We start from the raw sequence: 60,948 nt of genomic DNA, 5'->3' as shown, positions 1-60,948 counted from the left end.
GACGAGACACCGCTCGGCGCGGGGCAGCTCCCGCAGCGACCACGGCGCCGCTCTGCACCGGGCCCTGCGCACCCGCGCGCCGCAGCGGCCGCCTGCAGCCGTGGCCCTGCCGCCTGCCCCACGCAAGGAGCGGCGAGGGGAGGCCACAGACAACCGCACCACAGATCATGAGCAGGAAAAAGGAAGGACAAAAGATGGATGAGACGGGCACACTGCTACTGCACAGAGTGGATTTGAACTTCAAGTGAACCTGAGCCGAATGACCAGGCTGCCATGGTGTGTTCATTTGTCGGTGTCGGCATCATCAATCTAGCCTTTGTGAGGCTTGGCAGTGAGGTCTGGCTTTGCTTTCCTGCAGGATAAATAAAAACTAAAAATGGTGCTGCAACCTTCAAGTAAACGAGCACTTGCAGGGGGTCACCCCAACCTCCAGAGCTGACTCAAACAATTCTTTTGCCCAAATACGACACACTTGCAACCAAATCTGCCAACGCTTGCAAATCACGTGGCCTTGCTTTAGGGAGGCAGTTTTAGAGAACGGTTACCTGGCTGGGAGAAGATGGAGCAGACAACTGCAATCAGTGTATCCTGAATACTACAGTGTTTTGTTTTTGTTGTCCCAGCAATATGGTGCCTTAAAACTAGAAATGAATCTTTGGACAAGAAATACTTTACATATGTACAAATAAAAAATACAAGCTGACAGTACAAAATCTACTGTTAGTCACCATTCCGTCCTACTAGAAAACGCAAGATCAATCAGAAGCAGTGCAAAGCAGGTCAGGGCACAGATACAACCCAGACTGAGAGCTGCAATACTGTTATTTGTTACTATGGCAATTGCATTTCAATAGGGTTAGGTAATCAGTACTTTACAATATAAAAAGTTGCACATTTTAACACTTAACTTAAAAACTGCCGTTTTGCTGCCATGATGTGTCTTTGTTCTACAGCAGCGGCTTGAGAAAGAGCATGGAAATCAGATGGACATTTCTAAATAACTTATTACAGCAACAGACTTCACCAAGACATGCATTTGGCTGAGGAGCGAGCGGAGGTCACCAGTCGTAAGGAGGCTGAGGTCAGGGTTTAATGCATCACACTCCTGACCGGCGGAAATAAACCTCTCCCGTCCTGCAGCACGTCGGAGCCCAGCGCTCCCCTCCCGGGGCAAAGGGGACGGGGCGGCTCCTCCGTCCCAGCAGCGGCAGGGCAGGCAGCAGGGAAGCGGTGCCCCGGCTGCGCGCGCAGGGCGGCCGGTCCGCGCCGCGGGGAGACGCGCAGCACCCGGCTCTGCTCCCAGCCAGAGGCACCGACACCTTGTGCAGGACAGAGCCGCTTCTCCCCGGGGCCAGGGCACAGCCGCGATCCCTGTGCTCTCCTGCACCTTGCTGGAGAGGGCTCGGAGCAGATCCCGGAGGAGGTCCAGGCTCCGCAGGAAAATGCAGCCTCTGGTTCCTCCTGGCCGCTGGGGAGCTGCCGCGTGCCCAGGGCTGGGCAGGGTGGACGCAGGCTCTGCACGGCTCCGCACTCGCTCTGCAAATGGATGAGGCGCAGAGTCCGCCGTGCTCCCCGTCTGGGTGTGCAGGAGGAGCCGCAGTGCGGTGCTGCAGTGCGGTGCTGCAGTGAGGTGCTGCAGCGCGGTGCTGCAGCGAGGTGCTGCAGTGTGGTTCTGCAGCGCGGTGCTGCAGCGTGGTGCTGCAGTGCGGTGCTGCAGCGAGGTGCTGCAGCGCGGTGCTGCAGCGCGGCGCCGGCGCGGACGGGATGCCCGGAATCCGCTCCCGGGCTCCGCAGCAGGACAGTCCTCGGTGGGGCCATGCTCGCCGCTCGTGTCCGCAGCGCTGCGCTCCAGCTCCGCGTTGGCGGCTCTCCGGCAGCAGGGTTACAGGAAAGGGAGCAGGGAAGAGGCTGCCGCTGATGGACGTACTCACGTGCAGAGAGGCGCCAGCAGCGGGGCGGAGGGGCAGCCCCACGGGGTCCGGCGGGGTGAACGGCGGCCGGCGCGGCGCAGTGCGGTGCGGGGCGCTCGCGGGGCGCTCGCCGGCGCTCACGACGGCGGCAGCTGCTGGCACCTGGTGGGGCTGGGCGGCAGGCGGGCCGCGGCGCTCTGCTCCGTGCGGAAGCTGTAGTCGTACTGCGGGGCAGGACAGAGACGCGTGACGCGCGCGGGCCGGCCTGCCCGCGGAGCCCCGTCCCGCGCGGGCGCGCGCCCTCCCGCCGGCCTTGGCTGCGGGGTGCCCCTCGCGGGACACCCTGAGAAACGAGGCCAAAGTAGGGCCCAAAACACAAGCACAACCGCACTCATCCTCCGCGCGGACTGGCCCGTGCAGGTCTGTCGTACACAGGCCTGCACCATTTTAGCTAAACTGCCTTGGCAAAGTGGACACGGAGCCCTACGCTCACGTCTTTGGGCCCAAACACGGCTTAGCTGGGGTTAGTTCAGGCCTGCTCTTGACACATTGAAGCTGACCCAGGTGAGGCCTGGTTCAAGGAGCAGCCACGCGCGGTGCCCGGCGCTGCGGAGGAGCGCGTGGGCGGCCGAGCCCGCGGCTGCCCGGTGCCCGGCGGGGCCGCGCGGCGCCGCTGCCATCTCGCGGCCGCCGCTGCCCCGTCCCCACGGACACCCGCGCGGGGCCCGGAGCAGCACTCGTGTCCCCTGCTCCGCTCCTGGGGACGGCGGCGTGAGCCGCCTCCTGCCCACGGCCGCACAACCATGCGCTCCTGGTGAGCGCTCCGTGTCCAGCTGCGGCAGGGGCTGCGTCTGGACAACCAGGACACACAGGGGAAAGGTGGCCTGGACAGGGAGCGGGAGCAGGGAGAGCGAGCAGGGAGAGGGAGCAGGAGCGGGAGTGGGAGCAGGAGTGGGAGCAGGGTGCAGGAGTGGAAACGGATGCAGGGAGTGGGTGCAGGGGGTTGGAGCGGGAGCTGGGAGCAGGATCAGGAGTGGAGGCGGGAGTGGGATCAGGAGTGGAAGCGGGTGCAGGGAGTGGGTGCAGGATCAGGAGCAGAAGCGGGAGCAGGGGCGGATGCAGGAGCGGTGGCAGGTGCAGGGAGTGGGTGCAGGGGGTGGGAGCAGGATCAGGATTGGAAGCGGGGGCAGGAGCGGGCGCAGGTGCCCATCCCAGCGCGGGCTCCGCGCGCTGCAGTAAGGGGCTGCGGCACTAGAGGGTGCTCGGTGACCGCAGGTTGCCGCATCTCTAAAGTCAGTGTCTACGTTTCTGCGCTCCCTGCTCTCTGCAGAATACGTGGAACGCCAGCACAGGAATTTCCTGCTGCCTAGCTAGCTGAGGACAGGGCGCCGCGAGCGCCCTGCGCAACTGCTGCTCGGTCACCTCTGCTAAAGACGTGCGGTGCAAACCCTGCAAAGAGACAGTGTCAAGAAGTCATCTCTTTCAAGACTGCCTTTTAATTGGCAAACATGTCTTCATTAATTCTACCTCAATGTCATGATGTCACAGCTAGCAGTACCAGCCCCAAGCTAAATAAGCAATAAGCCTCATTTTTCAACACACAAACACATAAAGATGTCAGCTCAAACTGTTTACTAATTAACACTTAAAAAGACACAAATTAGATATGCGTGGCTAAGAGCAATTATAATCAAGACGAATTTCTCTAGTCATTTGGGAACTGAAAAAAATGCCTAATTGCTGGAACCAATGTTTTAAAAACTGAAATCATGCCAGTTAGCAAATATGTTCATTTAAAGAACATTTCATGTGACTACACTCTGGAGAATTGACTACAAACATGAGAACAAGGAAAAATATTTCTGTATAAAATTAAAATTTTAAGCTCTTTTAGATTTACAACTTCTTCATTAAATATATTTGCAGAGAGCAGCATACAAAAACTCGTAGCAATCAAGTAGTTAAACAAACTTCCTTCCTTGTCCATCTAAAAAGAACGATTAGCATCAGATTCCCCCTTTCCTAGTGAGAATCTCCGCAGACTTGGAGGCAAACGCCCAGCGCAGGGGAGGGTTGGGTGCGGATGGGGATGGCACCGTGGAGCCCGGCGGGCGCCGCCGCGGAAAGCACCAGGGCTGGCGGCAGAGCCGCCGCGGCCGAGGCCGCAGCCTGGGGACACCGCGGCCCTGGGGACACCGCGGCCCTGGGGACATTGTGGCCCTGGGGACACCGCGGCCCTGGGGACACCGCGGCCCTGGGGACACTGTGGCCCTGGGGACACCGCGGCCCTGGGGACACCGCAGCCTGGGGACACTGTGGCCCTGGGGACACCGCGGCCTTGGGGACACTGCGGCTCTGGGGACACTGCGGCCCTGGGGACACTGTGATGACTATGGGACCTGCATCTGTTTTTACTGTTTTTATGGGTGGGTATAACCCCTTAATTTGGCTCACTTCTCAGCTTGGAGGATGGGAACATACATCTGCAAACGTGGTGACAGAGAATAATAACTCTTGGAATTCTTTGGGATTATTTTTTGCAAGGCATCTAGCTCCAGGGAAAATGTTCTTGCTGCTCTGGAAATCCAGAAGATTTGCTGTAATGGTGCTATTGCTTGCAAGGGAAATAAAGCCATACAGAAATTCACCATATTTATATGCATAGCTATCTATGTGCAGACAAGATGCTTCATCAAGGAATATGGGCTGCATAATTATACTTTTCATTACCCTGAAACACACAGAGGCTGTGATGGAAGCGGAGGGTGTGGGGAGAACTGGCAGGTATCAAGAGCTCCCTCCTCGGCCACGTAAACCCAGCGGGTGCCGCGAGGGCGCAGACAAGGGCCACGCGCCACCGCGGCGCCCGGCGGACACCGCGGACACCAGGGTCCGTCCTGCCTGGTCACGCACCTCCTGCGAGGAGGAGTGCGGAGCTGAGGAAGGCAGGGGTGCATCCAGCACGCACCCTGGGGCTAAGCTCTCCCTGAAGGCTTCCCAGCTTACAAATAAAGTCCTTTTCATCGTGGAAATAAACAGAGGAATTCCAAAGTTCCCATGAAACAAGTGTTGCTTTTAAAGCCAGCCGTGATGTGCATCTAACATTTGTCTCCCATTTGGTGACCCGCAGCAACTGCACCCCACAAGTGCAGAGGACACTTCACTCGCATGACAGGCTGGGAGTCTCACTTACCCTTTGCCTTTAATACAGCTGTCTTCATAACGGGTGTTTGTAACCAAAGATGCCCAAGGAAACACACACCGCTAAGAAAAGGCTGATTCTCATCACGACCGTGTGGCCGCGCACCTCAAAGGAGGCTGGTCCTGAGCAAGGGGCTACTTGGTGTCTAGCGCGCGAGTCCTGCACGTGCCAGAACGTTCCCAGGGAACGCAGGGGCTCCCGGTGTGGCCGACCGAGCTCAGCCGGGCTCTGCTCTCCTGCCTCTTCCCTACAGGACTCCTCCTTATTAAAAACTGCTTTTCCTGGCACCACGTCACACCAGCACCAAACCAACAGGTCATGATGTAGTTTACCCTGCACTCCTCACTCCAGTTCAACTGCTTCCCAAAATATGAAGCAACCTAACACACCTTGTGCTCCGCTGGTAGCCATCATATTTTGTTAATAAACCGGAAAAATAGTTCAAATAAAAGAGACATTTGGAAGTAAATGGAGAACAGACAACTTCATCATCAGATTCTATGTTCAATGCTTCTTTATGTGGCACGAATCACAGGGGACACCTATAATTCCATGTTTTCCCTTGACATTGACTTTGTCCATCGTCAGTGACTAGGGAAAGACAAGTGAGACCTTTCCACATGGGAGGGACTCCTGCAACCACACGAACACGAATCCAGTGATGATTTTGCTTAGAGCATTGCCCGGTACTTACCTCCTTTTCAATTTCTGCTAGGGTTTTGATCGTGATGCCCAAGAGATCAACTGGCTGCATCTGATGTAAAAAAAGAAACAGAGAAAAATCTTTTTTGTTGTTGTTTTGCTTGAGTCAGCAAATACTCCCCCACCAGAGACCTAGAGGCACCATCTGCAAACACACACGTAATCCTGTTTCCCCATCCGCCCCGGAGCGCGAGGCGCAGGAGGTGGTCCGGGGGTAAGAGCCCTAACGCAGCCTCCTGTCGGGGTAGCTGACCCGCACCACCGGACGCGGGTGACGTGACCCCCACGGGACGGCTGTTCCGCACTCCCTCGCAGCACCCCCGGCCTCCCACGGCCACAGCGAGCGGCGCGCGGGGCCCGGGCGAGCCGACCGTGCGGGGGCAACGGTGGCTAAGGAAGGATCAGCGTGCCCTGATCTCCCTGCGCTTGTCCTGGCAGCAGGGGACTTCAGCTTCCCGGGAATGCGGGGCTGCCTGCAAGCAGCCCTTTGCAGGAAGCAACGGTTGTGAAAAACTGCACCCGCTGCACATGCAGGATCTGCCGGGGAAAAGAAAGGTGCAAAGCAGGGGCAGGATGTGAACAATCAGATCCCTTTGATAGATCTGTGCTTGCTGTAATGGCCTCTTGCAAACTGATTTTTAAAGAGGTTTTAGGGATTGGATGGATTAGGGGCTGGTAGGGGGATGCTGAGCCTTTGAGCTCTGGATCAGCACCTTAAATTAGCGCTGCGCCGGATGCCCAGGACCGCGCTGCGCAGGGAGGGGAGAGCCGGTCCTGCTGCTGCCTGGGCCGCTCTGCTCGCGCGGCCTCCGGAGCCAGAGGGCAATGGCAACGCTACAACCATTTTTCTGCCCGTGTTTGCGCTCCACGGCGCCCAGCAGCGGTCCAGCTGTTGCATCATTAGGACTGCGCGACCTCCCGAAACTTCCAAGCCCAGAATGGGGAAGTTGGATGGCAGAGCCGGATCCCCGCCAGCGTCACCATGGCAACCCGCTGCCGTGGGTCAGCCCAAGTTCCTTGCGCTCCACGTGCAAAAAAGCCAGCATTTTTCAGGATTAAGCAGCTCCCTGCAAGACTGGGGCGATGCCAGCTGCCCTCGGCAGGCGCGGGGACAAACGCAGCCCTGGGCACGGTCCTGCTCGGCATGCGGAGCACCGCCCGCCCCGGTACCCGGTAACCGCGGAGGTGACTCACCCCTTCGGGAGCGCAGGCGAACTTCTCCGAGATCATGAAGGGCACCCCGTCCATCGCTGCAAGGGACAAACCAGCACATGTCACATTGTCAGCTGCCCCGCGGAGCCCCGAGAGCTGCCCCAGCCCCTCCTGCCTCTGCCCGTCCCGGCCGCGCGGATCGCTGCCGTCCCCGTTTGGAGGATGGCTTCTCAGCTCGGTCCAGCCCCCGTGAGGACACAGTTTGGAGCAGAAAGAAGCGCAGCCTGCGGGTGCGGGTTTGCCCTGCTGCGCAGGGCCACGCGGGCCAGCGGCCGCCCCCACGGCACGCGGGGAGCGCGGGGCTCGGCTGCCTCTCACCACCGCACGCGAGGCGGTAGGTGCTACCACCTGGCACACCGCAGAGCGGGGCAGCCCCGGGGACGGCTCTGGGGCAAGGCTGGGCCCGGCCGGCACCGGTGTGAGCTGAGCAGCAAGTACAGAGAACATGGAGCGCGTGGAGCGCACAGAGTGCATGGAGAGTGTGCAGCATGTGGAGCACGCAGAGCACACGGAGCATGTGGAGCGCACGGAGCATGCGGAGCGCACGGAGCATGTGGAGGGCGCACACGAAACGCTAACTGCTGCTGGGGCTGCAGAGCAATGGAGTATGAAGCAGACACAAGGACACCCTTGTGTACGCGGCACAGCCCTGCGTCACCGCGCCAGGCTGTTTGCAACACAACCCGAACGACACGGAGGGGTGTTTGCATTTGCATCGCCTCGCGCACTCGCGCAGCTCAGCAGCGCCTGCTGCTCTTTGTCTGCTCCCACCATCCAGGAGACGTCACCTCCCGCAGACACGTAAACCTGGCGCGAGCCTCGTTGTGCCCAACGGCTGCACCCCGGCGCCGCAGGGCCCACGGCCGGGAGCGCCGCGCGCCTCGGCTGCGCCTTTAGCACGGCAACTCTGGCAACTCTGTCAACTCTGTCAACTCTGTCACTTTCAGCTCTGGACAAAATAAAAGCTTCTGACTAGAGCAGGTTTCACCTCTGAAATGCCCTCATGTAATCCCCAAACAGGCTTTTCTTTCACAACCATCTGTCCCCATCCTGCATTTTGTTACCTGTTGTTTTGCAACTTCCGTTAGAACCAGCAAGTTACAGTGTTAGCGATTTAATAAGGGTTATTTAAGAATAAATTTTACATTAGCTTTGTATGGTTTTGACTTAAAAAAAAACTGCCCTGTGTTATTTAATTATCAAAGGTGCTATGTGGCAGCCACAAAGTTCCATGAAACAAAAGGAAACAGATGAAAAGCAGCATCACAAAATCCAGGAAGTTTTGAACCTGAAAGACCATCTGCATTTGTTATCCCGACAGGAACCTGCTTTGATCACTCCCACGCTGGCTTTGGTAAAGCAATTTAAGGAGAAAGCCCGAGGAGCTGGGGTCGCTCCCAGCCCTGTGCGCGGCGGGATGCGCGATGCACCGCTGGGATGCGACGTGCATGGGGATGCGCGATGCACCGCTGGGATGCGACGTGCATCGGGATGCGCGATGCACCGCTGGGATGCGACGTGCATCGGGATGTGATGCACCGGGGGACGCGGTGCGGCGCAGGGCCCCGGTCCCGCGGCACTTCAGCCCTCCCGGAGCACAAAAGTGCAGAGCGAAGCAGCAGATGAAGGCAGGGTGTGCCAAAGGCTCAGCAGCGCAATTAGCACTCTCCTAAACAAACGAGCTTCCACAGAGCTGTAATTAAGCAGGCCTGTAATTAAGTATATGCCCTTTATCATAACGATCACGCTTAAAAATGGCATGATGCATGGAAGTGTGTTATTAATGCTGCAATCCCAAAGCGAGGGGAGCGCACATAGGAACTGGTGTGTCAGGCCCGCCACTGGGCTGCTTGTAAAGTGCAGCAAGGGGAAAATCGGGAACAAGGAGCTCATTCAACAGCTCCTTCCGCAGCCAGGAACGGGGGTCACACGGATCCAAACACCCGGCCGGGGCGCAGGGCTGCCGGGGCCGGCTCCGCGTCGCTCCCGGCGCGGTCCCGCACGCGGTGCTGCGGGAACGGGAACGGGGCCGCGCTCCTGCCTCCCGCGCCGGCCCGCGCGGCCCCGCTTCGCCGCCCTGCCCTGCGGAGCGCCGCGTCACGTCCAGTTAGCTCACTCGCTGCGACTGGATGAAAGAGTGAAAAGGACCCCAAAGCCAAACCTCACCCCCCTGGAACGCAAGCGCAAACGGGCAGCTGAGCGGAGACCACAGCAACACTCTCCAGCTGATGCACCAGGTTGCCACTTCATCATAAACCGCTAGAATTTACTACCAACCTCTAAAGGGCACGCCACAAAGCCATGCTCTATGAATACAACCTGTTAGCTCACTTAGAAATTCTCTCTTTAATATGAAGAAAGTACTGTCGTCCTCCTCCAGGCACACGGTAGATGCAACCTTCTGTGCTGTAGACTCCAACTGAATCTCGGTTGTCAAATTAGTAATTCATCCTTCTAGAATAACTGTATTTTTAGCAGAGCTACCAGATTTAAATAATCAGGCCTGCCAATGCTACCCTAATTTAAACATGCTGACGAACTTTCATAGGCAGCATCAGCTAACATAATGAGTTTCTGGATGACAAAGAACTTAAGACTATAGTTCTCTACACTACCCAGTATAATAAGCACTTGTTCTTTTCTACAATGTGCACATAAAAGAGGAATCTAAATAATAATTGCTGTAATTATCTTGAAAAATATGTGGTGATTAATGGTGATTATGAAAATCTGTATAATTGTTCATTGAAATCTCCAATGATCAGATGCTTTCTTGAAAAAGCCATTAATGAAGAACTTAAGAACACAAAAAGCATCAAAACTGAAGCCAAGCTCATGACCGTTTGGAGCGTGGTGAGGACACGGTTTCAAACGCCGAGGTTCAGTTTTAACCCCTCCTACGAACCCCCTGCAAGAGGTTTTACCACGTCCGTGATGCGACGCATGTGTCATTGTGGTTCAAAGCACGAAGTTCAACCTGTTATTTATGCAAATAATTAATTACTCTTGTACCCAACTAGCAGTTTGTCATGACACATTAATGACTTGATAGACTTCTGTGAACTAGTGAACACAGGACAGCAGAGCGCTTTTATCGTCATTTAATTTAAAAACGATCCTGTGTGAAATTATCTAGTCGTGAGTGATGGAAGCATAAAGAACAGACTCAGCAAAGCTTCTTTTGGATCATTGCTTTATTAATGGTAATGTCAGGGAAATGAAAAATGCTAACATTGTCATATTTAGCTCCTGGGTATAGATGAATAGCTGCCTCAGTGCTTGGCGGGTTCGGTTTGCACACTGCAGCGAGCGCTAATTCTTCACACCACTATTGTGGGGATACACAGCCATGCAAGGGCTTATACACCTCAACTCCCAAGGAAATAACAGCTGTTTCTGCATTTAAATTCTCACCATAAGCTTTTATAGCTTCAAATTTCTTTATTGCTATTTTTGCATGGCTTTTTACACTTCCATTTTGAATTGCCGATATTAAAAATATTTAAATAAATAAGTGCCTTGCAAAACATTCCTCTGGAATACTTTGAAAATTAAGCCTTGCTAATCCAAAAGATGAAAAAAAGATATGCTATTGCCACCTTTAAAATTTAAATGACCTTAGATTTTAGAAAGAGCTTTCTGTGGTATTGGGAGAGCCCTCAGGTTCTCCCCAGACCTGAAATGCTGGACAGGTGCTTATGTTGCACCAAGAGCATCTCGTGAAGGGCCTAAAACACCATGAGCAAAGCAGCACGGCTCGCCCGCTCGGGGGAAACCCGGCGACGCCGGGAAGCACCGCGTCCTCCGCGTGCCCGGGCGCGGGAGCAGCGGGGCCGGGCTGCGCGCAGGCCGAGCGGAGGCTGCCCGGGCACAGGCAGCCCCTCGCGCGGATCCAGCCGCACCGGGGGACGCGGCTGCCCCGGGGAGCTGGCGGGACGGGACTCGCGCCACCCCGCTCCGCGGGCGCTGCGGGCGCATCGGGGCTGCGCGTTGCGCGGGAGGAGCCCTCGGGCCAGGCCGGGACGCAGAGCCGGCGCAGCCCGCCTGCGTCCCGCCCGGCCCCGCTGCAGCCGCTGGCCCCGCTGCAGCCGCTCACCCCGGGACGCAGAGCCAGCCCAGCCCGCCCGCGTCCCGCCCGGCCCCGCTGCAGCCGCTCACCCCGGGACGCAGAGCCGGCCCAATCCGCCCGCGTCCCGCCCGGCCCCGCTGCAGCCGCTCACCCCAGGACGCAGAGCCAGCCCAATCCGCCCGCGTCCCGCCCGGCCCCGCTGCAGCCGCTCACCCCTTGCCGCGGGTGCCGCGCGCGCTCCGTCCCCGACAAGGGGGAGCTTCGGTTCCCATTGGCGCTCCCGGCTCCGCGCAGAGCCGGCTCAGCGCACCCCGCCGTGCACCCGTGCGCTGAGGACTCCATGGAACACCCGTGTGAACACTGGAAGGAATGTTCTGTGATCTCAGAAGAGAGGAAACTATTCGGAAATACGGAAAAAGCGTTTTACAACGGTCTGCAATGCATCAGGAGGAAGACACAAGCTTTCCAAAGTCAACCACTCTCTTCATAATGTACAGCTAAGCCTCCTATTTCTGTACTCCTGTACGCAGCAATTTAAACAGCAGCCCGAATAGTAAACACGTGTGTGCTCATCCCGTGCTACCGTGCGCCGCGGCCCAGATGGGCCCCACTGCGCTGTGCTCCCAAACCACTCACGACGGCGAAGCCTCGGGGGGACCCCAGCAAACGTCCCCCGCGGGCCATGCGCTCCCGTCCTTGCCCGGGGGAACGACCCGAGCGCCAGGAGAACGGCCGCTCCTGGCTCTGGTCCAGCCGCTTCGGAACCCTCCAGCCCCGGCCTGACCACAGATGATTCCTCAGGGCCGGCGCGGGGGAAGCGGCGGCTCCTCCCGCCCTGCTCACCCGTCGCGATGTGACAAATCAGCAGCAGCCCGACAGCGTCTCCGAGACGTATTGGAGTTTACTCTGTGGCTCGGGCTGGCCATCCGCACCGGTCCGGAGCTGTCCCCACGCTGCCCCACTGAGGGCACCTCCTGCTGCCGGGGCAGCCCGCGCGCATGGGGCTGAAGAGAGAGGATCGGCGCACCGCGGGGGCCAGCGACACCGCGAACTGCAGGGGCCAGCGCGGTGACACCGGGCACCGCAGGGCCCGGCCCAGCGTCCAGGGCTGGTGCCACCTGCCTGCTGAGCTCCCACCTCCAAGGCCAAGAACCGGCCGTGGCAAAAGCGGGCGTTTCGGTGGAGCGCGCGATGCTCCCACCAGCGAGCAGGAGGAGAGGCTGCGGTGGCTTCAGGGAGAGACCCCGGGAGTTTGCAGCTTCTCTGTTTATTGTAAAATGAGATTTGATTAAAAAAACAAGGATTAAATTTTCCTTTTTGCTACTTTGATTGCCAGCCTTGATTTTCCCTATTTCCTGCACAGCTCATGACACAACGCAATTAATTCTTTACTGCTAGATCAAGCCATGCAAAGACTTGAGAAAATCCTCCTGGTTTTGATTATTTTCTTTTTTAAATAAAGTTAAGGTTAAGTACTGTGTGGTAACAACTAAGTAGTACCTCGGCGCTGCGGCTGCACCGGCATCAGAGAGCATGGAGAGACTTCAAACAGGCTCTTCAAATTGCAAGTGTTTAGGAGCTCTTGATTTTATTATTTTTTAATAAAATGGCTCCTTTGAAGTCTCCGCACTCCACTAAACTTCAAAGATCACACCTAAGCATGTGCTACTTCCAAGCAACAACCCCTAATTAATTAGCCCCGACCAGACACCGAGCAGGGCCCGGCGCAGCCTGTTGGGGAGCTTGAGCAGGGCTGCAGGCCGGGGAGCCCGCGCGGCGCTGCCGCTTCCGCCGCGACCCGCCGGCCCCGCGCGGGAGAAACGCGGCCGGTGCTCAACCGCTCCGAGCGCGGGGACAGACGGGGACATGGGGCTCCGTGCGCCGAGAGGAGCCCCGCGGGCGCCGCGCTGGGTCGGGGACACGGGGCTCCATGTGCCGAGGGGAGCCCCGCGGGCGCCGCGCCGGGTCGGGGACACGGGGCTCCGTGCGCCCAGGGGAGCCCCGCGGGCGCCGCGCCGGGTTGGGGACACGGGGCTCCTTGTGCTGAGGGGAGCCCCGCGGGCGCCGCGCCGGGTTGGGTACACGGGGCTCCGTGCGCCGAGAGGAGCCCCGCGGGCGCCGCGCTGGGTCGGGGACACGGGGCTCCGTGCGCCCAGGGCAGCCCCGCGGGCGCCGCGCCGGGACGGGGACACGGGGCTCCGTGCGCCGAGGGGAGCCCCGCGGGCGCCGCGCCGGGTTGGGGACACGGGGCTCCGTGTGCCGAGGGGAGCCCCGCGGGCGCCGCGCCGGGTCGGGGACACGGGGCTCCGTGCGCCCAGGGGAGCTCCGCGGGCGCCGCGCCGGGCTGCACCGCTGCCTCGATGTCCAAAGCGCCGCGCGCGCCGGCACCTCGCACGGGGCACCCGAGGGCCACCAAAGAGCAACTCAGGACTGGAATTTTCCTAACGCACTTTAATTTTTAAGTGCTCGCAGTCATTAGCGGAGCCACATATTTCTATTAGGTAAATTTCATTTGCATATGCAAATTATATCTAAATACACCACACCATTAATATGATCACTAATTACATAATAATAGTCACCAATCTCCACACAGATCAAACTTACAGTTTTGTAGCTATTAAGGAAATTGTGCTTTGTAATTAAGATAATCCTCATTTCCAGATGCTAATTAACTATATAATAATTAGCTTCTTTTGCTAATGCAAATTAAGTATTTCCATCCTTATTGGTAAAGGAGTTGCTTATCACTTAAAAAAAGAGACAACCTAGAAATAATCCCTCCTCCTCTCTAAAGGTGAAAAGGTAACCCCATTTTTATCAGTCTCATTTGCGAATGCAAATTAGCCTTGATTAATCAAGTCACAGGCAAATGCACCCATCTCATAGCATGGATGGCCGCCTGTAGCTGCTCGGCTACCCTCGGAGGAAAGGGAACCGGCCGCAAGGCCGCGGCACCGAGCACGCGGCCAAGCGCGCAGCCAAGGGCGCAGCCCCGCTGCGGCAGCTCCAAGTGCGCGGGGCAGCGGCACGGCTGCGCTCCGGCCCCGGGCAGCCCCGCCGGGCCCCGCAGGACGCGTGGAGCAGTGACACCGCACGGCGCGCTCCGGTCCCGGGCAGCCCCGTCGGGTGCCGCAGGACACGTGGAGCAGTGACACCGCAGGACACGCTCCGGCCCCGGGCAGCCCCGTGGCCGCTGCAGGACGCATGGAGCAGTGACACCGCATGGCGCGCTCCGGTCCCGGGCAGCCCCGTGGCCGCCGCAGGACACGTGGAGCAGTGACACCGCACGGCGCGCTCCGGTCCTGGAGGCCGCAGGACGCGCGGTGCTGCAGCGGTGCCGCAGCGGTGCCGCACGGCGCGCGGCGCGGCCCGGCGCGGTGCCTAACGAGCGCTACCTGCGCGCGAGCAGACGGTTGACACCAGCGAGGCCGCCTGGCAGCGCCCGGCCGGGCTGCGCGCATCCATCATCCGCTAAACCAATCCACCAGCTCCACACCACCATTTGTCATTAATTATGCTAATCAGCAAACCATTACTCTCTGATGACACCACAGCACTTATTAGCTAGTTATGGCTTTTCAAAAGCGCAGCTTATTGTGTATGCGAGTGCTGCACATACATTAGCCTACAGGGAAGAAATGTCCAATTATGAAAAGAAGAAATTTGCTATTATCTCCTTCTAACAAACCAATTTAGTAATTATAAAAGTCTCTGAACTCAGAAGGATTTTTTAAGAAGAGCTGAGTGATGAAACCAGAGAATTTTGTTTGCAATAAGTTTCTGAGTTGGAAATAAAGTGACAATAAGGGAACGAACAGCGTTTATGATATATCATTATAATCCTTGCATCTCAAATGATCAAAAACCACGATTGGTTTGGCTCTTCCCCTAAAACATTTATTTTAGTGAAGGTGCAGTCCGATGCGTGTAACGCGTCAGGGTGCTCGGCGGCAGGCCCGGCCCGCGCGCGCGGCTCCCTGCGGCGCACGGCCCCGCGGGGCGACGCCGGCACCCACGGCCCGCGCGGGCCCCGGGAGCGCAGAGCGGGCGCAGCGCGGCGCTCGCGCGGCAACACGCAGTGCGGCAACACGCAGCGCGGCGCTCGCACGGCTCCGCACGTCAGGGCGCTCGCGCGGCAACACACATCGGGGGCATTTGAAGACTCAACGGAGAGGCAGCCTTGCCGGCGCATCCAATTCATTTACAATTGCTAAGTTGTTTTGCTCACTGTGAGAGTAATACCACTAGTTTTAGAAGCTTAATATGTGTTAAGAGCTCATTAATATCATCAGAGTAAATGGGCCTATTAAAACATCTTTAAGCAATATCTGAACATAAATCTCCCTAAACTATATTTAATGACTGTACTTAAGATACATTATATGCGAGTCTTAATGAGACATTAGATAGCATTTTGAAGATTAAAATTAGAGAATCCATATAAAGTCTGTCCACTTAATGTAGCCTTAAGCTACACTGATGAAAAGCATTACTACCAAATTATTACTTCATTAGAACAAATATTTTTTAATCATTTCTGATTTATGCTATTAGATCTCTCCATATATATTATATATACATTTGTAAGAGTATACACAAAACAATTTTCTACTTCCACAGGAGAGAAGAGAAATTTTGAGCTTTCTAATGGCTACGTAAATTACTTGTCTTTCTTCTATTGAGTTAAAAATAAGCACTCTTTATAAAAGTCCATTTACTGTATCCCCCCTTTTCTAATTTAATCGGAGATTTTAATTCCATTAACCACAAGGTCATTTTTTAAACGTTTGCTGTTTGGCTGCTCAGAGATGTATCAGCCTCAGCCCGGACTGCACCCCCGGCCTCTGCACGAGCGTCTGAACCGCGGCCGTGCGGCTGGTTGGGGCAAGGACGCGTGTCACCCCGCACTGCAAGGACGCGTGTCACCCTGCATCGTGCTGCAAGGACGCGTGTCACCCCGCACTGCAAGGACACATGTCACCCTGCATCGCACTGCAGGGCCGTGTGTCACCCCGCACTGCAAGGACACGTGTCACCCCGCACTGCAGGGCCGCGTGTCACCCTGCATCGTGCTGCAAGGACACGTGTCACCCTGCACTGCAAGGACACGTGTCACCTTGCATCGTGCTGCAAGGACATGTGTCACCCTGCACTGCAGGGCCGCGTGTCACCCTGCATCGCACTGCAGGGACACATATCACCCCGCACTGCAAGGATGCGTGTCACCCTGCATCACGCTGCAGGGCCGCGTGTCACCGCGCACGGCACTGCAAGGACACACATCACCCCGCACTGCAGGGCCACGTGTCACCCTGCATCGCACTGCAGGGCCACGTGTCACCACACACCGCGCTGCAAGGACACGTGTCACCGCGCACGGCACTGCAAGGACGCGTGTCACCCTGCATCGCGCTGCAAGGACGCGTGTCACCGCACACCGTACTGCAAGGACACGCGTCACCCCGCACTGCAAGGACACGTGTCACCACGCACGGCACTGCAGGGACACGTGTCACCCCACACCGTGCCGCAGGGCCGCGTGTCCCCCCGCGCCGCAGGGCTGCAGGGCTGCTTGCTGCGCTGCACGCGGGGCCGCGGGGCGCAGGAGCGCGGCGGGCGCAGGACCCGGTGCCCGCGGGAGGACAAGGCGGCCCCCGCGGCACGTGGGCACGTTCCAATGCACCCCAGCAGCCTCATTAGCACGCGGGTCTTCCGTGGGCTTATTTGGTATAAACAGCTTTTCATTAGATAAATGAAGCCCAACAACCTTTACAAATATTTTTCAATTATGAAATTATGGCATTGAGATATCCGGATTACGATGATCAGGGGAAACACCAGTGACACCTCTCGACAGGAGCCGAGCGCGCGCGGCCTGCCGGGCTGCTCCTCCCAGCAAGGCAGGCTCCACCGCAGCAGTCACTCAAAACACCCTCTTCATTAGACGAGATCTGCAGCAACAAGACGACTTTCATTTATTCTGCCCGAGCCCTCTATCCAAAAGAGAGAACATCTCATTGTAACAATTTTGCATTTTTAACTGTGCAAATTAAGCATTCTTCATAAATAACAGCCTGGTTTTCTGCACTAGAACTCCTTTTTATTAGCAGCACAGTAACGAACAATGAGCAATGTGTTCTATTATTCTTTGTCAAATCACAAAATGCTACATTAGAATAACTCTGCTGGTCAATGTAATATAGTAGATTAAATTCAACTTCTGTGCAAAAACCACTGTAAAACAGCATGATAAGAAGGCTATAAAAAATTTAATTTTACTCCAAACTCCATCAGAAAAAAAAAATGGTGTGAAAAGTAATTTTGCATAATCAGTACACGCCATCTGGAACAATTAACCGATTTCTATAGAACTATGAGGATCAGTCATATCTGCTTATTAAAGATCAGAAATTATACAAGTAATAAATCCTTGAAAAAACTAAGCGTACTCCCGCCTGTCAACGCTATTTTAACTTCAAATACTGAAGAACGCCTGATAAGGCTGAAAAGAAGAGATTAATATATGCAAATTACATCCAGCATTTAAAATCCCCAACAACTGTCTCCGGTTTTCTGTCCCTTATTGCTGCCTTTATGTTTTATTCATACACCAACTCACCTGTCACTTCATAAGCTATAATATTATGGGGGTATTATTAAACAGCATAAAGCCGTGCTTTAATTGGAAAGCCTCATTGCATTTTCCAATTATTTGGAGTAAATTAAAAGCAGATGCACATAGTTTAATAAGGAGTCTAATATCAGTTCCGGGAAATCAAAATTCATTGTCATTACTATGCTGTGATAGTTTTGCAAACTGTACTCCATTTCAGAGGTTTTGAAAAGAAAATCTGTCTATGCAATCTGTTAATTGTCATTCGGTTAATAACTGTTTAAATATCCAAACTATACAGCCGCTTCCTATTTAAAAAAAACACAAAAATCAAAAAAATAAGCTATGGCACCGGGAAGCACAGCAAGGCAGCGGGTCGCGCTGCTCCGCGGCCGGCGCCGGCGGGATGCCGGGCGCTCCGGCGGCTCCTTCCCAGCCAAGGCCCCGGCCCCGCGGGGCCTCCCAAGGCTCCTGCTTCCCGGCTCCCCAGGGAGCTGGGGCACCTCGGCACGGAGAGACAAGCACCTTCCTTGGGGTGTGCTGCACAGCCGGGAAAGGGGGACGGAGCCTGGAAGCCTGGGAAGCTGCAGCAGAGAGGAGGAAAGTTCTTGGACCAGCCGCAGCTTCACGACATTGCTCGGGCCACCCAAGAGCCAAGAGCAGCACCACAGCCAAACCCTTCACACGTCCTACAGCCGAGCACGGAGCAGCCCATTCCCGAGAACTCCTGTCCGGACCCCACGAGCGAGACGGAGTCGGAGCCAACACGGCTGGAGAAGCGGCAGCGCCCGGGCCAGGCCCCTCGATCGCGGGACGCCGCAGCCGCCCGCCCGGCGAGCTGAGCACGGAGCAGGCGCAGCTTGCGACCCGCGCCGGACACGGTGTTCACTAACACACACTGCGCTCCGAGCCGCGCGGCCTGCTCAGCAACGGGGCCTTTTGTGTCCCGAACACCACCCAGCTCTCTGCACCCAAACACTGGGAATTGCAATAGGGCAAAAGAACAGGATGACTCTGAAACATCTTTACTGGGCTAGGGTTCATGCAGAATAAAGCTAACGTCACAAATGCCTGTTTTTTTTTTTCCTTTTTTTTTTGGATTTCCTGATTAAAATTCTGTGCCACAAAAATAAATTTGGTTCTGCTTCTATTCTTAAGAAGTGAAGTGAATGTAAGTGTAGGAATCTGGATCGACAGACGCAGCACAGGGCCTCCCCCTTCAGAGGGTGGAGTGTATTAAAATACTTGAAGATAGGAGGGTATTGCAAAACCACCAGAAACTATGCTGAAAGATGAAGATAAAAGCAATTCTTGTGCAGTGATCCAAAAAATAGCATCTTTCTTTTTTTCAAAATTACCTGTTTTAATAAAGCAAGCACACTGTGCCAAGTGAACCATTTAATTATCTGCAAAAATGATGAAGCAAAACAATAGTTTGCAAAAATAAATGACTAACCTCTGATTAAAACGTCTGTCCTCATTACATACAGATAAAAGATACAGTATCTTTTAAAAGAGAATGTACATTGAAGGGAAGTAAGTGGCAGTTGTGGTATAGATAACCTGACATTTTGCAACAAGGAGGAAGCCGACATATGGGCACTGAAATGTAATGAAATCTTTAGTTTTTTCTCCATTTGGTAATCTAGAAAGATCACTGGAAGAGATTACTTCTTTTTTTCTTTCTTTTTTTCAATGCTGCACACACAACAAGGTATTGAGTCAGCAGCAGCAGTGAAACACGGAGCTGCCAGAGCGCGGCGGGGTCGGGGCGGCTCGTTGGCCGCGCACGGGGCTCGCGGCCGCGCGGCTACGCCGGGCTCCGCGCTCCGCGCTGGCGAATCCCTACGGCACGCGCTGCAGCAAGGGAACGCCAAGCGCAAAGAGGCGCTGAGGAGATCGGCTGACGCTCCAGAAAGGAGGAACGCGGAGGCAAACTGCTACCGTGGGAGCGATGTGCAAAATAAATGCTCCAAAAATAAAGCCATGCAGACAAATTACGATTTCCCCTTGCCAAAAACTCTATTGCCCAATATGGGAAAGCAACTTGGTTTCTTTTTTGGGAATCCACTGGCTTTGATGTTTTTCCAGATCATTAGCATCGCTTCCCATTCTCTGTGCTGCCTCCAGAACTCTGGACCTCACCCCAGTGTCGAATGAGCTCCGTTTCCCCAGGCTGGCTCCTCTCCCTGCACCACAGGCCAGGCCATGGGACCCGCTCCCTCCGTGTAGCTGCGGGTCCCCCTGCCCAGGGGACACTCGGTGGCGGCTCCCGCAGAGATCCCTGCGCAGGACACGGCTGCCCTGAACCCGCACAGACCCTGGCACAGACCCCCCTGTACAAACCCCCTCGGCACAGAGCCCCCCGGCACAGAGCCGCGCCGGCCGCGTGCCCGGGGTCCCTGCTCTGCAAGAGCCTCTGCACAGGGAAACTGCGGGTGCCCCGAGCCAGGCGCCCAGAACCGCTTTCGAGATACGGGATGTGCCCACGGGCCCCGCTGGCCAAGCAAGCACCCCAAACGTGCCGCTCCGGAGGCAGAGCCGGCCGCGCTGCCCTGCTTCTCTGAAACGGCTTCTCTGGGGGCTGTGACACCCGAGCGCCACCCCGAGCACGCGGCTGTTTCCTCTGAAGCCGTACGAGCATCGGGCTCCCGCGGCACAGCCGGATCCGCAGACACCACGAGGGAAGGCAGCTGAGACGGGAACGCTGCAGATCCCATGGGAGCTCCGAGACGCTCCCGGTGACCTTGCACGGAGCTCCCGCCTCACTGCTGCGGATCAACACCACCGGAGGTACCCGACATATGGGTGACGTATCAATATGCCAAGCTAACATCAACTTGATTCCTTTTAAAAGTACTCACACAACTGTTTTAGTTGTTCTGGGCTGACAGCTGGCAAGTACCGTCTGAAAATCCTGTAAACAGCCATATATCAAATGGTACGCTCCGCTTTTCTCTGTTGCTTTTTCCACACAGTTTTCATACTTAACTGCTCTAGAAAATGAAAACTCGGTTGTACCTGAGGGTAACTGCAATGCTCTAGTCACGGCCAGGCTCCCGGCAAGAGGAAAGTCCTCGGAGAGGGGATGGCAGCGCTCGACCCGGACCGGGGCGGCAGAGGGGCGGGCGCGCGGGGGCCCCGGGCTGCGCACGGGTACCCGGCGCTGCGCGGGGCGGCGCTCGGGGCTGCGGCCCCTGCGAGGCAGCGCACCGACCGCTCTGCACTCACGGACACGCTGTCCGCACTGCGAGCCACGCTGCCACGGCGAGGCCGCACGGCACGCGCCAACCCCAGCGGGGCTCTGCCGCGCGCGGGAGCGGGCAGCGCACGGCCTGGACCGCTGCCACCGCCCGGCATCACCGGCGACACGGGGACACGGGGCTCTGCCGCGCAGGGGAGCGGGCAGCGCACGGCCTGGACCGCTGCCACCTCCCGGCATCACCGGTGACACGGGGACATGGGGCTCTGCCGCGCGTGGGAGCGGGCAGCGCACGGCCTGGACCGCTGCCACCGCCCGGCATCACCGGGGACATGGGGACACAGGGCTCTGCCGCGCGCGGGAGCGGGCAGCGCACAGCCTGGACCCTGGACCGCTGCCACCTCCCGGCATCACCGGCGACACGGGGACACGTGCTCCAGCAAAGCCGGCAGCAGCTTCCCACGAACAGCCTGCCCTGCGCTCCGACCGCTTCCCACCACGTCCTGCTCCCGGGACCGCAGGGCGCTGCAGCCAGTCTCCAAGGGGATAAGACGATTCTGGAAGCGAAACAGGGCGTCAGGGCGGCGCGGGGAGGCTTGGCGGGAGGCTCCGGTGACTCCAAGGGTTCACGTTCCGACCGCACTGGCACAGCAGAAAGCTTCCTGCAGGCAGGATCCTTGAGGAGCACCAACACGCTGCTCTGAAACACACTGTTTATTAACTTCACGGAGAGCTACCGTGGCATTAAAGCACATCCAATTAGTAAAGCCTGCAGGAATATTTGCACTCCTAAATCTCTTGGTTCCTGAAAGGGTTAAAGCTTATTATTAGCATATAATTTACAGGTCCTTTCTCCCAGGAAAGAAATAATGCACAGTAAATGCCACATTCATTTTAATAATACATGTTACAGTCTGTGCCCAACATCTGCACAAAGGTAAAGCAGACAGATTTTTTTGACATGTCCCACTCTGCCATCCAAACACAGGCTTTTTGTTTCTTAAGTGACGGAAGGTTTAATCAAGAAAGCAGGCAATTCATCAATCGAAACAAGGCTGCTCACACTGCCCTGACAGCACACACATGGTTTTATACAGAAGAAACCTGGCCACCTGTCAGCAGCACCTTTTACATCAGGATATACAAATATTCCGAGTGATCAATCCTCCAGCTCTTCCCATTCATTTCCTCATTCTCTTATTATATTTTTCTTTATGCTAGATGTTGCCCTCATTCTCTGCAGGGATAGATGGGAGACAAGGCAAGCCATGGCTGTTTATACACTATCATAAAAATTTATATACCCTTAAAGTGACTTATTTCCCTTCTATTTGAGTACCATTATTATAAATAATTTTTCACTTCATTCAGGAATTTTCCCTCTATGTGATTATCTGCGGCTGCCTGCGAGGGCTCCCTCTCCCTCGCTGTCCTTGCAGCTCTGATAAGCCGCAGCCCTAGGCGGGCGCGAGACGCTGCAGCCTGCGGCGCCGGCGCAGCGCAGGCACCGAAACGTCTCAATTAGGCTGCGGAGCCGCCTGCCCAGGGCTGTGCCGCGGCCGGGCGCTCCCGAGCGCGCACCGAGCCGGTGCCGGCAGCGCCCGCGCGCCCAGGTCCGCGCGGCGCCGTGGGGCAGCGACGGGGCAACGCGGCTGCAAGCTCGGGGCCGTATGCGCTCATGTGCGGTCTGACACGGGCTCATTAGTTAACTTCTTGAGCAATCAGGAGTTTCCTGAATTTTCTGATCACCCAACACGTAATTGCTAAGACTAGAAATGACAAAATGACTGTTAAAAACTGTAATGACTATTTTCAGGACCATTTTCTCCTCGACTCCAGCTCTGCAATAGTAATTACACTGCATGCAAAAAAAGAGTACAAGAGATCCATCGAGGACACAGCAATTTCCTGCAAAATACCTGCTCAGATACAGCATAGGCTCCACAGCCAGAATTTCACCTACCACAAACAGCTGAACGGCAGCTGAAAGCTCCCTTCTCACCTCGGGCGCCTACAGAGAGATGTTGAGAACCTGGACATGCTGCTCTCTCCATGTAGCCTCCTCCACAACCCTCCCTTCCTCGGTGTCCCATCCTGTTCTCACCACCAAGATGCAGATATGGAGGATAGTGGAATTAATTGCAAAGTCCAAGGCTGCTGGTAATTGCTTTTGTTTCCCTCCAACAGGAGGGGGAAACCTCCCGTGTTGCTGAGAGCCAAGAGAGGGAGCCAGCAGCCTTGTCCAGAGCCGGCCCCGGCGCCCGCACGGGGTGAAGGAGCCGGGGACGCCCCGCGCCGGCCGCTTGCAGCACTCCGCCGAGCTGCGACTACCTGGGCCGACCTGCACGACGCGCTCGCTGCCCGCCCCGGCCTCCACGACGCATTCAGCACCCAGCCTGGCCTCCGCGACGCGCTGAGCGCCCGGCCGCAGCGTTTTGGTGACCCACAGTGCCCGGTCACTGTGTTTTGGTGACCCAGGGCGCCCGGCCGCAGCGTTTTGGTGACCCACAGTGCCTGGTCACTGTGTTTTGGTGACCCACAGCGCCCGGTCGCAGCGTTTTGGTGACCCACAGTGCCTGGTCACTGTGTTTTGGTGACCCACAGCGCCCGGCCGCAGCGTTTTGGTGACCCACAGTGCCTGGTCACCGTGTTTTGGTGACCCACAGCGCCCGGCCACAGCGTTCCGGCGACCCAGAGCACCAGTTGCAGCCGCAGCCCTGTGCGCACCGGGGAAGCGTGGCCGGCCGCGCTGCTGCCCCGCTCGGCAGTTTCCCATCGTGGATGCTGCTCCGGCCTCCCTGCTCCTTGGCAGGGGAGGCTCCCGCGGGGCCGGGCTCCCTGTCCACAGCGCCGTCCCCGCGGGACGGGGCCGCTGTCGCTCCAGCAGAGCCGGCCCCGCAGAGCGGCAGCGCGTGCCCTGCTCCGGGGCTGCAGGACACCGGTGTCGCAGCGCGGATCGAGCGCCAACGACATCGACGGAGCGGGAAACTTTGAGGGGGTTTCCCCGGCGGGGCTCGGGGTCAGCCTGGCCCTGCGACGCCAACGTGTGCGAGAAGAATTGTGGCAGCACCTCGTCACAGCTCTGCAAAGGAGCCGTGGGCAGAGCGGCGCGCGAGCACCGCTGCCAACGCACAGGACGTTTCATATGACAGGATCCTTTCTTCAGAAAGGCTTCGCAGCTGCAATAGCCATTACAGCCCATGTATGCACAACAACTCGTATAACAAAGTGTCTGGAGGAGGATTTGCAGTGGGGGAAAAAAAAGTTATAGACTGACTGGAATGTGCTCATGCAAATGTGGAAGATGAATGCTGTGCCAGTTTTACAGGTCTGGTTTGTGCTTGCCTATGATCACCTGGTTAAATATTCAAACCTTCACAAAATAGGTCACCCCCGGCACGCTGCGCTGCAGGCGGGCGGGAATTCCTGGAGCAGGGCCCAGGAGCAGGGCTGCTCTCCCCGGCGCTCCCCGAGCTGCTGCCTCTCTGCTCGGGCACGTTTGATGTTTCAGCAGGAGCGAAGCTGCAGCTCTCCCATCCGCCGTGCAGGACTGTCTCCTGTGAACAGGCTTCCCCTTACATTTCTAAATCTATTAGGGCAGCAGAGTAACAAGAAAAACGAGCACTGACAAGAATTATGCCATTGTTATATTCCATCTATTTAGGAACCTGAAGCTGCAGTTTCAGTCAGAGATTACCTTTTAAATAACCCTTTGATTATGGTACATGAATTAGTGCCATGTTCCCATGTTAGAAGTGTCACTCACTATTAATAGAAAGAACCTGTGAATGGCACATTTTTGCCACCTTCTCCTCCCTGATTATGCACAAGCAGCACTACCTCCTGTAAAGCTGCTGAACCCGCCGCTGCTTCCTGAGGGGTTCCAAACTGTCCTGAAAACCCACTTCAGTCCCAGGAAGCAACCGCACTTTTGTGAGATTTTGACACAGTCAGTTTAAAGCCAACATTTTTCTTTTCTTGCAAAAATGGCATAATAAAGAGAAAGCTGTAGCTAAATGTGTTTCTAGTAGGCTATCAGTATTTGTTCAGGAGTGACACTAGTCAAAAATAAAATCTAAGGGAGACTAAGTTGAACGTCAGCACCACTTTGAGCCATGGCTGGGTTTTGGGAACATGAGATTCACCGAGGAGAAGGGGCAGGCGCAGGGCACGGTGCGGGGCGTTATCCTTCCCTTCACAGATCCCTTTGCTGCGCTTTGGAAGCAGCTTCCAGGCTTGCGGCTCCGGGCAGCGGCAGGAGCGCGGGCTCTGCCCCGGCCCCGCTCCCAGGCACCAGCCCAGAGCCAGGCTGCGCTCCTCCCGCTCATCCCTCCTTCCTGGAGCAGGAAGAGCCAAAGGAAACCTCCCCCCAGCAGAGCAGAGCTGCCGGGGCAGCCCGGCAGGGCCCCGGCACCAGGACGGGCTCCAGCACGCGGCCCTGGAGCGCACACATCTGCATCGGTTAACGATCCCGACCGCTCTGCTAGACACACCACTGCACTGCACACCAGAACTGGTTAAAAGCAGAAAACACAAAAACACATCGGCAGGTTTTTTCCACCTTGACATCTGGAAACGATAACTAGCTCTAGCGCTGTGTACTAGCCTGGAATGGCAAGCAGAGAAAGCAAGTCACGGCCAGCGAGGAAGCGAGCACAAGGGTGTGTGCCTTGAAAATAAAGCGGACCCCCCCTCCGCCTCAAACTTGCCTTAAGATTGGGGAAATAGACCTAAACACTGCCAGTGTTCAGAACACGGAAAGGGAAAAGAGTAAAGACATCATCCATTTTTAACATGTACATTGCGTGCAGCAGCGGAGAGAGCGATGTGCATGAAACGCACCCTCGATCAGCAGGCCAAAACTGAGCGAGATGTGCAGAAATGAGGCGTCCGACTTACTTGTGAGGATCACGAAAAGATAAAGAGCAAAATTTGTGTGTTACTTTTCATGAGATCTCTGAGCTAGCAGGGCGCGGGCGGCAGCAGCGCCAGGTGAGGGCTGCGCTCACCCCAGCGATCGCTCATGTTCCCCGCCATGAGCGCGAGCTGCATCCGCGTCCGCGTGCTCCCGATGCTCCCACGGCACCGACGGGGAGCGGCACCGTGGCCCACGGCACCGCAGCCCATGGGCACTGATGGAGAGCGGCGCCACGGCCCACAGGCACTGATGGAGAGCGGCACCGCAGCCCACGGCACCGCGGCCCACAGGCACTGATGGAGAGCGGCACCGTGGCCCACGGCACCGCGGCCCACGGGCACTGATGGAGAGCGGCGCCGCGGCCCACGGGCACCACGGCCCACGGGCACCGCACATGGGGCTTCTCACGCCGCCTGGGCCGCTTTACCCGGTCACGTGGAGCGGCCACGGCGCGAGCGCGCGGCAGCTTACCCGATATGGCGTACAAATTGGAGTGCTGGTGCTCCAGGTCCAGGCGGGTGCTGTGGCTCTTCCCTCGGAAGCTGGCGGGAAGCGTTAGAGAGATGTGCCTGAAGAAGAGAGATGGGGAGAGGGAGATGACATTACCACAGAGCAGGCGGCGCCGCTGCTATCAACGTGTTCCCACCTGACAGCTCCAGTCAGGTCAAGCAGCAAACATCAATTATAACATTGCCGGTGAAAGCCAGCGGGCCTCCGACAACGGGGAGGAGACAGACGGGGTGATTCTGTCACTAGAGCCGCACGCGGCTCCGTCACAGGGCTGCGTTAGCCCAACGCGGCCTGGCCTGGGCCCTGCGCCCGCCGCTGCCCACGCGGCCGGGCACGAGACAGCGGGACGGCCCGAGGGCCGGAACAGCCGCGGGGCGGCCCCGAGCAGGACGCTCCCCGCAGCGGCGCCAGGCCCGGCACGAGGCGCTGGGAGGGCGTCCGTGAGGCACCGGGCGGGCGTCCGCGAGGCACCGGGCGGGCGTCCGCGAGGCACCGGGAGGGCGTCCGCGAGGCACCGGGAGGGCGTCCAGCGCCGCGGGGCCCCGCGCGCCCTCCCGGCGGGAAGCGCTCGGCGCGGCCGGGCACCGATGGCTTCCAAGCACGTCCTAAAGGCTTTGAAGCCCTCTGGGCGACCAGCAAGCACCCCGACAAAACGCCTCTTGTTAGGAGCTCTTATTGATAGACACAGATTTTTATGCTTTGATGAGAAATTTGGGTTTTGCCCTTTTAATTCGTATGTACGTTTTTCTAATGCCGATCCCGGATCTGTGAGAATTTTTATAAAACGTTATCATTAATCTTCTGGATCCCGCGGCCATATGGAATGAAGATGCTCCCTCTTCGCAGCAAAGGCTCAGCCTAGCATGAACACAGAGGCAGCAGGGGTGAAAGCTGCCTGAACACGGGCAGACACTTTGTGCTGCCCTTTTGCTGGGAAAACAAGGCCGGCTGCTTCCCGTCACAAATGCCACGGTCGCAGCAAAGCCCTGTTACTCTCCAGGAGAGAATCAGCTGCAATTTCCTAGCTAGCAGATTGTATTTATCAAGCAAATCGGCTAGAAATTATCTGCCTTTAAGAACCAGAGACACATTTTGTAAAGACCTATACATTTTTAGGCCTTTTTGCAATTGATGGTGATGAGCAAGAGTAGCATAGCAAGAAAACATCAATTTGAATTTGTGCTTCTCAGGGCTATTCTAACAACAAGAAAAAAAAAAGACGGTGTCAAAATATTTTCAAATTTGGCTAAGAGTCTTCTGTTTAAAACACAATCCATATGAGCCTCCCTGTGCCAGCACAGGCAGATTTGTCTTGAACACGCTTTAAAACTGAAGAGCAATGCCTGTAGGCATTACACACTTTTCATTTGTTTTTTAATAAAAGTATCCAAAAATACTTTCTGAGGCATCAAAACAGCTAACAGTGAACAGAGAAAGACTTGAATTTCTGCTGCTTGTACTGCGGGCTGGTTTTTCATCCCTACACAAAGCAGCAGGAGATGTGTTGGAAGTAAACAAAGCAGATCTCTTTAAAAGGCCCATTTCTGAGCAGAATATTTTAAAAGGTTATACCAGCTTCTCCTATAAGAGAGGCTGAATCTCTTCCATATGGACTGTTCTTTTCAGCCAGCACCACCAAACACAGACCACCTTGCGCTGCCGAAGCGGGTCACGCACTTCTCATCAACAGCGGGACGGGGACAGACAGTTCCACAAGTTGTTCCTAACACGCTTTGTGTGGGCAAAATTACGGAGCTGTCATTCCTGCAGACACACACAATAGCCTCCAAATAAAACTCTGCATTCCTAGTTTGCAAAAGACTTTCTGAGCTAAGTCCCCAGTCCCTACCAAGCACGCCTGGCAGTTCACATAAGCACCAGGTTTCCCGAGCGCCATATGCTAAAGTGGTGTATACATTCCATGCGTGTAATTAAAATGAATTGCTCACAGTCTAATGGGCTCTGACCATATACACATAAATATGGCAGCAGAAGATCACATATCCAGACCCTGCTTGCTAACTCACACAATAGCCTGCTTGCTCTCTGTTTCAAATGCATCAATATTAAAATACATACCTAAATACCCCCTTAAAGCTAGGAAGACTGAGAAACACTAGAGATGGGGGTTCTTTCAAATCTGCTCTTAGGGCACGGTCAGCCCTGCATTGCTCTTTTGGGTTCGGTGCCAAAGCTGCCAATTTAACTGCTGCTCAAACGCGACTCCAACGGCAGGAGTCTCCAGCACCGTCTACCTGCAGGGTGCTGGTTAAGCAGAATCCGTCTCCCTTCCTGTGCCTCCTCCCGCATTGTCACTTCCCATTCTCTGCGGCAGGACAAATAGGTGTTTTATCACTCCCACCAAGCCCCAGGACGCAGAGCGAGCTCTCTCCAAGGACAGCGTTCAGCTGCACGACCACAAGACAATGATTGCTAGAACGAGATCAGCTCCCTCCCAAGCCCTTTTTTAAGCATGACATCGTAGGGAAAAACGGGAAGCAGTAATTTATTTTAAATTAATGCAAACTTTGGCCAGGATCAATATAACTTATACCTACTAAGTTGATTGCATAATGCATTTTCCTTATGGGTTGTGAAAGCCAAATCATTTTGCATCACAGAAGAGAGGCAAAAAAAAAAAAGAAGAAAAAAAAAGAGAGAGAGAGGCTGCCACTGAAAGGCAAGAAAATCCCAATTACAAAATCCCCAAGTTCCTAAACACATATCGTGAAAGTATGTGCAGCTCTGCGGCATATGGCAAATCAATTACTAGTTTAAATTTTAAAACAAAAACATGGGAAATGTGTTGCAGAAATAATCAAGAACAACGGTTTGGTTTAGATTACAGCGGCCACTAGAGTTTTGAATACAATTAATCATCATTCCAGGCAATGGGAAGCCATATTGACACTTATTCCTAATTTGAATATTTAATTAGGGTGAAGTTCTTCATCAAATTATCACAGAACTGGGAGGAAAGCCTGAAAGATTTGAGCAATTACCACTTTAACCCTTGGTCAACTGCTCACCTGCGAGCCCAGGAGCCTCTCCCCGTTCTGCGGAGCAAGAACAGGCCCAGGAACACAGGCAATTGGGCAGACGGATTCCCGGCCTTGGGAAGCGCCTTGGGACGCGCCCTGGACGCGCGCGGCCACGCGGGGCCGTCCCGCCCGACACCTCCGCCCCGCACGCGCCCGGGCAGGGCTGCCCGCCAGGCCTCTGTCCGAGCGCCAAACGCGTGCGTTTTGCTGCCGTTTGGGGTGTTCTGAGCAGAAGAGCCCGTTCCGGACGCGGCGCGGGGCCCGTCCCCACGTCCCCGGCGCTGCGAGGGCCGCGCGTCCCCCGCGGCTCTGCCGCTTTGACACCCCCCTCACACGCAGCACTAATCCATATAAGAAATTCTCCTTTAATGAGGAGTGATACAGTTATGAACTCTCTAGAGCCATAATTAGAGCAAACTAATTGAAGTTGTGTTTTGACACACTTTCCAAATTCACGGGTGCTGCATGACATATTCACAACACTGCTGCTGCACAGCCATGGCGACAGCAAAATCATTAGGCTAATAACACTGATTTGCATTCTTATCATGCCAGCAGCACGCCGTTAAACACGGCCTCAACCGGCACCCGCTCACTATCAAAGTTTCCACTGAAAGATATTAACAGTAATTATTAGTACTTTAGTGGAATCTCTAATGTTAAGGAATGGCAACTCACATTAACTAGCCCAATGCCAATTATTTTCCTTTTGAATTGCCACAAAAAGCACTTTTTTCTCCCCCGTTGGATTAAAGTGACAAGGTGGGTTTGGTGCTTTGCACGGGCAGGGCCGGTCTCCCTACGCCGAAACACGGGGGTTCCACACAGCGCTGCCGACACGGAGCATCCCGAAAAACGCTCTTCCCTGGCACACTACCGTTTCCAGGCAATTTAGGATAAAACAACCACAGCAGCACAATCCAGGACAGGCTAGATTTAATTACTCTCTTATTTTTAGTTAATCATTTATTCATTAAATTTATAAATCAGGCCTACATATGACAGCAGCAGAAGTAGCAGATGATGAGAGATCCTTCACAGTCTAGTAAAGGAGGTTTGAGGTCTGCATACAGCATGGCCACTTTCTGAATGCCTGTTTGAGGAAAAACTCTCATAAAGCAGGTCCAGGAATGCCCGACAGTTCCAAATAAGTTATTAATAAAGCGTCTGCATGAAGGTGATGGACCGCTTTTGAAGTCAGGGAGCAAGTACTTATAAAAAGTAACAACGGATCACAAGGGGGAAACCACAAAGGGAGATATCAAAGGTACTTCATAATTCACATAAAATATCAACGATGCAAATCAAAAGGACAATGGTAAGTTTTTGGTTTCCAACTGGATTAAGAAAACCAGAAAAATCAGTCCAAATATAAAAAATCTGCCCCACTTATCAAATTACTAGAAACCATCCTGCATATTGCAGAACTGGAATTTAACTCTATTTGATGTACTACAGTCACGATTGCAATTTATTTAAATTAACTTAAGAACATTGTTACAAAAGCTGTGTAGTCCCATAGGAATAAAATAAGAATCATCATCTCGCATAATCAGTGGATTCTGAAAAGATCATGGCTCATGGAAAACTGCGGGGAGCAATTAAATAAATACCAAGTTGTAGAAAGCTAAAAACACACGTAGAGAGGTAAATGTCTGGCTGCAGCTTTCAAAAAATGCAGTCCAATGTGAAAGCTTTGCCTATGGACAGAGAAAAAACACATTTCTAAGAAACGAGCTGCCAGGACTTCCCTGACAGAAATCAGAGGACCTTTCAACAATTGCTCATTTTTCCAGAATATATTTTCCAAACTGCAGTTTACAGAAAATGCCATAGCAGATACCTACAGCTTTAGCAGTGTCCAAAATCACATCTACAGTATTTATTCACAGTCCTTAACTTTTACTGTGCTCAGGCATTGCAATGCCAGAACACCTACCTCATACCCCAAAGAACTGCAGTGAAAAACAAAACTGCTAGGCAGGAATTACCTCGGGTAACGGACTTCATTCCAGACAATCTATTCTAATCGTGTAAACCAAATATTTAAATACTTTCTAAAACCTTACTGACCCTTTCCCTAAAACAAGCAACATATGGGCTTTGCAAGCATTTCATCTCATTCCAAACTACTAAAATATCCAGTTTCCCAAGAATCAATGAGAGCCGGCGGTGCCAGATTCAGATGTTGTAAAAGCCCAAATGCGTGAGAGAATGAAGGAGGGAGCGAGCGGTTCTTTCCACGTTTGGATTTAGCCGAGTTGTCCCGGCCGCCGCTCCGCTGCCCGCGCCCCGGGGCGCAGCGGGGGCAGCACCGGCCGCAGCAGGACGGCACCCGCTGCAACAGGACGGCACCCGCTGCAGCGCCGCAGCAGGACGGCACCCGCTGCAGCAGGACGGCACCTTCTGCAGCGCCGCAGCAGGATGGCACCTCCTGCAGCAGGATGGCACCTCCTGCAGCAGGACGGCACCCGCTGCAGCAGGACGGCACCCGCTGCGGTGCCGCAGCAGGATGGCACCTCCTGCAGCAGGATGGCACCTCCTGCAGCAGGACGGCACCCGCTGCGGCACCGCAGCCTCCGTGCAGGGTGAAGCCCCTGCAGCTTCCCCTGCACGAGGATTAATTTACATCAGAGCGTGCAAGTAACTGGACAGAACAGCTGCCAAATGGTGGAAAAACCCCAGCAGTTTAACGGACACTGCTTGGAAGCCCGAGCTGCAGCCTGTTAAACTGTTACAGGCCGAGGACGGCATCAAAGCGCCCGGCCGCCGTCCCGCGAGCACGGGCCATTACGGAGGGGCTGCCGGTGGACAAGGAATCCGCCAAGGACACGGAAGCAGCGGGAAGAGCTGCCGGGCAGCACGAAGGCTCCACAAACACAAACCACCCGCAGCGCAAGGGTCCCTGCTGGGATTCCAGACTGTGCCAGGACAACCGGAGCATCGAGGGCCGGGCCCGCGGCGCTGCCGGCCGCGCGGCTCCGAAGGGGCGGCCGCGGCGCCCCGCCAACCTGGCAGCAAGGATTCCACATAAAGACTCATTTGGGAAGAGCGCGTTGTCAGCACTCTGCCGGTAATAAATAATGACAGTCCAAACACTTTACTAAAAGCAATAAACTCGGGAAGTGTTTTGGAAAATGGTGAAAGTGATTGATTTAAAGAAGGAAATATCTGAACACAACCACATGCACTTCAGGGTGAAAGCACAGATTACAAATCAACAGTGGCAGAGATCATATTAAATAGCAGACAACACAGAAGTTTTAGGGAAAAAATGCTCAGTTCCCCCACAGGGCTTATTTAACAACTGAGCATACAGCTTCCTTGAACGAGTACCTGCAGTTTATATTTAATGACCCTATGCAACGCCCTAAAGCAAACATGCCTCCAGGAATATTGCTATACCAGGAGCAGGGCTCTATGAAGAAAAACGATCCCTGGGATATTGAAGCCTCTTCCCTCTGAGCACTTCCCAAAATTTTCAGTGCCTCCACAAAATCAGCTAAATCAATCAAACTTCTAACTACATTCAATGTCTTTCCTTCCCAGCTGCTGCAAGGGATGCTTGTGCCTGGAAACCACTCCTATTGTTTAAACATTTTTTCCTAATCATCATTTTTTACCACTAAAACATACTGGACTGTGACCAATTTTTGCACGTCTTCATCCAGCTGAGCTGGATGCAAGCCATACGATCACTGCAGTTTCCTAACAAATTCCTTATGGGAAACAGACCTGGGATAAATGCATGCCAGGCCCCTTACCCACCCAGGCAAGCCATCATGTCAGGCACACACGTTACCCGCATTTCATCCCCAAACTGTGCTGTGACTGCACACGCTGGAACAGGCCCATGGAAAACACTTCAGCCAAGCTCCAATTTATGGCTTCAATCTCGGTGGTTTTTTTTACATCCACAGCTCCTGTGACATGAACCCAGCCAGCGTGCCATCCTTGACCTCTTTTAGAGTAAATCACTGAAAAACAAGGGATACTTTGCTCTATTTCATGGTTAGAGTGATATGAGCATTCTAGTCAAAGAACGTATTTTATTAGGTGTGAATCAGAAAGTAATTACACATTGGAGCTTTTGTTGGCGAAACACATTAGAAAACGCAGCTTCCTCAGGAAGGCAGCTCTGTGTGCGGAGGCAGCGGTCAGGGCCGGCCGGCACGCGCGTCGCTCCGCTCGCCGCGGTGCCCGGCCGAGGCCCCGACCGGGACCATTGGCCGAGCTCTTGGCTTTGCTCCTCCCCAGGAACAAGAACAGCCAAAATCTTGGCACCTTTTGCTCTGCAAACTTCAGCTCGACCAACTCCATTTTAAATGTCATAAAGAAGAATTTAAGATGTTGTTACTTCTAAATAATATTGCTACTACTTAAAAAAAAAAAAAAAAAAAAAGAGAGAGAGAAAGAAAGGAAGAAAAAGCCCACCCAAGGGAGGTGGAAGGCTTCTCCAACACAGACCCGGGGGATGTGGGAGGCTCCTCCAGCGCGGGCGGTGCGCGGCGCCCGGCTCCGGCGCTGCTCCTGCTGCTTTATTAGCTGCCGCCTCTTGCACATCATCAGCGCGAGGCCCCGCCGCCCACGAGCGCCCGCGCGGGCCCAGGCCTGCGCGGCACCGCTCAGACACCCTGATGAAAGGAACCAGTTCAAATTCAGACTTCTGTGCCCAGAAAGGAAATCCTCACATTCTTCAACATTAAACTCCATCAGGAGCACAGGAACAGGAGCAAATCACTTCCCTTTCCTAGGAGGAGTGACTTAACTACTTAAGCGGTAATTGGGAGCATGGGAGGAAAATTTACACATCCTGCTCTCACTTCAGGGGTTTAAGGCAGACAAGTGCTCCCTCCTTATGCAAACCAGAACGGCCGTTGCGGCACGGCTGCTGCCGGGCGCTTCCAGAGGGCCGCGGGCCGGCTCGGCACGTGGAGCTGCGCCGGACGGGCCCGCGGCCCCGGCTCCACCGTGCTGCACGTGGGCCCGCCAGGATTCGAGAGGGAGCGCAGTGCGGCACGCGCGCCGCAGGGAGCGCGCCGAGGGTGCTGCAGCGAGCACGCTGCAACAAGCGCGCCGCAGCGAGGTGAGCACGGCGAGCGCGCCCCGCTCCCCAGCGAGCGCCGACCTTTCGGATGACGGCCCTGCACGCGGCTCCAGGGTCAGCGCGGATCTGCGCGTTCAAAACCTGACATCAACGAGTAAAAGTTGTGACTGAATCCTGGTCTCCCCGAGAGGGAGATTAACCGCTGGTGACACATCCCCTGCAATGAGCGCGCTCCGCTTCCCAAAGTATCTGTCACAGATTGATAACATCCACGTGAAAAGTTAAGTGCAATTATGTCTGTCAGTGTAAAACCCTTCGGCAGCGCTGACTGACACCCCGCGTGCGGCTCACCGGCTGCGGGGGCTGCCGAGCGCGGCGGCAGGATCGGCGCCGCGGCCGCCCGCGCTCAGCAGGGCTCTCCAGGCCCAAGCCGGCCGCAGCCCCGGCCAGAGCGGGCGCTGCACGGGTGCTCCCAAGGCTGCCAAACCGCCTGTTTGCAGCACTGCTCCCGCGGGCCCACGCGCTACCTGCTCCCTGCGCGAGGCTCCGCACGCAGCGCGAGGGGGACGCGCTCTGCCGCGCGCGGGGCCGGAGCACGGGGCGCAGGCAGCCAGGAGAGCGCCGGGCAGCCTCGGCAGCGCCCCGAGCTAGCACGGCCCTTCTGCGGCCGCAGCCTCAAGGGCGTTTCTCCAGGCTGCCACTAGCGCCACGGAGCTGTCGCGGGATTTGGCGAGAAAAGGCACCAGAGCAGCGCCCGGCCGCGCTCCCCGCGCAGCAGGACCCGCGCGCTGGCGCACGGGGCTGCACCGGGGACCACAGCACCAGGTGCCTGCGGCAGAAGCACCCACGAGAAGGAGCACCTAGAAGCCAACAAGCGCGGCGAGCGCAGCAGGGCTGCCTGGCGCAGCAAACCGCGCAGCAAACCTCTGCAACACGGCGCTGGGACGTGCTGCTGCCTACGGCAGCCGGCACCACGGACCACAGGAGCGAGCGTCTGCTGCAAAAATAAACACCTCCCGCAACAAGGGGGGTTCTTTAGAAAGGTTTGGCCGCGCAGCAGCTCACCAGCATGTTTTACCGGTTTGGTTCATACCCAGCGTTACCAATCGCTCTGAAGCGCCCGAGCAGCCCGTGCTGGTTCACATCTAGTTTGCAGCACCAGCCCACACCTGCAGAGCAGCCTGCGCAGCCGGGCGCCCCGCAGCGCGCTGCGCCGCGCTCCGCTCCTGCATCCCGGCCACGCAGCGCTCCTGCGCACAGCAAACATCCGCGCGGGATGCAACGGCACGACGGCTGCTGCTGCAACCTCACACCTCTGCAGAGACGCGAAAATAAGAGGTTACTTGTGACTGCAATCTTCTACCAGCATTAAGCTTGAATAACTTACCACACTGCTGATAAAGTATTAAAAAAAGGCTTTCCAAGTAGCATGTGTTTCCCGTAATAATGAAATATTTGCAGGATGTGTTTTTATATACATTTCTATTTCTTAAAGAATATATTGGATAATAAATAATCAGAGTAAAAAACAGACATGAAAGATGTTTTGAATGATCAGGCTGGTGGTGTAAAAGTTACCTGTAAATCATGCACAGGGCATGAGAGTGGAGCTGGCTACAGACAGGTGGTTTTTACTAGGAGGCATTAATGTAACATTCAATTATTCCACTGCATACTGGCTGTTTTAACTCAGCCAAATTAGAATACATTTTATATTGACTATTTTGACATTTGCTTTATTTGGCAAGTAAAACAAAACTGATCCAATTTCCTTGCAGCCATTGTAAACCATAAACTGTACAACAAGAGGTTATAAAATATATAAGCCTTGTAAACACTTCTTTTCAGACTGTCGCTGATGCTCTGAGCTCTAATTTTGGCCCCGTTCCCAACAGCTCTGAAGCTGTTCTGCAGCCTTCCCTGTTCTGCCATAAAGTGACCCTTCCACACTTAGTGATTAAGGACTGCCACCGACATTCTCCTGCCATGATAATTTTTCTCTTTAGTGTGGAAATTTGCCCAGGCAGGAACTTCCTGCAGACAAAAAGTGAAGATCCGTGCTGTAAAAATCAAGACATTTCTTTCCGGGACCCTGCACGGCCGCTGCCGGCGGCGCTTTATGTGCAGTGAATTCCAGAGCGCGGTGCCGCGGGAGCCTGCAGAGCCCGTGGCACCGCAGCACAGCGGGTTCCGAGCGCCGTGCGGGAAGGCTCCAAGGGATGCGCCTGCCCCTGACACGGATAACAGCACGGAAACAGTGGAGACGACACCAGGGTCTGCACAAAGGCCGTGCCGCTGCGTTCCCTGCACAACGGGCAACCCGCTCGGTTGGTCACTTCCGACTGCAAGGCTGCAGCTTGGGAGAAAGGTCCAAGCAAAGCAAAAGCAGGGCCAGTACTTCAAACCAAGAGGGGTTTAATTTTGCGGAATAAGAAAAAAAATGCTCTCCCCATTGGGAATTATTTGGAAATAATTGGAAAACTTACCTAGGCAAGTTGGGAGCTGGTGTTGAAGATGGTACTTGGGAAGAAGGAGTCGTGGCTTGTGAAGATTCATGGTTTCGTGGGACTCTGCCCATCCGGTACCAAATGCCCATGTTGTTCAGCTCCCTTTGCAATCAACACAAAAGGCATTAAAGCTGCAAGCAAGTGTTGCATGTGTGTGCAAATATCAAGCACAGACATGTTTCCCAAACACCTTGATTAGTAAGAACCAGTCTTACTGAAAAGATGTTTACTCACTTCCTAGATCAAATTTAATAAAACTTACACAGACCTTTTAAATTCTCCTACAAATTCCTGCTTAGTAATGAGAGGAAGACGGGGCGTTTAGCCTTGGTGTGCAGCAGTTAACAGAAAACACAAGAGCAGCTTGTGGAGTGAGGGGCACTTACCCTATGAAGGTGTACTGAGGAGGGGCTTGTTTCGATCTGCCCAGAATTCGAATATCACAGATTGCTGCCTCGGTGGAATCTCGAGGGATGAATTTAATGCACAGCCTCTTCTTCCTGAAAGCTACCTCTTCTGCAAAAGACAACCCAGGGCAGAGGTTGGTTTTTATGCAAGAGCAGGGTGGAAATGTTATTTATTGTCTCTCCAAATATTAGTCCAATAATTATGGCAGGAACTGGAGCCAAAGGACAGATATATGTCAACAAACCAGACCATGTAGTGGATTCAGTGACTGAAGAAATTCTCTATTGGGAGCTTCTGCATTCAGCGTGTGAGATTGTCACTCGGCAGTGAGATAAGGCAGCAGCCCATGTGCAGAGCAGATAAGACACCAGGCAGCCCCAGCCCACACACCGGGGACACCAACAGCAACGCTGCTCCTCGTGCACCCGCAGGCTCCTCGGGCCTTCTCTCTCCAAGGCAACGCTCGCCTGGCCTGGCTGGCCTGGAGAGCAGTATCTAAATATTTCTGCTGCAAAGGTTTCCTCTAGGCACACACGTGGAAGCTGCTGCCACAGCTGGCCAGTTTGTCGTGCCAAGTGCTTCCAAGCAGGCAGCCAAACCCCGGGGAAGGGCAGGGAAACAGACTGTGGAGGGCGGCTAGTAACAAGAGCCGTGACACATGCCAGGAGCGGATGGCAACTCCTGACCCGCACACACCGCGGCTGTTCGCTCACACGATCCGTCTGGGTGCCTTAGGAGGGTTAAACCCAGGTTAACCAAGGGGTAACTGCAGGATGCCCCACGGGGCACCCGAGCAAACGTGATCGGGGTGCTCAGGGTGGACGCGCCGCCCGCACAGCTCCTTCCTGCTGCGCAGAGCAGAGCGGTTCCTCTTGCTTCCGTGCTATCCATCATGGACCACGAGGGCCCATCAGAGCCCGGGCCCATCTCCACGCGGGATTCGGGTGCGCAGGCCGCCTGTCTGCACAGGCACAGCCCTCACCGGGCCGCGGGGCGGCCGCGCGGGCACACGGACACGCGGGACGGGCACCGGCCTCGCTTCATCCCGCCCCGAGCAACCCGCGAGCACGAGCAGCCTTCTGCTGGCAAACACGGGCAGCGAAGGAAGCTTACTGATAAACTGAACGAGAGAACTACAGACACCGAGCGAAACCCGAAAGCCACCAACAAGTACCAAAGCGCACCTGGAAAACAAAAACCCTTCAGTTTAATATGAATAAGTATCCTTCAGTTCAAAAATATTCCCTCCCTTCGACAGATGGCACGCAGCCCTTTCTCCGTGGGCTCCTCCTGTCTGGTAATCTGTATCTCCGCAATAGCGATCCATCTTGGCCACGGAACATGCTGTCGGAGCAGCACCAACAAGCGCCCCGGCGGTGCGAGGCGCGGCGCGGCGCGGCCCTGCGCGCGGCTCCGCATGCACAGCGCTGCTGAGCACTGCGGCCCTCAGCTCCAACCTCCTCCTGCTTGGGAAAGGGAGCGCTTGCACAGAAGATGCCCGAAACAGATCTTAGAACCCCAGGTTTTAGATTTTTGTATCTGAAATTTTTTTCATAATCTGCTAAGTACTGCTATATTTAATGTATTTATTACAAGCCAAATGTCACTTAAGAGAGGAAGAGCATAATGTAAACATGTGTAACCACAGACTTAACCGAACAAAATTACTGCCTCTTATTATTTGACTTCCACAATAGCACAGAGCTGACTATTTGCTTTTGTCTTCTCTCTTTCACACTTGGCTAGAGCCTGTGGTCTGCAGCAAACTTGGTTTAGGAGTTAGATCCATTAATTACACATGCTTAACCAGGGCTAATTTTAAATAAACATATTATGAACAGTCAATCGAAATGTGTTTAGTCATGCTAACGGAGGCAGGGAAAAGCACCACTTCATTAATACAGGCAGTGCCTCTGCTTTAGAGACCGCAGAGGTTGCCATCCCATGCATTTTCAACCAGCGACAGAGCGCCCTCCCCACCACAGAGCAGCAAGTCGCGATCACGGTCCCAAGGGGCGAGGAGGAGCGCGGGAGGCCGAGGGCTCCCTCCGGCCCCACGTGCGGTGCGGGTCCCCCAGCAAGGGGGGTGCCACGGGGAGGCCAGGAATGGCTTGCAGAGCCTTTCACTGCTGGGTCACAGGTTCAAACCTGCGCCAGGCTGCTATAGTGAGGGAAAAAATCCTTGTCTGCTGCAGACCTGTGTGAATTATTCCCTGCAAAGAAGCTCACTTAACTCCTTTCTATTCCCAAGCAGTCTGGCTTTCATTACGGACAAGCGCTGGCACCAGCCAGGCCGCATTCCTGTGATTCCGAGCCCCGCGCGGGATCATGTGGTCGGCCCCGCTCGCCAGCCCCGGCGCCGCGTCCAGAGCGTCGCATCCACCGCGGCCCCGGGGCTGCCCGGACACGGCGCCCGGAGCCGCCGGGAGCCGCCGGCCTGAGGGCGGGTGACAGCCGTGTCCCCGGCACACAGGCGAGGAAAGGCCGGTGCTCCCAGGACACGCAACCGAGAGGCGCCAACTTACGTGTGTCAACGGTCTCCTGGATGGGGATGAAGCCCACAGGTAGCGTGTCCTTGATGTCAATAAGCTTCATATCAACCAAGACGTTGCCTAAATGGCTCTGAAGAGAGAAAAAAGCAGTTACCCAGGACAACGTGGCTAACTCCAAGCCCACCTGTTCCTGTCCATTAAACATGAAGATGTTTTGTCATTGCTTCTGACCACTAAGTGATAGAAAGGCAAGCGGGTGCCAGGCCAGTGCTTCAAGCGTCCTCTCTGCAGGGGCTGCCCATGACCACGGGTAAGAGAGGCTGGACAACCTCCTGCATTTACAGATTCTTCATCTCATCCATGCCGTAACATCTGGAATCTCAACAGCAGCAGCATGACGTTTCAGTAACAGCAAGAAGCATTACGGGACGATGGTTCATGTAGATACAGCCAAAGTTATTACAAGCATTAGCTAATTAGTACTGAATACACATGGTTCTAGCTCCAAAAGCAGGCAAGCTCCAAAAGAGCTCGCCATTTGGAATGATAAACTTCATTTGGAATCCATATGAAAACTGAACTGATGTCGTGTCCTATTAATCAAGACTTGAAGAGCTAAAAACACAACTTAGAATGACAGCCTCAGCTATTGTTCAGAACCAGATTTTCTTTGCAGTTCTCGTTAAAGCCAACATTGTTGTCAATAACCTGGATTCACGTGTGGAAGAAAAAAAAAACAACAACAAAAAAACCCCACTTCAGTTACTACACAGCCTTTATAAACAGAAATGCAACACAGAACAATTACAGTTCCATCCTGAGCCATCAAACCGTGTCAGTGTGCTTTACTGTTACTTGTTGCTAAGTACCTCCCAGAGTCTGAATCTGTCAGGCAAAGCACTCCAGGCAAACCTCTGCTCTCCATTATTATACCGAGCTATTTTAAAGCACATTTGAATCCGCAGCCTTCGAGATCAGGGCAGAGCAGCTCTGAGCATTTGCAGTTCCTTTTTTCGAGGTTCTGCACAACCAGCTCCTCGTGAGGAGGCCACCAGGCTCCAGCCCTGCCGAGCAGGCGACTCCTCCAGCCGGCACCGACCGCGGGCACTTACACTGCTCTGGCAGCCACTGTTTGCTACTACCCTGTAATTATGTCTGACAATCTTGCACTTAAGGTAGCCACAGATAAACTGGATACTCAGATGATCCCAAATCCTCCTGTTTAATATCTTCCCTCCCTAGTCTGGGGCTATTGCTACCGCTGCTGCAGGTAGCCGGGGACCAAGAGCACCGTTCTTCCAGGAGGTGATATTCCCCTCAGCTCTGCAGGTTATTTTAAAGCAGAGCAAGGCAAGAAAGCAGAGGGAATAAAGGTCAAACGCTGCAAATTGTCAGGTCCCTGGGTTTTCCTGTCAAGACCCACGAGCAGCAGTTGCTCTTCTGTTTCTGTCACTGCTGAGAGCACAGGTACAAAATCGTATTCCATATTCTGAACGACAGCCACTGTGAATATCCAGAGCACCCAGAACAGCAGCATTACCCACTAGATGGAGTGCATTCATTGCAGAATTAAATAGTTCCTCCAGAAAAGAGGAAAATTTCACACTACCCTCAACTGGAAAATTAAGCGAACACGGTAGAAGGCATCAGGCTCTCACCGCACGCAGTCTCTGGAGATGTGGGCAGACAACGGCCACCGATCAGATATGACCTTAATCTTATTTCTGTGCAAAGCAGCTAGTACAGAGTAGCACGTGCACAACACGGCCAAATTTTCAAGACTCAGCAGAAAAACAATGAAGAATGAAGAGTTAATCCTGTAGAAAAATACATGTTATGCCTTTGATTCACATTCCTTCTGTCAACATTAGCTACTGAATTTGCTTCTGTATGTAATTAAGAGCTAGAAATTAATCAGACTTGCCAGTATGCAGTGCCCATTGCTAGAGGAGGAATGCAAGGGGGGTGTTGCAATGCAAACCGTTACTTCTCTACCGCTTCTACTGCAGATTTTGCCTCCTGACTCACCCAAACTCAGAGAAATGCCTGCCTGAATTATAATTAGCTCCATAAAATGAATCATCTGATGCACAGGACCGTATCAGGCTCAGATGCAAATCATGCAGACACTCAGCAAACCAACTTACATTTTCTTTTGAAAACGATCTCGTGAAGCACAGGTATCGTGTGACCTTGGATTTAAACAAGCCATCTTTCCAGAGGTCAGCATCCAAGCCATCTGCTGTTTGTGCAACCTGGAAAGAGGAGACAGAGGGGGAGAGGGGACATGTGAGCCAAGATAAAGTTAATGTATGTGCAGTGCCTCTTCCTCAGACCCAGTCTAATTAACAGGAGCCCGAACTCTCCCAGCATCTCATTAGTTTCTTTTCACAAGGTGCAATGCAAAGAACTTCCAAGAAGCAGTGGAAAAAAAGAACTTCTAAAAATACTGTCTCTAGGGAGCTCATTGATTAAAGATGCCCTGACAGAAGCTATTCTAATGAGGAAACAGCATTTTGGTTGCAGCATCCAAACAATAGTTTGGGAAAGTCAGCACATTAAGGCAGCTGTTGGCAGCACCCAGCAAGGGCACCCTGTTGGAGCTGGAGGAGGGCTCCGCTCTGCCAAGGCTCGGAAGGGCCCGGCGCACGGGGACCGCAACGGAGCGGCGGCTGCGGCCGCTGTCGCGCTGGGGCGGCACCGCGAGCACTCGGAACGGTCCCTATCCCGTCCTTCCCTGTGGATTCACGCGCCGTTTGAACTGTGCTCAAAACATCGCTCGTGGGAGCAGCGCGGCTGCCGAAGGCTCAGCAGGGCGGCAAAGCGGAGCCTCCGCGCGGGGAACCGCTCCGCAGGCCTCGGGGCGCCCGCCCAGCGCCGGAGCGCGAGGCAGGAGCTGCGGGCGCCCCATGCCACGGAGCGGGGGCCGGATCCGCGCCATGGAGCAGGGGGCTGGATCCGCGCTGAGCCAGGGGGACCGGATCCGTGTTGAGCCGGGGGGGCCGGATCCGCGCCATGGAGCAGGGGGCTGGATCCGCGCTGAGCCGGGGGGGCCGGATCCGTGTTGAGCCGGGGGGGACGGATCCGCGCCATGGAGCAGGGGGCTGGATCCGCGCTGAGCCGGGGGGGCCGGATCCGCGCCGCGGAGCAGCTGCCAGGGCCGCCCTGGGGAACGGCGGCCGCCCCCGCGCGCAGCCCCGTGCCCGGCCGCGCTCAGCGCTGCCGCTCGACTCGCTCCTCACCGCCCGCACGAGCGCCGTGGCCAGCGTGGGGTCGAGCCGGTAACGGGGCTGACGGAGTTAATAGTGCAACGCTGCTAAGGAATGCCTGCAACAGCATTATGTATTAAGGGGATAAAACGCCTAACATGCAAATGGGGCCAGGAAGGTAAATTCCAAGGAAAATAATCTGTTGATGGGCACAAGCTCAGTAACACAGCACAAGCTGCGAGCACTTGCAGAACACTCCGGAGAACCATGTGATAAACGACTACAGCAAATGGCCTGGAGGAGTTACAAAGGGACACGTGTAATGGCAGGGACAGATCTGCTCCAACAAGCTCAGGAAACCGCCTGATCTCAGCACTGCTTTCACAGAGAAGCGAAAGGAATTTTGGTCTCTGGGCCAGAAGCTGCTTCCAAGAGGCAGACGGCGAGTGCTGGTGCCCACGGTGCGGGGAGCAGCCCTGCACCTGCACAGCGCTGCCCCGTCCTGCCGCAGCCCAACGGAGCGTCCTTGCACCACGGCAAACCCGGCACCGAGGGCAGGGAAAACCCGGCTGTGCCCGGGAGACACGAGCGCGGCCCAGGGAAGCCAGGCCGGAGGGAACCCCCATGAGCCCCTTCCGAGGGGCTCGTCCCCCGGCCGCGCTGCCCTCCCGGCCGCGCCGCACGGCCCCAGCAGGGCTCCCCGCGCTGGAGGAGCCGGCAGGAGGGCGCAAGGAGCAGCGTGGGGACGGGCCCTGCGCCGCCCGTGGGGACGGAGCCCTGCGGGGGAGGACCCTGCTCGGGGCTGCTCCCACCACGACCTAACGGCGCAAGAGAGCCCCTTTTTGGGAAAAGCCTCACATTCCAACTAGTCAAACACCTAATAAAAAGACAAGTTAATTTCCCAGTAAGTCATGAAATGAAGCATCCAATTTTTCTTCAGAGACTTGCCAACGTTTCACAGCCCGCACGGGCTGCAGGTCTTTGACGCTGGCCCTGGCAGCGCACGTGTGGCCGGGGCTGTCCCCGCGGCCGCCCCGAGCGGAACCGTTCCAGGAAACACAACGGCACCAGCACCCACAGCCCATCCCGCGCGCTGCGCCCGGCTGCTCCTGCCCCACGCTCCCTCCAGGCCCGAGCAAGGCGTGCACGGACTCGTCAGAAACGCACGGGGAAAGAGAGCAGAGCAACGCAAACAGGAAGCTCCTTGCATCACCCGCTGGCTCCTGCAGGCCAGGAGCATCCCGCTGCCGCCGCGAGCCCGGAGCTGGGAACGTGCCCTCGTGGGCAGCGCCGTGCCGGCAGGAGCAGCCCCGGCTGGCCCGGCCGGCGCTCGGAACCTCCCCCGCCTCGGCCGAGGAACCCGCACCCACCGAGGCCAGGAACGGGCGCCGTGCGCAGCAAGAGCCCGGCTGCGCCTGGTCGCGCTCGGCCTGGCCGGGCACTGCCGGCGTCAGGAGCCGTTTCCTAAAAGGCACGAGGGAATGCAGATACATTTCTGGATAATCAAAAACTCCGGGGGGAACAAACCTCCCGGCTGCCCAGGGAGGTCCCCGGGGCTGGTGTCACCTGCAGCGCTGTGGCCTCGGCCACGGGCGGCCTGGCAAAGGAGAAAGGGAAATAACACTGCAGCGCTTGCTTACTGTAGGAAGCGTGTGAATGAAAACTAGCTAAGAGCTATAAATAACGTATCTGTCTCAGAAAAGGAGAACCGGGTACTCCACCTCCCAAAGCTCACAGCCACGACTGAAACCAGCAGATGTCAAACCGACCGCTAACAGAGACCTTCCCACGCAGCCCTGGGTGCCCCTGCGGAACCGCGCGCTGCGGGATGCTGTGGCCGTAGCAAAGCGAGCAGGTACCCGGGAGATGGCAGCGGTGTCCCGGGACAGACAGCCAGGGCTCGGAACACACCACGGGCTTCTCCCGCTGCCCTTACAGTTGACACCTGCACAGCTGGCTTCGTGCCTCGGGAGAGCAAGGACGGGGTCCCGGGGGTCGTGGGAAGCGGCAGCGCCGCTCGCCGCATGCGCCTCTGAGTCGGGTAACTGCATCCAGCTCGTGCAACGCGACGGAGCGCGCGGACAGCCCGCGCGGCCCCACGCGGCCCCACGCGGCAGAGCGCGGCCCCACGCGGCCCCAGGACGCTCCGCGGTGGCACCTGCAGCGCCGCAGCCTCCGCGGCGTCGGGGCGGACTGGCCGCCCAACGGGCTGAGGGAGAGGCCGGCTCCCGGCCGCACCGTCCCTGCCGCAGCCCTGCGAGCTGCCGCGGGCTGGGCAGCTCCTCGTGCGTGCGGGGCGCGAGGACGGGAGGAAGGGCAGCCCCGCGCCCCGGAGCGCGCGACCGCGCTCAGCAGCATCACGCCGCGGCCGCCCTAATTGGATTAAGCCACCGCACGAAGAACCTTTTATCTTGCTCAGTGCAAGCGGCACTGGCGCTCGCGCTCCCCATCGAGCCGCGCGCGGGGCCAGCGCGCCCTGCCCGCCGCTTGGGCAGGGGGCACCTCCCTTATCGCAGCTCTCGCGCCGGCCGTGCTCCTTTATCAGAGCAAGCAGCTAATTACACGGTTCATGCAGGCAATCAGCACCCGGAAAAATGCAGTCAATTCAAAAACCCTTCCAGGTCTCCAAGGAGCCTTTTCTCAACTCTCTCCTGGAATGCCCTATTTCAGCCTCATCCATTTTCCTCCTTTTCGCCCTGCACAGGCTCTGCTACTGCCCAGAGCTGCAGAGCTGCAGCCACCAGCTCCCGTTGGAGCAAGACACATAGAAAGGTGAGCAGATGGAGACCGTGGAGCAAATCTTCATAGAAAGCTCTATGGGATTAGTATTTTATGGTGTTTCAGGGGTTGGGCCACTAGCCTATTGGGGCGGGGAGGGGGAAATCATGCTATTTGTTATACAGCAATTTATCCAAGCAATGCAGGGAACACACAGATGTTAAACACCAAGCTCCATCTATCCATTCAGATGTGTTTATTTCTCTCCTCTCTACTGTACCCAGCTGCTCTCTCTTGCTGCCCAGCCTCCTGCCAATGCCTAATTCAGGGGTTTGCATTCTAACCATCAAAAATGTCCCTGCAACGAGCTGGATGTGAAACTCTGCTTTCCATTCTGAAGCTTCTCATCATCACTGTGCAGTGCTGATACGTGGGATTAAACAGCTGATGTGGGATCCATTTATGCAGAGATATAATTTGTGCACTACTTAGGAATCCTTCAGGATGAATGTTGCTAGGATTATTAAATTTGCATGCCACACTGGCCAGCTGTTTCTGAAAACCCTCCTCCAGGTAATGACACTCCTCTGGAGCAGCACAGATGAAGCAGCACGATTGCACCCACAAACTGCGCTGCAGGAGAGCGAGGTGGGCAGCTGTACACACAAATCACGTCCTAGAACACATTCCTGAAGGCAAGTCCTCTCTGGGAATGACGCTATTCCCAGAAAAGTAAAAGCTCATTAATACAGAACAAAAACTTGAGCAATGGCAGCCGAAACAGCTCTACTTACTACATCGTAGCCCGTCGGCGCTCGGTTCCGGGATGCAACGACGCCAACGCCGGTGATGGGATCCATCGGCAAGTCGGGCAAAGCATCGGAGAGGTCTCGCACTTCAGGCATCGTGGACTGATCCTGAAACGCAGGGAGCAGGATTAGGGGCTGCTCTGCAGCACAGCCCGGCAGAACGCGCCGGCCCGGCCGCCGCGCGCTCAAGCACAGCCACGAGACTGCCAAGTCCAAGCCCGCATTAGGCCAGACACACCTTCTGCTTCTTCGTTTGCTTCTGATAAGCTGCATTTGTGCAATGCCTGATAGGTTTGGAATTTGGGCCGACAGCCTCTTCTGAGATTAATTTTACTGAATGTTTAGCATGGGCCAGTCTCCGTTTAGCAACGGTAGGAAAACCCAGGCTTATCCCTCCAGTCCCAACAAGGAGGGAATTTCATCCCTGAGGCAGGCTGGTGAGAGGAGCTCTGCCATTTTGAGCATCAAGAAATCTGCTCCCAGCAGCCTCGTCACGAGGCTCCGCATCCCCAAAGGTGTCGAACAAGCCGGGGCTTCCCGGGAGGCGCCGGCCCCATCACACCCTCCCTCGCAAGGGCTTCCTCACGTCGCAGCACAGATGTCTCTGGCGCTGGACGCCGAACGGCGCTCGCTGCCGAGAGCCTGCGCGCAGGGAACAGACCAAGCAGCGCGGGATGCTCCGAGGCAAAGCAGAGGGGCCTTCGGGAAAGCCGAGCATCTCCCAGGAGCACAGGGAGGACAGCACTGAACACACCAGGGCAGGGAGATATGCAAAGGGTAGAGGAGGGTAAAACCAACTCAGTGGGGGAGATGCTGCTGCGGGAAGCAGGAGAGGCGGCCGCGCTGCTGCAGGGCTGGCGGGGAGGGCGGCAGGGCCGCAGCGCGGGCGCTCGCTGCGCGGCGCCGGCCGGGACGCGGGCAGCGCTCCCGAGGCAGCTCCGCACCCCGGCGCTTCCCGGCGTTACTTACTGCTGCTAGAAAAGGCAGAGGCGAGCGCCGGTGCCCGGGGACCTGCTTGACACTTCAGTGCCCAGTCCGAGCAAACACCGTGCTGCAGGCAACAGAAAAGAGCAAGTCTGGGCCCCGGGTCAGCGACACCAGCACACGAACCCCGGCACCAGCACCAGAGCAGCCGGCACCGACGCGCAGGGCTGCCCAGGGCCGCGTCCTGCCCTGCCCCTCGCCCGGCACCGCTCCACCTGCCACGGCCCCGCGCAGGGACCCCGCTCGCACGCGCGGACAGACCCGGCGCTGCCGCGCTCCCACGCAGCAGCCCTCGAGCGCCCAAAATACCCTGCACGTAATCCAGAGAGGAGGGCCTGCCGCACACAGGACCGAGCAAACAGAATGTGAATTCAATAAAGAACACGCAATCTGTTCTTCGTACCAACGCGCACTCTCTGAAACTCTTCCAAGTCACTCGCAATAACCCGATGACTTGCTATTACGCTTCGGGAGGAGCTGGCAGATAACGAATGGCGATATCGGCTGCTGCGAGGCCGTTCTGGACTGCACTGGAGGTAACTAACGTGGAAGGAAACGGCACAGCAGACGTCAGCGTCACCGCTGCCGCACCTGGGAAAGCAGCTCCGTTCTCCAGCCCCCTCGGAGCACCAGCAAACTGCTCCTTGGCCGCACACCCGCAGCTCCGCGGGGCCTGCAACGCCACGGGGGCTGGATCGGCACCAGCACTAAACCACCTCGTGCGTTTCACCCCTCTTCAAAGCCCTGCAGCAGCCAGGAGAGATGGGAACGTTCTCTGCTCCTCCTTCACGAGGGCGCTCACAGGACCCGGGCTCCCGCGGGACGTGGCCTCGCCGGCGGCACCTCCGCGGCCGGGCTCCCGAGGCGGCTCCGGGACAAGCCTGGATGCGGGGGCAGCTGACGGGAGCAGCCACGGGCGACGCGCGGCCCCGGCGCCCCGGGACGGTGTCGGAGCCACACGGCCCATCCTGCCACCAGCCCGCCCGGGCTGCGGGAAGAAGGGCACCTCTGTGCTCTGTGGATGAGGTGCCAGGCCGCGAGCGGCACGGAGCGAGCTGCACAGCCTGACCCGGAGCGCGCGCGGGGGAGGAAACCCCATCAATCCTCGCTTTGTCACGCTCACACAAAGCCTTTTTATGGCGGTAACAGCCGAGGCTGCGCAGGAGCGGAGCGGGGCTTCCCGCCTCGACACGGCGCAGGATCCAAGCGGCAGGGCGGGCAGCGCCGCGCAGCTCCAAGCAGGAGCTGGGACCGGTGCCCGGGACCCACGCGCGGGTCCTGCCGCGCGGGCTGGGGCTGCGCCACGGCCGCCAGCGCAGGGGCTGGCGGGACCGGCACCCACGAAGACAACGGCTCCTGTGCCGATGGCGTCGAGGATGCTTCTGGAGCGGGCACGGAGCAGCAGAACCGGTCCGGCCAGGCGGCGGGCGCTCGTGCAAGCTCCGCGCGGGCTACAGGGAGCTCCCGGCCGGGCGGTCACGCACACGACGAGCTGCGCTTCACTCCGGCCTCCGGGCATCGGCAGAGGTTTGCTTTCGTTTCTGTCATGTCTTTGAACTTAAAATAAAAAAACAAAACGAACAGTGAAACAACAGACTGAATTCAGGACCAGGATTTGACAAGCACCCTTACTAGACAGCCTGCTGTTTTAATGCAGTTCTCAAGCAATCCAGCCCAACCTACGCCTGCCCCTCACCACGGCGGCCGAGAGCTCAAGGCAGCCCGCGGGGAGCCGCGTCCCTGAGCCTCCCAACGGGAGCCCGTCCCACCGCTGCAGGGCTCCTCCGGAGCGGCCCCAACAGCGTCGCGGAGGAGCAGCCGCTTGGAAGGGGCTCCCTGGAGGAGCCGCCCCGCACGCGGCCGGCAGGAAGGGAGGCCGGACGCGACCCTGGCGCAGGAAGAGGCTCCCGGGCGCCGCGCGGCCGCTCGGACAAAGCGGGCGGGAAGGACGGAGACGCCCCCGGCAACGCGAGTCGCTGCCTCGTGCTGCTCCCTGCCGCGGCCTCGCGCACAACGGGCTCTTCGATGGCGGAACGCAGGGCCGGCCGTGTCCCCCGCGGGGCGGCTGTGCCCACCCGCCTCCTGCAGTGACCAGGCCGCAGGACCCGGCTCGCTGCCCCCGTGGGGCGGCTCCTCCGTTCGCGCAGGGGATCCGCGGCACGAGAGGCGCCGGACGGACCCGCTGCGCGGCAGCGCGGGGAGCTCTGCGCAGCGGCAGGGCCAGCGCGGCCGCGAGCAGCTGCACTCGGGGCAACCAGCAGGACCAGGCAGACGGGCCCTTCCCGGAGCCCACGGGGGCAGCACCGGCAGCGAGCCCTGCTCCCGTGGGCCGCTGCCGGGCTCCGCGGGCCACGCTGCTCCGCAGCCCCACGCGGATCCGCCGGCCACATCTCCGAAAGGATCCCAGGCCTGCAGACCCACAGCCGTCACACGATCCCGAGCAGGATTCGATCCATCAGCGCACAGCACGCGCTGCTGGTCACACCGGGCCACCCCCTGCAAGGTACTTCCTGCCCGGGGCTCCCTGATCCCATCACCCGGGGACGGCTGCCTCCTGGGCCTGCCTGCTCACGCTTGGTTTTGCTCTCTAACATTCCTGGTTTGTCTCCCGTCCATTTTCTTGCTCGCTCATCTCTGCTTTCAGTAGCTTATCCTGCACATATTTTCCTGCTGGCCTCGCAGCTCATGTCAAGTGCTCCATTAGGGTGACCTGACCACACGGCTGCTCTGCCTGGAACACGCACAAAGGGACACACAGTTTTAGATGCAAAAGTGTTATTTGTTAGAGCATTTTTCCTTCCTGGTAGTCCAACAAACTGGACAACTTTCACAAGCAGATGGTGCAACAACGGGTCAGGCCTGAGGATGCCTTTGCTAAAGGAACGTCACGCTGCTGCAAAACACGTCACATTGGAAGTTAAATAATAACTATTATTAATTGTTATAATGTTTCTTCCTTCAACCACAAGCCCTGCACTGTGACACTGACTTACTTTTTTGTCCACAGGAAGAGCACGAGCTGAGGCAAAATTGGAAAAATGTCCCACCTTTGTCACCAAGTCCCTGCAGCTATAGGAAAGCTCTCCCCAAGCAGGCGCACGCGCAGCTAGAACCTCGGCCCACGCGCAGCGCCGCTCCGCGTCCCCTCAGAGGGGAGGCGGCAGGGTCAGGGCGCAGGGCCCCAACGAACGGGACACGCGTGTGCCCGCGGCGAGGCCGGCAGCGCCCTGCACGAGGCGCTCTGCCCCTGCAGGGAAGGCCAGAGCTCCAGGAATGGGACAGCAACGCGGCACGTGGTGCAGCAAGGGAGCACGAGCAGGGACAAGGACAAGCCGGAGCCGCGCCGGGAACCGCGCTGGGGACAAGATCCCGCTCGGGGACAGCGGCCCAGACCACCAGAGACGGAACCGCATGGAAACAGGAACTGGGATAACGGCATCGGTCCAATGCAGGCCTTCCCGCTGCTCCAGCTATGGGCACTATTTTGTGAAGAGTCTCCTATTTCAAACCAGAATAGATCTCCCCACGCAGATGACCTTGCACCAGGCAGCGAGACGTAAATGGCACCCAGCTCAGTTATTTCCATCTTGGCAGGCGCAGGAACGAGCCCCTGGGCCTGAGGGAACCCTCGGCCTGGGGTTCACTCCGACAGGAGCACCCGCGTGCTGCAAAACAGGGATGTTCTGTGGCACCTTCACACCTCCCGAACCTCACACGGAGCTTTCGCCACACTGTGTTGGGAAAATCTAATGGATAAGGCTATTTCAGCTAAAAATAACAGAGATGGCACCAAACTGCATTGCTAACTGGCCACATGGCATGGCAGGCTAAACACAGGTGCGTTTTTGCATGTTCTAGCGCAGGTGAAATGAAATACAAGGCAGAGAAAGCAGGTTTGGAGGCGAGCAGCTGAGCACCTGGGCAAGTCCGCTTGCCTTCCCACAGAAACACTCACCACCTGCACCAACGGGACCGAGCCAGGGGCTTCCCAACCCATAGAAAATCTCAAATCCTTAAGTTTAAGGGTCTTGAACCATTCCAAGCACCAACATGAAAATCCTTAAGTCTTCCCAACACAAAGGCTACACAGGCAGACCGGCATCGTGGCTCTGGTCAGCGCTGCAGAGAGAAACACCGCGCGTTATCACCCTGAGCTGTGCAGAAACCCCGGGCACAGGCAGGAAAGGCGGGCAGCGCAGGGAATGCTCATGGCAATAGACAGCAACACACACAGTCCTTGCTATCACCTCGTCCGACCAGCCCGGGAGCCCCCGGGAGGTCAAGGTCACGGCGGGGAGCGAAGCCCCTGCTAGGCCCGACGCGGGGAAGTTCCTCGCTCTCCTCCGCACGGAACGCGGAGCTCGAGAGGAGCCGCCGCCGCCCGCGCGCCAGACAAAGCGCCGCAAACAAAGATGCCCTCCGCGAGCCGCAACGCGCCGCAACGCGCCGCAACGCGCCGCAACGCCCGGCGGCCCCGCTCCGGCCGGAGGGTCCCCGAGGGGCAGCGCGCGGGGCCCGGCGCCCCCGCCGCCGCCGCGGGGCCTCCCCCGGGCCGGGCTCGGAACCGGCGCGCGGGGCCCGGCGGCCCCGGGGACACTTAACTGTTGCCCGCGCGGCTGGCGGCGGCTCGCGGCTCCCGCGGCGCAGGCAGAAGCAGCTCCTCATCCCCGCGCGGAGCGGGGCGGCCCGGGCGCGGCGGGCGGAGCGGCGGCCCCAGGCCCCGGCGGCGGCGGCGCCGCGCGCTGCGCTGGGCCCGGCCGGGCGGCCCTGGAGCTCCGGGGCCGCCGCCGCCGCCGCCGCGCTCGGGCGCGCCCCGCGCAGGCCCCCGCCCCCGCCCGGCGCCGCGCGCCGGCTCCGCCGGGCTCCGCCGGGCTCCGCGCGGCTGCGGCCCGGGCTCCGCGCGAGCGAGCGAGCGGGCCCCGGCGGTTCCGGGCTCCGCCGCGCCGAGCCCCGAGGCGGCTCCTGCGGCACGCGGCCCCTCCGGTTCCGGTTCTCCGCGAGCTCTGCTGGGTCCCGAACCGCTGCCGGCCGCCTGGGTCCCTCCGAACCCTCCGCGGCCGGCACCGCCGACCCCGGAGCAGGCCCCGCCGGTACCGGCCCCCTGCGTCCCCCCCAAGCCCCCTTGCGCAGAGCAGCGGCCCCAGAGCAGGCCCCGCCGGTACCGGCCCCGGCCCCGCCGCGCTGCTCACCGCCATGCGGCCCCGGCCCGGCCCCACGCGCCTTTCCGCGGCGCGGCCTGCAGCAACAGGAAACGCGCGCGCTGCGGGCGGGCTCCGCGGGCCGGGAACCGGGAACCGCGCCGAGCCCCGCGCCAGCGCCGGGAACCGCTCCGGGAACCGCTCCCGGCCCCGCTTCGGCGGCGGGAGCAGCGGGGCTCAGCGCGAAGGGAGCTCAAGGACGGCGCTCACGAGCCCCGGGCTGGAAAAAGATAAACTTTGCAAAGAAAATGATTAATCTGTTGACTTCCACTTAGCTGGAAATCCTGGTACAGTTTCTCCTGGTTAATGTTCTGCCCAAGTCACAAGTCTTGGAGAGCTTTTGGAAGGTAGGTGACGTCAGAAGGAAAAAGAGCTGAAGAATTATAATTCAATCAATACGAGCTCAATTATTCTCTAACGGCATCTGGGAGATACGTAGCAGCTGCCGTGGCCTGAGCAAGCACAAACGGTGTCAAACCGACCTGGTTTTCTCAGCAGGGAACAGCCCGAGCAGCTCCGAGCGCCCCCGGCTGCCGCGGGACACTCGATGCTGCCCCGCGCCGGGCGAGCAGCGGGGGCGGCCCGGGGATCCGGGCAGCCGGAGAACCGAGACGGCAGCACCCGGGCTGCCCCTCGCGGCTCCGGGTCTGCTGCTGCGGGCGCTGCCACCTTTCAGTGACGAGAGGAGAACACACCGAAATGAGCGGATGATGCGAATGAGCTGAACGTGGAGGAGCAGCACGGCCTGCACCGCACGAGCAGCTCCACGGCAGCCGAACGCAGGGAGCGCTGGGCACCTTACCTAGAGGTGGGCTGGAGAGCAGCGAGAGGGACGAAAACGTCCGCAGGGTGCTGGGGTTGTTAGTGTAAAGGAAAAAACAGGGAGAAGGATGAATTCAAGGAGGGAGGGGAAACAAGTTATTTTTAAGCACATTAAAGAGGTGGGAAGCACCCTGTGTCCTTCACAGCTGCATTAAGTGATGGGAGTGCCCTGCAGGAAGATTCTGTGAAGACAGGGGAGAAACTTCACAATGGCCAAGACACAGCAGGAGCCGCAATGCCCGGGCAGGTCCGAAAGGCCCCCGAAGCACCCTGTGAAGCACCCGCGGCAGGGAGCCGGAGAGACGGGCCCGGTTCTGCTCTCCTGCACGGCCTGGGGCATGGCGACTGCCTGGAGCCACGGGATACACGAGGAAAAGCTTCATTCAGGGCACCACTGCCCTCCCATTTGTGCCTCCTCTCTTGCTCTTAAAAAAGAAGAACCATCTGAATGGCAGAGCATTTAATGGATGCTCTACTCCATTGCTACAGGGAAATCCCCTCCCTGATATTCGCCTATTGCCAAACAAACCTCTTTTTTTTTTCCTCTCTTGTGACTTGTTTTTGCTTAGATGTGCTCATCTTTACGAGCTCTTTTGAGCCAGCTCCATTTGCCACCTAAACAGCCTTCCGCTTTTTCAGTCTTTAGAGCCTTCTTCCCCTGCACGTTCCTCTACCCGCTGAGCAGACAGCCCTGCTCCTGCTTTGCTGGGGGCTCCGGAGGCCTTGCTCCCCTGACAGCTCTCGGGGGAGCTGAGACCACTCGTTTCTGCTCCAGGTCCTCCCTCTGTATCCTGGCATGATCACACTGCTTACCCGGAGAAACGCTACGAGCTTCCATGCTCTCTATGAGAGGTATCCAAAAGCACCGTAAACATTATTGCCATATTCCTGTCAGTAATGTAGAATGTTTTGCTTTCAACAAGAGCAGAAATGCTGCATCCCCCTTTTCCTCCTGGCTGCAGTCCCAACCTCGGATCAAAACCTCCCGTTCTGGTTGTTGCTTCCCTCTGGTAAAGCATGTTAGACTGGTCCTTGCTGAGCAGTGGTAATAACTGGATATGCTCTAACACATACAGGTCTAGTCCCCCTGTTCAACCAAGGCCCTTGCAGGTTCTATGGGATAGACTCCTAATGTTCTGATGGGTCCAAAGATTTAATATATATATATATATAGAGAGAGAGAGGTAAAAAATACAATGCTTTTTTTTTTCCTCTTGATTTGGAGAGTAATTTAGAGAGAAGAAAAGATGATGCCTGGTGGAAATGAGAAATATATGCCCCATACATAATATATGCCCCAAATGCCCCATTACAAATACAACAAGATTTCCTGAACTGGAGAAGTTGCTACACATTACAGTGTGTTAATGCTCCCCCATGGAGATGCTGATACTGAGAGAGTCTTTAGTGTAATAATATTAAAAATCCTAGAGTTTCAATAAGATCCTCCCTGCCTACCATGGCAGTATGAAATGAATTGATTCCAAAGGAAAACTCTAATTGCTGCTTAGTATCCAGGAAATATTCTAAGATACACTGCAAACGCATATCCCAGTGTGCCTGTGGCATGATCTGCAATAACAGTTTTTCCAAAGCGACGGGTCGCTTTCCATGCGCCGGGGAAGGGAGGTGAGCGCGGCTGAGCGGCTCCTGCAGCCTCCCGCTCACCGAGGCTGCCAGAGGAGGCTCCCGCAGTGCACAAGGGCATGAATTGCTCTGCGGGAGCAAGGGGAAGGCCCGCTCAGCTCCATGGGAGGGCTCTGAGCTTCCACATACACAGACCCGAAGGCCTCGCAGATACTTCGCACTGGAGAAAGCGCTATTTGCTCTTTCACACAGCATAGGCACAGGCTCTGGGCGGGCAGACACTCGTACACCGTGCTCTGCTGCAGAGAGGCTGCTGCTCAGGACTGCAGCGACGCGCCGAGGGGAGGCCCAGCCGGGCCAACAGGGTCCTGCTCCCGGGACACAACGGCACCGGCAGCAGGGCAGGCCGGGCCGCCGGCCCCGAGACACCCCCCGGGCAGCAGGGCGAGCGGGGCCGGCGGCCCGGCCCTGCGAGGGGGCCGAGCGCGCCCGGCGGCACCAGCCGCGGTGTGGAGATGGGACTGTCCCCTCTGCGCGGCACCTGAGACACCCGCCGGGCAGCAGAGCCACGGCCCGGCCCTGCGAGGGGGCCGAGCGCGCCCGGCGGCACCAGCCGCGGTGCGGAGATGGGACTGTCCCCTCTGCCCGGCACCCGAGACACCCGCTGGGTGCTGCTCAGCACCAGGCTCCAGCACAAGGCAGCCAGCAACTCCAAGGGGAGGAAAGGCCCTCAGACATGTCCCGTGCATGTTTCCATTCAGGCATCTCTAAATGGGACTGGTGTGCTGTTAATATACATTTATTTTGGCATTTAGCCTTAATCTGAATTGGTTCTAGGCAAATGAAAGCTAAAGCTCTACCCGCAATCCAGGGGTCCGCGGTGGCAGCACAGGTTCCTGCTGGGGCTCGGTCACCCCGCTCATCACTGCATCATCCACACAGCCCCTGGCAAGCGTCGCCCTGCCCTTCCCTCCAAGCACAGCCACCGCACACGAGTGACACAGTGTGACGGCTGTTAGGTGACCCCAGCACCGGGTGACATGCCAGGTGTCTGTTACTACATGGCTTGCAGGCACACGTTTATTGGGCTGCTTGTAAGAACCCAGGCAGAATGCACAGGCCTCTCTCTAAAGCACAAAGCAGCAGCAGCACTTGGCCCACTATTTATATATTATGGATCATAATATTTAAGTGGCCTGGCTATAACCCTGTAACAAGTATTCCCTGACAGAACGAGTATTGCTGAGCACACACTAACAGCTGTCTGTAAAACACATTTATGAATTGTTCATAAATTTCCTGACAGTTACAAACACTGTTTGGGGCCCCAGCACTCACTTTCCTGAAGCTTCGTGCAGCTGGGAGCTTGCGGAAGGTCCCCCTCCTGTCCCCAGGGCTGATCCTGACTGTAATCCTGAGGGGGCGAATCCAGGCTCGCTCCAAAGAATCCAGGCACTTTCAAGATAACTGCAGGAGGTACATTAAATTAAGTGTCATGATAGTGATTTGAGCTGACACAGTTCTCACCCTATCCATTTGCTGGAGAATATATAACTGGAGGAGACTGGGCCTGTCATATTTTACCTTAAAAATATGAAACTTCCTGTAGCAGCGTCAAATGCTGCCAGGGGTCAAAAGGCAGCCCTGGGAGGACCCCGCGCCAGCCCGCAGAGAGCGGGTAAATAAGGAGAGAGGCATATAAACATGCCACTTATTCTGGCTAATAATTGCTTTCAACCACAGGCAGTATGTTAACCTTTCCAGAACAGAACAGGCTGAACTGTGAACAAACCGAGGACAAGGACTGGGCAAAGCACAAGGACAAAAACTGAAGCATTATATCATAATCTTTATGTATTACAGACCACAGAGAAGCAGCCTCGCTCTCACCTCTCCCCAGCAGAACAAGCATCGCTCAGCACACGCTAAGAGCCGCCTGTAAAACACGTTTATGACCGCGCGCAGCTCCCGCGGGCTGCTCCGCTGCGCGGTACGGCGAGCGCGACGCAGCACGGGGCTCCCCTGCCGCCGGCACCGCCAGCGCCGCCGAGGAGCCGCGGCCTGCGCCCGGCCCCGGCGCAGCCTGAGAACCAGCACGTTCCCGGGGCTGCACCAGGGCAGCGGCGCCGACACACGAGGCATGGAGAACAAATAGCTCCATTCACCGAAATAACGCGTCTTTCTTTAGATGTAGTTCCGATTTCTGGCTATTTAGTGGCAAAGATACCCCGGAGGCAGGAACACCATGTACAGTATTAATGGTGGGTGGATCTTCACGTGGAATGTGAATGGTGGGTGACGCATTCTCATGCTCTTTCACTTATTCTCATTTTGCAGCTCCTACCTTTGTTGTTGCAGAGTCCTGGCAAGCTGCACTGCTGCTCATGCTGGAGCTTGAATACAAAAGAAAAAAAAAAAAAAAACATGTATTTAGTGATATCAGTTCCCCACTTAGCCTCAATTCAGCAAAGCAGCAAAACAGATATTTAGTTTTAAGCATACGCTTAAATGGTTCTGAACTAAGGGAAAACCTGTAGGGTCACTCAAAGGCCATCCCTGGACACTCAGCTGCAGATCAGGCAGCAGCAAGCAGGGAATGGGACCAGCTCTGCATGTCCTTGGGCAGCTCCCCCTAACAAAAGGGGAATAAAAACCACCCCCAGACAACCTTGCTGTAGGTGCAGGGCGGCACTTCCCTGCACAGTGATAATCAGCGCAGCGTCCTGCTGGCACTCACAGGCAGCTTTCCAGGACTGTGCATGTAAATTGGCTCTGACCTAGCAGCTGACTTCCTGCATTCCCACCCCACACATTTAGGAAAATATTGTTTGCAAGTGTATTCACTAACTGGAGCATCACAGTTACAGGAAATGAGCAAGAGTAATGCTTGGAAAATTACCAAAATAGCCTTTGCAGACAATTATTCTGAACATTTGCTTCACAGTGGTCCACTTTGGAACAGATAAAACTAACCTGGAAAGAGTACAATATTTTGCATTTATTTTCTATTTACTTTCCCCCTGCCCTGTAGTTATAAAAGAGCACTGTTATTATATGGCAAATATCGTTAGAGCCTGACACAAGCATTATTTCCTATTACATTTCATAGGTCATAAGACTTGTATATGTTATACATTAATACACTTGATACTGCTAATGATAACCATGATTTATCTAGTACTGAGGGGCTACTGTGGTCAGGAGAGGTGTTCCGCCTTATCTGCTATAAAGCAGGTTTGGGGAGCTCATCTGAAGAGATGGTCCAGGAGAAAAGGACTCCCGTCAGTTCCATCCTGGCACAGAGAAACTGAGGCCCCAACCAATGCGCTGCCCCAGGCTGTCCAGGGAGCTGGCTGCAGTTTTACCTGCGCAGTGCTGCGTGCAGGATTCCTTGCGCCTCCTTCAGAGACCCAGGCCCAGCTTTACTTGGCCTGCAGAGGTGTACGTGCACCTCCAAGGTGCAAGTACGTAAAAGGGCAGAAAAAGCTCCATGTGGTTTAATTGCCAAGGAGCATCATGCATACAGATTTTCAGATTATGAGTAACTACAGCAAGATGAAGAGTTTTGCTTGAATATTTTTGAATGAATATATTTGGGGAAAGCATGTTTTCTTTGAAAGCTTTCCATGATGCAATGCCTTGTTCACCTTGCCTTTTTTTTTTTTTTTTTTTTTTTTTTTTTGCGCACTCAGAGTACATACTGAGCAAATTCTCTCAAAACAGCAGAAATTCTTCAGGTAACACTTCCAGCTTCCTTTTTCATGCTGCTCCCTAGATGATGGCCATGATGCATGAAGATGCCCAAGCCCATGGTGAGCAGCAGGACTCGGGGGCCCAAGGCAGAAGCCCTCATCCCTGTGCAGACAGACCCAGCGTGGTGCCAAGGTGCCCAGCACACAGATGAGATCCCCAGCTGACAGCCTGGGACACTTGCTCCAGCTTCCAGGGTCACTGCCTGGCAAGTTACCAGCACTTTGCTTTGGGAGCTCACTGCTCCTCCCTGGCTTGCGCTGGAGGAGAACAAGCTGCCAGGCAGCCTCCCCGTGTGCCTCATCCCAACCAGCACTTCTGCTGGACAACATTCTTGTGGGGCTGGCGACAGCTGCTGTGTCACCAGCTATATCACTCCGAAAGATCTCACGAGAGTTTGATGGATGAGCTGAAGGTATAACAAGCTGTGTCTGCACATAAAGAAATGCCTGCCCACTCCAGTTCATTTAGGGAAAGGCCATAATAAATTTGACTGAGCATAAATTGCCCTTCTCCTTGTAAGTATTAGCAGGTTGCTGCAGCAGTTACTCACTGCTAACAGCCCCATTAGTAATTGATTAGAGGCAGGCCGGGCTCTCTCCCTGGCAGCAGCTCCGCAGGCTGCGCCCGTCCTGCGGCTGGAGCCTCGCGGCTCCGCACGCCCCAGCCCCGCGCGCCGCTGCGGCCGCGTGCTAGGAGCACTGCAGCAAGGGCCACGTCCCCATGCACCGCAGCCAGGGAGCCAGGACGGTGAACAGAGGCAGCAAGCTGTTTCCCTGGTTCCCACCAAGGGTCCCTGGAGGGGCTCCACATCCGGAGCTGCCCTTTTGCAGGGACCCCAAACCTGGGGCCTTCCTCTGCTGCAGGGATGCTGACAGAGGCAGGGATGAGGGTCAGCTGGACTAACCTCCATGCTGCTTATCACTTGACCAAGTCCTCCCCCACGGACTATGGGCAGGCAGCAGCCACAATCAGCTCCTGAGACAGCAGTTTCTGCAGGGAATGGCAGGCCGGTGACCCAGGGCTGGCATGAAGGAATGCTAATAAATAACTTAATAGGTGACTATTTGGCAGCGCTGGGAGCTCAGTCCCAGTTCAACTAGCTTTGCAGGGCTTCTACATTTATTCCAGTCTCTATTTAGCCACATAAAACCCCCAAATATGGGCAGACCTCTGTTCCTCAAGCTCTGCAAGCCAGGACTTACTTTCTTCTTAATGCCAGTGAAATAGCAGGTTGCTGGAACTGCTGCAGCCAGACAGCTCATGCTCCAGCTCAGCCCCAAGCCACCTCTCCTGCCCTGCTTCTCTGCACTGCAACTTGTGCAGGAACCGAGCAATGCCAGGTAGCACCAAAGGTCTTATCCCTCCTTCAAGAGCACATTGGCTCCCACAGCTAGAACTCCCAGGCCAGCTGGCAGCATTAGATACTGCTGCTCAGTTCCTTGGCTGCTGCAGCTTGTGCATATTAGCACCCCAGCGAGTTTTGCATCCATCTGACAGGACTCAGTGTGGATAATGATGCCAAAGTCAGTCATAACTGGACAATTACAGTATCACTGGGAGATCAGAAAAACTGGAAGCAGAAGGTCTTCAACAAAGAGCCAGCAGGAACAGCTAGAGCCTCCCCGCGCCTTGGAGGGCAGCCCCGGCTGCCCGGCACTAACCCAGGACACCACAGGCCTCCAGGTGAGGAGAAACCCGGCCAGACGGACTACAGAGCCGGGCTCCGGAGCAGAAACGGGGCTCCACCAAGAGCCACCACCGGGCAGTGGCCGAGGCAGAAGCAGGCAGGTTCTGAGCGGCACTGAACACCCCTGTGCAAAATTGATGGTGCTGCCCACTAAGATGCCCCAGGAAAACGGCTGCCCGCTCAGCGCCTTCTTCAGGGGCCTTCCAGATTGTCCAATACCTGAAGCGTGGTCTGGAGGTTCTCTTTAAGAAAAGATATGCAATCTTGCAAGCAGGGAGATAAAAACTAACATGAAGAATATCAGCCAGTTCCCTCAGAAAGATACATACGCTGCCAGGAGCGCAA

The 60,948-nt window shown here is 56.3% G+C and overlaps 1 protein-coding gene across 3 annotated transcripts; it reads right to left on the bottom strand.

Annotated features, from left to right (window-relative positions):
- Positions 1–2,016: 2,016 nt before the first annotated feature.
- MVB12B (multivesicular body subunit 12B) lies at positions 2,017–57,526 on the bottom strand. 3 transcript variants are annotated; one of them, XM_088525431.1, is made up of 10 exons: positions 57,508–57,526; positions 46,558–46,680; positions 41,984–42,091; positions 39,870–39,966; positions 37,323–37,452; positions 36,916–37,038; positions 26,303–26,400; positions 7,009–7,064; positions 5,807–5,866; positions 2,017–2,134 (listed from the first exon to the last, which is right to left on the bottom strand). In XM_088525431.1, exons 2-10 carry the CDS (start codon positions 46,666–46,668, stop codon positions 2,048–2,050), a joined length of 870 nt encoding a protein of 289 aa, XP_088381557.1. In that variant the 5' UTR covers positions 46,669–46,680; positions 57,508–57,526; the 3' UTR covers positions 2,017–2,047. The 3 variants fall into 3 exon arrangements, with proteins under 3 accessions (XP_088381557.1, XP_088381556.1, XP_088381558.1); XM_088525430.1 differs by lacking the exon at positions 57,508–57,526 and adding an exon at positions 52,159–52,230; XM_088525432.1 differs by lacking the exon at positions 57,508–57,526 and adding an exon at positions 47,542–47,638.
- Positions 57,527–60,948: the final 3,422 nt, after the last annotated feature.

This window comes from Tinamus guttatus, unplaced genomic scaffold (assembly GCF_059628265.1).
Source record: "Tinamus guttatus ecotype Peru unplaced genomic scaffold, ASM5962826v1 Tinamus_guttatus_pri_ptg000226l, whole genome shotgun sequence".
NCBI lineage: Eukaryota > Metazoa > Chordata > Aves > Tinamiformes > Tinamidae > Tinamus > Tinamus guttatus.
This window is presented reverse-complemented; position numbering and strand designations above follow the sequence as displayed.

Excerpts from the sequence above, each read along its gene's own strand:
- MVB12B (XM_088525430.1), bottom strand. The coding sequence starts at position 52,221 with ATGAGGAGCTGCTTCTGCCTGCGCCGCGGGAGCCGCGAGCCGCCGCCA. Across the intron at positions 37,453-39,869 it reads CCAGGAGACCGTTGACACAC|AAGAGGTAGCTTTCAGGAAG; the intron begins GTAAGTTGGCGC and ends TGTCTTTTGCAG. Across the intron at positions 2,135-5,806 it reads TAGCAGAAATTGAAAAGGAG|TACGACTACAGCTTCCGCAC; the intron begins GTAAGTACCGGG and ends CCTGCCCCGCAG.